The sequence below is a fragment of the Mauremys reevesii genome, linkage group 4, assembly GCF_016161935.1.
Source record: "Mauremys reevesii isolate NIE-2019 linkage group 4, ASM1616193v1, whole genome shotgun sequence".
Lineage (NCBI taxonomy): Eukaryota > Metazoa > Chordata > Testudines > Geoemydidae > Mauremys > Mauremys reevesii.
The window spans coordinates 147200307-147271389 of NC_052626.1; the positions used below are offsets into that span (position 1 = coordinate 147200307).

Below are 71083 nucleotides of genomic sequence, written 5' to 3' on the forward strand. Positions count from 1 at the left end.
TTTATACTTAATAAAATCACATTTGTTTATTTATAAACTCAGTGTAAGTAATTGTTATGGGGTTGGGGAGGGAGGGAAGAGTTTTGTATATCTTTCTTGCAGTGATATAGAGGGTGAACATTTATCATTTTACCCTGTATAACTTTTATGCAGAGTAAAACAGATTGTTTGGGGTTTAGATCCCATTGGGAGCTGGGTGTCTGCATGCTGGAGACAGGGATAATGCTGAGGTGGTTTCAGTCTGGATCTGCAGTTTGGGGTGTGAGGCCCTGACCCTTTGGCTGTGTTGCAGCTGGCTAGCACATCTGGCTCAATGAGGCAAGGTTCTGGAGGCCCAGGCTGGCAGGGAAAACAGGATCAGAGGTAATTTCAGCATAACAGGTGACAGTCCCAATAGGGGTCTCTGTGACCAAACCTGTCACACTATGCACATGGATATGCCCCTGAATGGGTTCCTCTCAATCTCTCCTTTCAAAGTTGTTCTACTGTGGATAACTAATTCAATAACCACTGGAACAGAGACGTGAAGTTGAGCATCTCACACTCTAGGTGGGTGCCTCCAGCCATGATCTTATAAAATCATTCTCTCTTTCTGGACCTGTGATTCTTCCCATGATTTGTCCACTGATCTCAGTTGGGCCCTGCAGACCTGTTTGGAATACAAACAAATTTATAATAATAACAATACAATAATGAACAATACGACCTTGGGCTCTGCAAAATTACATTGCAATGGGCTGGGAATTGAATTCACCTGTTTCCATTCCCCATCACTAAACATGTACTGAGTTTAACAGCTTCAAGAATTGGTTAGGAGTTTATTCATTGCTCTCCTCAGGGCGTCCTTCACCTCCGTGTTCCTCAGGCTGTAGATGAGGGGGTTCAACATAGGGATCACCAGCGTGTAAAATAATGAGGCCACTTTGTCTGTGTCCATGGAATAGCTGGAGGTGGGACGTAAATACACGAAGAAGAGGGTGCCAAAAAGCAGGACCACCGTGATCAAGTGGAAAGAGCAGGTGGAGAAGGCTTTGCGCTGGCCCTCGGCAGAGCGGATCTGTAGGATGGTGGAGGTGATATAGACATAGGAGAGGAGGACAGTCACAAAGCTGCTCACTATAATGCAGCTCGTGAAAGCAAACATCACAATCTCATTGATGTGGGTGTCAGAGCAGGAGAGCGCCAGCAGTGGAGGGATGTCACAGAAGAAATGATTGATGATGTTGGAGCTGCAGAATGACAGCCGAAATGTAAAAAACGTGTTTATCATTGAATCCACCAACCCCCCAGCGTACACCCCAGCCACCAGCTGCTGACAAAGCTGCCTGGACATGGTGACCGTAGTGCAGCGGGTTACAGATGGCCACGTAACGGTCATATGCCATCACAGCCAGCAAGAGGCACTCAACATCAGTAAAAGAGTCCGAGAGATTCATTTGCACAGCGCAGGCAGTGTAAGAAATGCTTTTCCTCTCCACTAAGAAATTCAGCAGCATCTTAGGGCAAATTGTTGAGGAATAGCAGAGGTCACAGAAAAACAAATTACTGAGGAAAAGTACATGGGAGTGTGGAGTCGGGGGTCAATCATGATTAACAAGATCATCCCCCCATTCCCCACCAGGGTGATACCATAAATCAGTAGGAATACCACAAACAGGGGGACCTGCAGTTCCGGACGATCTGTCAGTCCTGAAAGAATGAACTCAGTCGCCTCCGAGTGATTTCCCTTTTCCATCTCCTCTGAACACAGATCAGGCAGCTACAGAGATGTGGGCAGGTGCATGGTGCAGAAAACCTGTCCCTTCTCTGTAATGAAGTAAGTGAAGATAAATGGAGATCAGTTTCTTAATGGACATCAGTATCCGCTCAGGGAAGGGCTTAGTCCACAGAGCCAGATGTTCACAGCTGGTCATTCCAGTTGTTCAATAAAATAGAAACTGCGTAAATACAATGACACACAGGTTAATCATGCCCCACATATGAACACTCCTGTTCACTAATCCAAGCAGCAAACAGTGACTTGTGACTCTGCTGTAAGAGAATCATGGTGAAAAAATTTTCACTGTGAGGAGATTATTTGTAAGCTCAAAAAGGAGTGAGAGTAGAGGAGTGTCAATCTTTCTATCTTCTTTGGGCAAAGGGAGCTCTGTGGCTTGGCATGTCGGTTTTGGGTAAAGTTGCTTACTCTGCTAAGCTTTTTGGTATTTACTTTAGCCTTTATGAAAAGCCAGAAACACAATGGAAAGCACTGGCTTCAGTCACTATGTAATTGCCTATATTTTCCAAGCAAGGAGGTTGCTCCTTTAGCTGAAGGGGTAGGGGTTGGGGCTGAGGCTTTTAGTGCTGGAGGTCTTCAATTCAATATCTGTTGATCCCCATGGTGTCCGTTTGTGTGTGTGACTATAATTCAGGACAATAGCACGTACCTGCTGAGAAGAGAGAGAGAGATGTGTTGGTGTTTCCCCATTGACAGAAACTGCCAGTTTGAAGCATTCGGGAAGTTTTATAGTGAGATGTGTGATCTATGGGACATGATCCCTGAAGCAAGTGGGAATACCTGAGCTCAGAGAGCCATTACACCTAATTAATACATTCAGTGAACCAAAGCCACCTTGGTGTAATTGGTGCCCTGGGGATTAATTTGGCCCACTCTTTTCTACCGTGTTATTAAATGATGCAATTTCTAAGAGAGTTACAGAGTATGAGGCTAGAGGTATATTTCATCCTGATGTTTTCAGTACAAGCTGGCTACTGTGTAGAGCTGATCCACAGAGCGGGTTTGTTTGTGGAGACCGAAATCTTTTTGTTAAGAACTTCATATTTCAAGTCAGAAATGGCACATGTGTGCATCAGATACCACACACTACGAATCTCTTCCATTTTACAGGCTCCCAGGCTGTACTACATCCCTAATCATGCATGTTGGTCTCTCCTCTTCCTGAACTGCCCTGGATCATCACCAGAGTCCCACAGCCACAGTTTAGGGAGGAGGGGAGTTTGGAATTTTGATGGAAAGCTGATAATTTCCAGGGGAAAGATAATTTCATGGAAAAAAACTTCTCAAGAAAAATTTTCAACTAGCCTTAGCAACAAATTTGGAATCAAAGGAACAGAAAGTTAGGGTATGTCTACACTACAAGAGTAGTTCAATTTAACTTAGGTCGAATTTGTGGATTCGACCTTATGAATTTGAATTTGTGTATCCACACTAAGGACACTAATTCGACTTTGTGAGTCCACACTAACGGGGCAAGCGTCGATATTGGAAGCGGTGCATTCTGGGCAGCTATCCCACAGTTCCCGCAGTCCCCGCTGCCCATTGGAATGCTGGGTAGAGCCCCCAATGCCTGCTGGGGGAAAAATGTGTCGAGGGTGGTTTTGGGTAACTGTCGTCATTCAACCGTCACTCCTGCCCTCTCTCCCTGAAAGCGCCGGCGGGAAATCTGTTACCGCACTTTTCTGGTCAGTGACAGCGCGGACGCCACAGCACTGCGAGCATGGAGCCCGCTGCAATCATCGCTGCACTTATGGCCGTTGTCAACTCCTCGCACCTTATCGTCCACCTCTTCCACAGTGAGCTGCTGAGAAATCGGGCGAGGAGGCTCCGGCAGCGTGGTGAGGACATGAAGTGTCAGAGTGGCACAGACCTCTCACAAAGCACGGGATCCCACGCCGCGGAGATCATGGTGGCAATGGGTCACGTTCATGCTCTGGAACGGTGATTCTGGGCCCAGGAAACAAGCACGGACTGGTGGGACCGCATAGTGCTGCAGGTCTGGGATGAATCACAGTGGCTGCGAAACTTCAGGATGCGTAAGGGCACTTTCCTTGAACTGTGTGACTTGCTAGCCCCTGCCCTGAAGCGCCAGGACACCCGGATGCGAGCAGCCCTGACTGTGCAGAAGCGAGTGGCCATAGCCCTCTGGAAACTTGCCACGCCAGACAGCTACCGGTCAGTAGCGAACCACTTTGGCGTGGGCAAATCTACCGTGGGGGTTGCTGTGATGCAAGTAGCCCACGCAATCGTTGACCTACTGCTCTCAAAGGTAGTGACCCTGGGAAACGTCCAGGTCATCATAGATGGCTTCGCCGCGATGGGATTCCCAAACTGCGGTGGGGCTATAGATGGCACTCACATCCCTATCCTGGGACCGGCCCACCAGGCCAGCCAGTATATTAACCGAAAGGGCTACTTTTCAATGGTGCTGCAAGCACTGGTGGACCATAGGGGACGTTTTACCAACATCTACGTCGGGTGGCCGGGCAAGGTTCATGACGCGCGTGTTTTCAGGAACTCTGGTCTGTTTAGACGCCTGCAGGAAGGTAGTTTCTTCCCGGACCACAAAATAACTGTTGGGGATGTGGAGATGCCTACAGTGATCCTCGGGGACCCAGCCTACCCGCTAATGCCCTGGCTCATGAAGCCCTATACAGGCGCCCTGGACAGTGACAAGGAGCTCTTCAACTACCGGCTGAGCAAGTGCAGAATGGTGGTGGAGTGTGCTTTCGGACATCTCAAGGGAGATGGAGGAGCTTACTCACTCGCTCGGATCTCAGCGAAACCAATATCCCCATTGTTATTGCAGCTTGCTGTGTGCTCCACAATCTCTGTGAGAGCAAGGGGGAGACCTTTATGGCGGGATGGGAGGTTGAGGCAAATCGCCTGGCTGCTGATTACGCTCAGCCAGACACCGTGCCATTAGAAGAGCCCAGCGAGCGCTGTGCATCCGGGAGGCTTTGAAAGCTAGGTTCCTCAGAGAGCAGGGTAACCTATGACTGTCCAGTCTCTTTACAGAGAAGCTGAACCTGCCCCTGTTTCAGTTACTATTGACTTTTTTCAGCGGTTACATACCCCGTTCAACAGGTTTCCCCTTCCAACAGACGTTTAAAAATAAAGTTATTGGAACATTTTTAATTAACAAAGTTTTCTTTACTAACAAATTCTCGTTCAAGGGTTCCAACAGGGACGCAGACTGTGGTGGGTATGGTGTGCAGTGATGTACAGACCGCTTCTACACTCGAGGACTGACATGCTCCTGCTCCTACAGCGGTCCTTGGGGGGGAGGACGGTTACCGGAGGGTGTGCAGGAAGGGGTGGGTTTGCAGGAAGGGGTGAGGATTGTGTGGAAAGGGTGAGTAGGTGTGGGGGGATGATGGCTCTGGCTGGGGCTCAGGGCATCGGAGAGGTTCATGGCTAGGGTGGAAGGGCATGGTAAGGGCAGCCTGCCTTGCCATTTGTGGATGCCAGGCGCTCGGACCCTGGGGCAACATACACCTCACAGACTGACCTGGGGCAGCAGACACCTCGCAGAGTGACCTGGGTGCCTAGTGACTGCACTCTGTGTGTGACCTGCTGTTGATCCTGCCCCCATGTCTGTACCCTGTTAATGGTGGCTGTCCTATGCAATTAAGAAACCCCTCCCCTCCCCTTCACACAAACTCTTCTGCAAAGAAACATGACGGAAACAGTAATGAACAGCAAACTGTTTTTAATACTCAACTACACAGTTGGGGTATGAAACTGGGATTTGGGATCGGGTGAGCCAGGAAGGCAAGCAATTCTCATACTTTAGGGAATGAGAGCTGTTTGTTACATGAGCGCTCTGCTGGGGTGGAGTGACAGTTTTCACGGCCCCTAGCGCCCCTCCTTCTTGTGATTTTGGGTGAGGAGGGGACAGGACTTTGTGGCGGGGGAGGGCGGTTGCAGATACAGTTCAGGGGGGCTCTCTGCTCCTGCCTGCGGTCCTGCAGAACATCCACAAGGCGCCGGAGCGTGTCCGTTTGCTCCCTCATTAGGCCAAGCAGCGTTTGAGTCGCCCGCTGGTCTTCCTGCCGCCACCTGTCCTCCCGTTCGCTGTGTGAGCGCTGCTGCTGAGAGAGGGTCTCCCTCCACTGGCTCTGCTGGGCCGCCTCGGCTCTGGAGCAGGCCATCAGTTCAGCGAACATCTCTTTTTCTTTCGCCGCCTAATCTGCGCCAGCCTCTGTGAGGGGGATGCCGGGGCAGTTCGGGAAAGAGCCGCAGCTGTGTGATTGGAAAAAGGAAGTGATTTCCTTCCAAAGATACATGTTTGCGAACACTGAACACAGTCTACTCAGTTTCTGTGAACAAGACCATACAGGGCACCTAATCTCATGTGCTCTCAGGACAAGTTCGAATTTTCGGCATTGGCTTTCATTGCCTGGGGTCTTGCACTGGAGATCGGACAAGCGGGGCAGGACAGCAGAATCCGTGTAGCAGCCAGGCCTGGTAAGCCGTAAACTTTAGGCTGCTTAACAGTTAATGGATAGCAGTGCCCTCCTGCTGCAGGCAATCTGGAAAGCATAAAGTCTGACCCTGTTCCAGCCCCTCGCGGCTGTCCCCGGGAAAGATCCCTGTATGCTTTTCCTCTGCAGCCTACATCACGTGGCTGTTAAACGACGGTCATTGTTATGCAAAGGAAAAGTCAAGCATTCACAATAGTAACATTAAAGTAATTCCCCTAATTAGATGCAGCAGTCGCGAGAGATCACCCTGAGGCGGGTCTCCAGGAGAAACAGAGAGCGAATGCTGCGTGAATCCCTGCACAGACCAGGGTCCTATGCTGCCATGCTGGTCGAGGCGATGCTCCCATTATACCTCAGGATGGCCTGGCGCGGAAGAGTGTGCTTCCACGGAGCACCCAACAAGGCACCTCTCCCCAGGAACCTCCTGCGGAGGCTTTTCGAGTACCTCTCAGAGAGCTTCGTAGAACTGTCCCAAGAGGATTTCTGTTCGATCCCTATATGAATCGACCTTCTTTTTATATAGTTTTTATTCCTGTTTTGTTAAAAAATAAATGTTTACATGTTTATAGCACTTACCGACTGATCCTTCCCCTGATTCGGAGTCCGGGTTAACGGCCGGGGAGGGTTGGTAGGGGATCTCTGTGAGGCTGATGAAGAGATCCTGGCTGTCGGGGAAAGTAGTATTGTAAGAGCTGTCGCCTGCCTCGTCCTCCACAAACCCTTCCTCATCTTCCCCATTGGTGAACATCGCCGAGAAACTGCCCCTCGACACTATCCCATCCTCAGAGTCCACAGTCACTGGTGGGGCAGTGGTGGAAGACCCACCGAGAATGGCATGCAGTGCCTCGTAGAAGCGGCATGTCTGGGGCTGGGCTCCGGAGCGTCCGTTTGCCGCTTTGATTTTTTGGTAGCCTTGTCTCAGGTCCTTGATTTTCACGTGGCACTGCTTTGCATCCCAGCTATATCCTCTGAGTGCCATGGCTTTGCATGGCACTCAGAGGATACCTTCTCGTAGGTCTTTGCATTCCGTTTTTTGGAGCGCAGGTCCGAAAGCACAGACTCATCGCCCCACACAGTGATCAGATCCAAGACTTCCCGGTCAGTCCATGCTGGGGCCCTCTTTCTACTCTGAGATTGCATGGACTCCTCTGCTGGAGAGCTCTGCATCGCTGCCAGTGCTGCTGAGCTCGCCACGACGTCCACACAGGAAATGAGATTCAAACTGGCCAGACAGGAAAAGGAATTCAAATTTTCCCGGTGCTTTTCCTGTATGGCTGATCAGAACATCTGAGCTCGGACTGCTGTCCAGAGCGTCAACAGAGTGGTGCAGTGTGAGATAGCTCCCGGAGCTAGTAAGTTCGATTTGCATCCACACCTAGCCTAATTCGACATAGCCATGTCGAATTTAGCGCTACTCCCCTCGTCGGGGTGGAGTACCGAATTCGAACTAAAGAGCCCTCTAGGTTGAATTAAATGGCGTCCTGGTGTGGACCGATGCACGGTTAATTCGAATTAACGCTGCTAAATTCGAATTAAAGTCCTAGTGTGGACCAGGCCTAAGTGGAAGCCCCTATCCACCAGCCTATAGTATAATTCTTTCTTTCTGAACATGTGATTCTTCCTCTGTTTTGACCACTGATCTGAGTTGGGGCCTGCAGACTTTGTTGGAATACAAACAAATTAATAATAATAACAATAGAATAATGAACAACACTCCTACGGACTCTGCGAAATTACATTGTAATGGGCTGGGAATTGAATTCACCTGTTTCCACTCCATATCACTAAACCAGTACAGAGTTAAACAGATTCAGGAATTGGTTAGGAGTTTATTCATTGCTCTCCTCAGGGCGTCCTTCACCTCCATGTTCCTCAGGCTGTAGATGAGGGGGTTCAACATGGGGATCACCAGTGTGTAAAACAGCGAGGCCACTTTGTCTGTGTCCATGGAATAGCTGGAGGGGGGACGTAAATACATGAAAAATTGGATGCCATATAACAGGACCACAGCAGTCAAGTGGAAAGAGCAGGTGGAGAAGGCTTTGCGGCGGCCCTCGGCAGAACGGATCTGCAGGATGGTGGAGATGATATAGACATAGGAGAGGAGGACAGTCACAAAGCTACTCACTGTAATGCAGCTTGTGAAAGCCAACAACACAATCTCATTGATGCGGGTGTCAGAGCAGGAGAGCACCAACAGTGGGGGGATGTCACAGAAGAAATGATTGATGATGTTGGACCTGCAGAATGACAGCCGAAATATAAAACACGTTTCTATCACTGAATCCACCAACCCCAAAGCATACACCCCAACCACCAACTCTTTACAAAGCTGCCTGGACATGGTGACCGTATAGAGCAGCGGGTTACAGATGGCCACATAACGGTCATATGCCATCACAGCCAGCAAGAGGCTCTCAGCATCTGCAAAAATGATACAGAGATTCATTTGCACAGCGCAGGCAGAGTAAGAAATGCTTTTCCTCTCTGCTAAGAAATTCAGCAGCATCTTAGGGGAAATTACTGAGGAAAAGCAGAGGTCACAGAAAGACAAATTACTGAGGAAAAAGTACATGGGGGTCTGGAGCCGGGGATCAATCGTGATTAACAAGATCATCCCCCCATTCCCCAACAGGGTGATACCGTATATCAGTAGGAACACCACAAACAGGGGAACCTGCAGCTCTGGACGATCTGTCAGTCCTGAGAGAATGAACTCGGTTGCCTCCGAGTGATTTCCCTTTTCCATCTCCTCTGAACAGAGATCAGGCAGCTACAGAGGTCTGGACAGGTGGATGGTTCGGAAAACCTGTCCCTTCCCTGTAATGAAGTAAATGAAGATAAATGGAGTTCAGTTTCTAAATGGACATCAGTACCCGCTCAGGAAGGGCTTAGTCCACAGAGACAGATGTTCACAGCTGGTCATTCCTGTTGTTTGATAAAATACACGCTGCATAAATACAGTGACAAACAGGTTAATCATGCCCCACACACGAAAACTCCTGTTCACTAATCCAAGCAGAAAACAGTGACTTGTGACTCTGCTGTAAGAGAATCAGGGTGAAGATTATTTCAGTGTGAGGAGATTATTTGTAAAGGAGTGTCAATCTTTCTGCTATCTTTGGGGAAGGGGAGCTCTGTGGCTTGGCATGTCGGTTTGGGATAAAGTTGCTTAATGTGCTAATTAAGTTTTTTGGCATTAACTTTAGCCCGTATGAAAACCCAGAGATACACTGGAAAGCACTGGCTTCAGTGACTATGTAATTGCCTATTTTTTCCAACCAAGGAGATCGCTCCTTTAGCTGAAGGGGTAGGAGCTGGGACTGAGGCTTTCAGTGCTGGAGGTCTTGAAGTCAATACCTGCTGATCCCCATTGTGTCCATGTGTGTGTGTGACTGTAATTCAGGAAAATCGCACGTACCTGCTGAGAAGAGAGAGAGAGATGTATTGGCGTTTCCCCATCAATAGAAACTGCCAGTTTGGAGCATTCGGGATGTTTTATACTGAGATGTGTGATCTGTGAGACATGATTCCTGAAGCAACTGGGAATACCTGAGCTCAGAGAGACACCACACCTAATTAATGTGTTCAGTGAACCAAGGCCACCTTGGTGTAATTGGTGCCCTGGGGATTAATTTGACCTACTCTTTTTTACTGTGTTATGAAATGATGCAATTTCTACCAGGTTAGGGGTATGAGGTTGGGGTATATTTCATCGTGTTGTTTTTAGTGCAAGTTGGGTACTGTGTACAGCTGATCCACAGAGGGTTATTTTTTTTTTTTGTGGAGACTGAAACCTTTTTGCTAAAAACATAATATTTCAACTCAGAAATACCACGGGGGTGCCTCAGATACCACACACCACCAATCTCTTCCATGAGCCAGGCTCCCCGGCTGGATTACATCCCCCATGATGCATGTTGGTCTCTCCTCTTGCTGAACTGCCCTGGAACTTCTCCAGAGTCCCACAGCCATGATTTAGGGAGGAAGAGAGTTTGGTATTTTTTATTGGAAATCTTATAATTTCCAGGAAAAAGAGAATTTCATGGAAAAAGAATAGTTGAATGGATAATCCAATTTCCCATCAAAAAATCTTCTCATGAAAAATTTTCAACCAGCCTTAGCAATAAATTTGGAATCAAAGGAACAGAACGTTAGATAGTGGAGAAACATACTAATTGTTTGCAACTGTAGCTGATATCTTGTCACTCATTCCTGGTTTCAGAATCACCTCATTGTCCCGGCCCCAATAGATGGAATGTAAAACCTGTAAGATATGTAAGAGTACTCCCGATTATCTAGCTATTTATAGCATGCCAATCACCATGGTATCCTATGTCCTTCCCTTGCTAGATTACTCCCCAAAATCGGAAAGATAGATTCACTCATTTTTGCCTGATGGAGACCACATGGTGACCAGAGGATCTCAGGAGGAGACCACAGTATGCTACGGACTTCTGCAGTTGTTAAACTATCCCTCTTGCAGGCATATTATGCGCACATGGAACTTACCTTTAAGATGGTCAGTAAATCTATGAGTCAACTAGCAATACTCATACTCTCACTGCAAATATTAATATATTTTTATAATGTATGTGAAGTTATAAGATGACACTGTATGGTGTTATTAATGCATGTTCCAAACCAAGGCTGGCAAACTGGTCTGTTTTAAACAAAGAAATGTGTGCTCTGCTTAATTTTGTATCTAAACAGTAACCATAGTCATTAAGCACGAAGGGAAACAAACGTACCCTAAAATGGTGAGGAAAAGCAGCAGGTAACATCTTTCTACATAGAGTTTTTGTCTTCCAGTAACCAGATGGAAATGTTTCTCAAAGGGGGGATAGGACTCTAAAAAGAGGGTATAGACATCCCAAGGCACCACGCTCTCTCTCTCTCTTCCCCCCCTTGATTCACTGCATCTGAAGAGATAAAGGAAGCAGACATTGGACTCGTGAAGGGGTCCTTACTTAGGAAATTTGGTCAATAAGACTGTTGAAAGCACATGGTGAGGAAACTTTTGCTTTGAATTTCACATCATTTGCTAACTTAGGCACAAGTTGAATTCTAGCTTTAATTTTCTTGTAACTATCTCTGACTTCTATGCCTCCTTATTTGTACTCACTTAAAATTATCTTTGTAGTCAATAAACTTTGTTTTATTGTTGTATCTAATCCAGTGTGTTTCAGTAAAAGTGTCTGAGAAACTAAGTTGCATACATATTAGTGCTATTAATGAAATAATGGACAATGTAACTTGTATTGTCCAGGAGAGGACTGGGCAGCACAGGATGTAAAATTCAGGAGGGAAATCGAAGTCTGCGGAGTGTGTTAGGGTCACCCTGCAGTATAACCAAGGGTGGTGAGAGCCTGAGTGTAACCCAACTATTCCTGGCCAGGCTGCAGTTACACACAGATGCTCAGGATGTGATTTGTTTGTGAGTGGCCCAGTTGGAAGCCACTTCAGTAAGGCATTGCAAGGTTGCAGGTGACAAAGCTGTTGCTTAGTCTGGGTTGGACCCTGGTATGTTACAGCTCCCTCCCGATTCTTTTGTTAATTTTATTTATTTCCCATAACTTATAGTCCTTGAAACCAAGTTTAGGAGTACGTAGACGGGCCGACTCACCCCTGCGGCGCCTCCTGCTGGTCGTCTTCAGGAATTAGCTCAATTTCCAGCCCGGAGCACCCTCTGCAGGCCAGTGATCCGCCTGTCTTCTGGCCCCGAGTCCCTCTCTGGACCCTGGTGCCTCTGTTAACTGGGTCTCCCCCTCCCAGGGGAACCCCACCCAACTATCTCCACTTTGCCTCAGTATTAGCTACTGCCCAGTCTCCATCTAGCCCCCGTTCACTGGGGCAGACTGCAGTATCAGCCACTCATCACAGGCAAAAGAGTTTGGACCTGCTGTCTTTGCCTACCCCTGGGCTGCCCTCTGCAACCCCCAGTACCTCTTGGCCTAATGCTAGGCCGCAGGCTGGGGCTTACCAGGCAGGAGCTCCTCAGCCTTTCCGCAGCCCTGCTCCACTCAGGTACCTTTTCTAGCTCCCTGTAGCCAGGCCTTTCTCCCTCTACAGCCAGAGAGAGACCGTTTGGGCTCCTGGCTCACTGCCTCTTATAGGGGCCTGCTGGGCCTGATTGGGACCTGGCCACAGCTGGGCCTGCTTTCACTCAGTCAGCCCAGGCTTCTTGCCCCATCCATAGCCCTCTCCTAGGCTATTTTAAGCCCTGAAGGGCAGGAGCAGGGGACCACCCCGCTACAAAGTAAAATTGTAAAACAATGGGGGATGGGGGAAGGATAGGACAAGAACCGATGGACTTCAATTGCAGCAAGGGGGGGTTAGCTTGGACAATAGGAAACACATCCCAAGAGTCAGGGTGGTTAAGCACTGGAATAACTTGCCCAGGAAGGTTGTGGAATCTCCACTGTTGGAGCTTTTCAAGAGCAGGTTACAAACACCTGTCAGGGATCGTCTAGGTAATACTTAGTCCTGCCATGAGTGCAGGGGACTGTACTAGACGACCTCTCAAGGTCCCCTCCAGTCCTATGATTCTATGGTCTCAGAAGGATCCCTGCACTGAGGGGAGGGGAGACACCAGACTGAGCAGTGGGAAGGGCAAGGGACACGCACCTGCCTACACTTGACATCCAGCTCCACTGTACCCCCCACCACATGCACAGACATGACTTGGTGGTACCTCTTTGGTTTTCCTCCCTTCACTTACAATGAGTTGAGGACGGAAGCAGTACCTGCTCAGAACCCTAAAATCAGACCAGGAGTTGAATCTTGCCCTGTTTACTAATCACAACCACATTACCCTTAATACCTCTGGAGCTGCTTCCTGGGATGACTTTGAGATTTGTTCCCTGGAGCATCTTTTCTCCCAGGACAACAGGTGTGCACAGCACATGCAATTAATGGTGTGACCGTGTCTTTCCTTGTGGAAATGGAATACAGAGGGCCAGAGCACCAACTGGTCTGGATCGCAGTCTCACCCTTGAGGTCTTTTGAATATGATACAAAACTGAGGTGAATGTATTACAATTCATGTGTTGGTCACCGCTCCAAAAGTCTCTGTAAGTAATTTCCCAGCATTGGGACATGAAAGTGTCTAGAAATGGGTGAATTTCTTCGGGACGAATAATTTATTGTGAAAAACAATGCAGTTGGGGTTGACCTGAAACTCTTCACAATGTGTTACAAAGTCTTCTAATAGCCTTTTCCCAAAACAATGTGTGTGGGGGGAGAGGATGTAGGTGCGGGTCGCAAAGTAGCCACTGGTAGGAGGTGGTGATGCTCCCTCTCTTTGTAATTTTTTGCTCAATGGTTAGGGTGTTCACCTGTGAGGTGGGTGATCCTGATTCAATTCCCCCTTCTGTCCAGTGCTGGGCAAAGATGTGCACTTGAGTTTCCTGTATTTACAGAAAGCATCCCAGCCACTGAGTGATGTGCTATTCGAATCTGGGTTGCTCTTGATCTCTCCTTTCAAAGTTTTTCTACAGTGGATAATAAATTAAATAACCATTGGAACAAAGACATGAAGTTGAGCATCTCAGTGCCCCGAACTACCAGTCTATAGAGTCATTCTCTCTTTCTGGCCCTGTGATTCTTCCTGTGTTTTATCCATAATGCAACAACTTCAGTGGAGAGAATGAGGCCATATCTACACAACTGGCTAAATCGAGACTACTGCGATAGATGAAATGGTGTTGATTGAGCAGGTTTGGGGAGTATCAGGAGGGTGTGCAAAATCCCCTTTGGTTCAGCCATAGAAATAATAAACTTCATACTTGCAACTGCATAACAAAACCAAATTCACTACAATACAGAGGGAGATAGATGTGATGCCTCCCTTTTGTTTCCCAATACAAATAGCTCTATGCTTTCAAAGCACATCACAGATATTCACACATGTGAAACAGGCACCTCCTGGAATTTTGCTTGGGTAATACCCTAATAAAGCCCCGATCTTTGTTGGGGCCTGCAGGCTTTGTTGGAATACAAACAAGTTAATAATAAGAACAATACAATAATGAACAATACTATCACGGGCTTTACGATATTACCTTGCAATGGGCTGGGAATTGAATTCACCTGTTTCCACTTCCCATCACTAAACCAGTACAGAGTTAAACAGATTCAGGAATTGGTTAGGAGTTTATTCATTACTCTCCTCAGGGCGTCCTTCACCTCCGTGTTCCTCAGGCTATAGATAAATAGGTTCAACATGGGGATCACCAGCGTGTAAAACACTGAGGCCACTTTGTCTGTGTCCATGGAATAGCTTAAGGTGGGACGTAAATACATGAAGAGAAGAGTGCAAAAAAACAGGACTACCGCGGTCAAGTGGAAAGTGCAGGTGGAGAAGGCTTTGCGCCGGCCCTCGGCAGAACGGATCTGCAGGATGGTGGAGGCGATATAGACATAGGAGAGGAGGATAGTTACAAGGCTGCTCACTCCAGTGCAGCACATGAATGCAAACATCAGAATCTCATTGATGCGGGTGTCAGAACAGGAGAGTGCCAGCAGAGGGGGGATGTCACAGAAGAAATGATTGATGATGTTGGAGCTGCAGAATGACAGCCGAAATGAAAAACCTGTTTGTATCATTGAATCCACCAACCCCACAGTGTACACCCCGACCACCAGCTGTTTACAAAGCTGCCTGGACATCGTGACCGTGTAGAGCAGTGGGTTACGGATGGCCACATAACGGTCATATGCCATCACAGCCAGCAAGAAGCACTCAACATCTGCAAAAATGACAGAGAGATACAGTTGCACAGCACAAGCAGTGTAAGAAATGCTTTTCCTCTCGGCTAAGAAATTCAGCAGCATCTTAGGGGAAATTATCGTGGAATAGCAGAGGTCACAGAAAGACAAACTACTGAGGAAAAAATACATGGGGGTGTGGAGTCGAGGGTCAATCGTGATTAACAAGATCATCACCCCATTGCCCATCAGGGTGATACCATAAATCAGTAGGAACACCCAAAAGAGGGGAACCTGCAGCTCTGGACGATCTGTCAGTCCTGAGAGAATGAACTCGGTTGCCTCTGAGTGATTTCCCTTTTCCATCTCCTCTGAACAGAGATCAGGCAGCTACAGAGATGTGGGCAGGTGGATGGTGCGGGAAACCTGTCCCTTCTCTGTAATGAAGTAAGTGAAGATAAATGGAGATCAGTTTCTTAATGGACATCAGTACCTGCTCGGGGAAGGGCTTAATCCACAGAGCCAGATGTTCACAGCTGGTCATTCCAGGTGTTTGATAAGATGCACACACTGTGCAAATACAATGACACGGAGGTTAATCATGCCCCACACACAAACAGTCGTATTCACTAATCCGAACAGAAAACAGTGACTTGTGAATCTGCTGTGAGAGAATCAATCTGAAGATATTATTCCTTAGCTAAAGAAGGGGTGAGAGTAAAGGAGTGTCAATCATTCTGCTCTCTTTGGGCAAGGTGAGCTCTGTGGTTTGGCATGTTGCTTTGTAGTAAAGATGCTTACTCTGCTAATTAAGCTTTCTGGCATTTACTTTAGTCTGTAGGAAAACCCAGAGAGAAAATGGAAAGCACTGGCTTCAGTGACTATGTAATTGCCAATTTTTTCCAAGCAAGGAGGTTGTTCCTTTAGCTGAAGGGGTAGGAGTTGAGGCTGAGGCTTTCAGTGCTGGAGGTCTTGAATTTAATACCTGCTGATCACCATGATGTATGTATGTGTGTGTGTGTGACTGTAATTCAGGATAATAGCACGTACCTGCTGAGAAGAGAGAGATGTGTTTGCGTTTCCCCAGCGACAGAAACTGCCAGTTTGGAGCGTTTGGGAAGTTTTATACTAAGATGTGTGATCTGTGGGACATGATTCCTGGAGCAACTGGGAATACCTGAGCTCAGAGAACCATAACACCTAATTAATGCATTCAGTGAACCAAAGACACCTTCGGTTTAATTCATGCCCTGGGGATTAATTTGGCCCACTCTTTCCTACTGTGTTGTTAAATGATGCAATTTCAACCAGAGTTACAGAGTATGAGGTTAGGGATATATTTCATCTTCCTGTTTTCAGTGCAAGCCGTGTACTGTGTAGAGCTGATCCACAAAGGGGTGTTGTTTGTGGAGACTGAAACCTTTTTGCTTGGAAATACCACAGGGCTGCATCAGATACCACACAGCACCAATCTCTTCTGTGGGCCAGGCTCCCAGGCTGGACCACATCCCCCATGATGCATGATGGTCTCTCCTCTTGCTGAACTGCCCTGGAACATCACCAGAGTCCCACAGCCATGGGTTAGAGAGGAGGGGAGTTTGGTATTTTGATGGGAAGCTTATAAAGTCTATTCTTTGGTATAATCCTTGAGGGAGGGGTTACAAAGAATGTACGCAAAGTCTTCGTTCCTTGAACACCAGTAGAAACAGCCAACAGCCAGAAATCTCTGTATTCAGAAACTCCCAAGTCTGTCACTCCAGGTCATTGCCCAGGAAACACTATGCCCCTACTTCTTCTAGGACTCCTGCATATAACTCCTCCTCCTGGCTTCTCTGCCTCCTGTGACCTGGAGGTGCCTGGGGCAGTCCTCAGTGAAAATGCCAAAGTCAGGATGTGAGAGATTTTTGTTACCAATCTGCCTGGGGCCACAGTTGATCAGGCTGGGCCACAGGATTTTTTGGGGGGAGGAGATGACGAGGCACACCCAGGGTCTAAATTTTAAATCTTTATTGATAAAATAATAAAACAACAGCAGAGAGTGCTGGGAACACTTTCACGTTACTCAGGGGAAGAAAGAAAACGTCAATGCCCCAAGCCCTAACCCACTTTCATACTTATACATGCAGAACCCAGACTGGCCAAGTCTGGGTGTAAAGTGAGAAGGGTGGGGGGAAAGGTGAACCGTGGTGCTGTCCTGGGCCCAGGCCATCCAAAAATCCACTGGGCTCTCTGAATTGCTTCAGCTTTCAGAAGGGTTTTAAGTTCTGGCTCCTCAGGGTGGGGTGGGGTGCTCTGTTCGGGAACTTCTGCTTCTGGTGCCCTTTCTGTCAGATTATACTGGTCTTCCATGGTTTTTTTTAAGCTTTCCCCAAACAACCAGTTTCAGGGCTGTAAAACAGTTCTTTGTTTGTTCCTGGCTGACCTTTGCCATTTTTTCCCCCCGGCCCCTGCATTTTGTTTAACAATTTTTTTTACCGCTGGTTGGGGTGGGGATTAAACTTCCCCCCTTCTGTCTTGGCAGATAGCAGCTGGTCTCGGGCTAAAGATAGCTTTTTATTTATAAACTAAGCTTCCTAGCTGCAGTGTTAAATTAACCCATTCTTTGCTCCCCTCCCGCCCCACTTGGCCTTTTGTACCTGCAAAAACACTTTCACTCCCCACTCACACACCTTTAATACTCCCCAAACAGGTTTGCAATGCTAACAACAGCATTAGCAATACACAATGCTAATCTGCCTTCCCAATGGACTCCCTAAGAAAGGGGGCCTTGGGGTGTAACAAGGGCAGGCTGCAAAAAGGAAGATATTCCCCAAACTGGTGGTTAAAACTGAAAATCTCTGCAGATGCTGTTACAAAATATCTCCAAGCATGCCAACTTCCTCCTGATTCTTTTGGTAATTTTATTTATTTCCCGTAATTTATAGTCCGTGAAACAGAGTTTAGGAATAAAATTGCAAAGCAATGGGTGAGAGGGGGAAGGTTAAGACAAGAACCGATGGACTTCAATTTCAGCAAGGGCAGTTTAGGCTGGACATTAGGAAAAAACATCCCAACAGTGAGAGTGCCTAAGCACTGGAATAACTTGCCCAGGAAGGTTGTGGAATCTCCACCACTGGAGATTTTTAAGAGCAGACTAGACAAACACCTGTTGGGGATGGTCTAGATAATATTTGGTCCTGCCATGAGTGCAGGGGACTGGAATAGACGATCTCTCGAGGTCCCTCCTAGTCCTATGATCTCACAAAGAGCCTTTCACTGGGGTAACACCAGCCTGAGGACTGGGCAGAGCTAGGGACACACACCTCCCTATACTTGACATTCAGCTCCACTGTATCCCCCCGTCACACACACAGTGCCCAAAGCACACCAAACACACACACACACACACACACACACAATACACAGTGCCCACTACACACACACACAATACACAGTGCGCACTGCACACTAAACACACACACATGCACTAAATACACAGTGCCCACTACACTCACACACAGTGCCCACTGCACACCAAACACACACACACACACAGAGTCCCCACTACACACACACAGCTGGACACTGAGCTTGGTCAGAATGCAGAATCATCTCTCCTGGGAAGCTGGGACAGCTGGAATATTTCCAACTAGCCTGAACAAAAAGAACCGAAGGGGATTCTGCTGCCTTGGCATGCAGATAGGACTAGATTTCCCAACTGGGCTTTTCTATCGGTAGCTTCTCTTACGTCTGCTTTATGCTTAAAAATTAGATCAACCGAGCTCTGTGGCACAGGACTGAGAAACTTTTCATACCATGTTTGAGGCAGTTACCTTGTACTGATCCTCAGTGTAATTCTTCCATTGACCTAGCTACTGCCTCTCGAAGATGTGGATTAATTACCTCAATGGAAAAACCCATTCCGGCAATGTGAAAAGCATCTACACTATGGCACTGCTGCATGCCATAGCTGAGTCAATGTAATGGCTTCAGCTTAGACATTCCCTGAATCAATGGGAGAGTTTTCTCCCTTCCTATTAAAGCTATTTTTCTCTCCTTTTCCAGTCACTCTTCTCCCTCCCTTGGTAAAGCTCTTTCCTTCTTTTGAAAGGTAAATAGGTTCAGAAAATTTCAAATTTCTCCTCTCAGGAGATAATTCCTTCCTTCCCCTCCCATGAACAGCTCACTGTCATTTCAATTAAAGGCTGAAGTGCTCTGAAACTGACTTGTTTGCCCATGACTTAGTGGTACCTCTTTGTTTTTCCTCCCTTCACTTACAGTGAGTTGAGAAGGACGGAAGCAGTACCTGCTCAGAACCCTAAAATCAGACTTAGAGTCGAATCTTTCCCTGTTTGCTAACCACACCACTTTAACCTTAATACCTCTGGAGCTGCTTCCTTGGGTGGCAGAGGTTACATTTAGCTTTGATGAGTTTGAGATTTACTCTGCAGAGGATCTTTACTCCCAGGACAATGGGTGAGCACAGCACATGCAATTAATGTTGTAGCTATGTCTCTCCTTGTGGAAATGGAACACAGAGGGACAGAGAATCAGCTGGCCTGGATAGCTGTCTCTCACGTGAGGTAATTTTAATATGATACAAAACTGAGGTGAATGTGTTCCACTTTATTTGTTGGTCACCACTCCAAATGTCTCGTTAAGTAATTTCCCAGAGTTGGGACAAAAAGGTGTCTAGAAATTGGTGAATTTCTTCTGGACTATTAATTTATTGTCAAAAACAATACCGTTTGGATTGACCCGAAACTATTCATAAATGTGTTACAAATACTCCTAATAGCTTTGTTCCAAAACAATGCGTGAAGGATGGGGGAGGATTCAGGTGCCGGTCCTTCCCTTTGTAATTTTTAGCCCAATAGTTGGGGTGTTCACCTGTGAGGTGGGAGCTCACGGTTCAATTCCACCTTCTCTCCAGTCCTGGGCAAAGCCACGTGTGACACAGCACTCATATGCTTTATGAAAATATGCTTCTGAATATGACATAACTGGAATATGCTTTATGCTAAGTGCCCCATGTAACATATTATTATAAAGATCATAATCTACCAAGTGTGTTCATCCCATTTGTTTACATGGATTATTTCTATGTCTGGAGTTAGGAGAATAAGATATAAACGTGTATCACTGATGTAGACATATTAAGTGAAGGCCATTAAGGGTGCATCAGAATCACTGAACTGTGAATGGCTCTGTTTACCTGCAAGCCTTCCTTTGTTCCTGTGCGCCAACCCAGGAAGAATGTGACTGGTTGGATCACAGAAACCCCCAGGTCTGAATCATATCTCACAAACTGCAGGCTTAACTGAAAGAAGCTTAAAAAATGTTCTTGTCTCTAACACTCAGATGCCCAACTCCCAATGGGATCCAAACCCCAAATAAACCCGTTTTACTCTGTATAAAGCTTATACAGGGTAAACTCTTGAATTTGTCGCCCTCTATAACACTTATAGATAGATTTACACAGCTGTTCGCCCCCCGCTCCTCCAGGTATTAATACATACTCTGGGTTAAATAATAAGTAAAAAGTTATTTTTATTAAATACAGAAAGTAGGATTTAAGTGGTTCCAAGTAGTAACAGACAGAACAAAGTGAATTATCAAGCAAAATAAAATAGAACACGCAAGTCTATGCCTCATACAGTAAGAAAACTGAATATAGATAAAACCTCACCCTCAGAGGTGACCCAGGAAGCTTCCTTTTACAGACTAGTCTCCTTCTAGTCTGAGTCCAGCAATCACTCACACCCCCTGTGGTTACTGTCCTTTATTCCAGTTTCTTTCAGGTATCCTTTGGGATGGACACCCCTCCCTGTCCCTGCGTAGAATCCCAGCTACAAAATGGAGTTTTGTTGTCACATGTCCATGCCTGACTGAGTTCCTTACCAGCCAAGCCACATTCCTGGGAAAGCTCAGATGTGGATTGGAATCTCCAATTTATTGTTGGCTTAAGTGGTTCTTGATTGGGCACTTACAGAGAATAGTCTTTTCTAACAAAGCTGTCCAACTGCTTCACTGAGGGTATTTAAAATTAAACAAGTACATAGCCAATATTCATAACTTTGAATACAAAAATGATACATTCATACAAATAGGAGGAATGTATTCAATAGATCATAACATTTGTTGACATATGTTACATGGCATATCTAGCATAAAACATTTTACAATTATGTCATATTTATATTCATAAGCATATTTCCATAAATACTTATCGGGTGCGTCAGACTGGCGTCTTACAGTGACATGTGACCATGTCACCAGATAGTGAAATCCATCTTGAAACTGGTACTTTTCTAGAGAGGTTGGAATTCCAAACAAAGGGATGTTCTATATGAAGTGAGGAAGGCAAAAAATGAGTGTCTTCAGCTCTACCTACCCCACAGAGATACCTGCTCCCTACCCCACAGAGATACCTGCAAGCACCTGGAAACAAAAGGACTGTAGCCACAGGGGTGGGTGAGAACAGGCTGGACCCAGGTCAGAAAAGGCATCGGACCTGATAAGGATTTTACCTGAAGTAACAATGGGAGTGAGAAGTTAACATTTGTAACTGATTTCTGAGTGTATTAAGCTTAGCCTTCTGTGTTTTGTTTTATTTAGCTTTGTGACTTACTTTGTTCTGTGTGTTAACGACTTAAAACCACTTAAATCCTACTTTTTATACTTAATAAAATCACATTTGTTTATTTATAAACTCAGTGTAAGTAATTGTTATGGGGTTGGGGAGGGAGGGAAGAGTTTTGTATATCTTTCTTGCAGTGATATAGAGGGTGAACATTTATCATTTTACCCTGTATAACTTTTATGCAGAGTAAAACAGATTGTTTGGGGTTTAGATCCCATTGGGAGCTGGGTGTCTGCATGCTGGAGACAGTTATAATGCTGAGGTGGTTTCAGTCTGGATCTGCAGTTTGGGGTGTGAGGCCCTGACCCTTTGGCTGTGTTGCAGCTGGCTAGCACATCTGGCTCAATGAGGCAAGGTTCTGGAGGCCCAGGCTGGCAGGGAAAACAGGATCAGAGGTAATTTCAGCATAACAGGTGACAGTCCCAATAGGGGTCTCTGTGACCAAACCTGTCACACTATGCACATGGATATGCCCCTGAATGATGAGCTATTCCAGTATGGGTTCCTCTCACTCTCTCCTTTCAAAGTTATTCTACTGTGTATAACTAATTCAATAACCACTGGAACAGAGACGTGAAGTTGAGCATCTCACACTCTAGGTGGGTGCCTCCAGCCATGATCTTATAAAATCATTCTCTCTTTCTGGACCTGTGATTCTTCCCATGATTTGTCCACTGATCTCAGTTGGGCCCTGCAGACCTTTTTGGAATACAAACAAATTTATAATAATAACAATACAATAATGAACAATACGACCTTGGGCTCTGCAAAATTATATTGCAACTGTCTGGGAATTGAATTCACCTGTTTCCACTCCCCATCACTAAACCAGTACAGAGTTAAACAGATTCAGGAATTGGTTAGGAGTTTATTCATTGCTCTCCTCAGGGCGTCCTTCACCTCCGTGTTCCTCAGGCTGTAGATGAGGGGGTTCAACATGGGGATCACCAGCGTGTAAAATAATGAGGCCACTTTGTCTGTGTCCATGGAATAGCTGGAGGTGGGACGTAAATACACGAAGAGGAGGGTGCCAAAAAGCAGGACCACCGTGATCAAGTGGAAAGAGCAGGTGGAGAAGGTTTTGCGCCGGCCCTCGGCAGAGCGGATCTGCAGGATGGTGGAGGTGATATAGACATAGGAGAGGAGGACAGTTACAAGGCTGCTCACTATAATGCAGCTCGTGAAAGCAAACATCACAATCTCGTTGATGCGGGTGTCAGAGCAGGAGAGCACCAACAGTGGAGGGATGTCACAGAAGAAATGATTGATGATGTTGGAGCTGCAGAATGACAGCCGAAATGTAAAAAACGTGTTTATCATTGAATCCACCAACCCCCCAGCGTACACCCCAGCCACCAGCTGCTTACAAAGCTGCCTGGACATGGTGACCGTATAGAGCAGCGGGTTACAGATGGCCACGTAACGGTCATATGCCATCACAGCCAGCAAGAGGCACTCAACATCAGTAAAAGAGTCCGAGAGATTCATTTGCACAGTGCAGGCAGTGTAAGAAATGCTTTTCCTCTCCACTAAGAAATTCAGCAGCATCTTAGGGCAAATTGTTGAGGAATAGCAGAGGTCACAGAAAAACAAATTACTGAGGAAAAAGTACATGGGAGTGTGGAGTCGGGGGTCAATCATGATTAACAAGATCATCCCCCCATTCCCCACCAGGGTGATACCATAAATCAGTAGGAATACCACAAACAGGGGGACCTGCAGTTCCAGACGATCTGTCAGTCCTGAAAGAATGAACTCAGTCGCCTCCGAGTGATTTCCCTTTTCCATCTCCTCTGAACACAGTTCAGGCAGCTACAGAGATGTGGGCAGGTGCATGGTGCAGAAAACCTGTCCCTTCTCTGTAATGAAGTAAGTGAAGATAAATGGAGATCAGTTTCTTAATGGACATCAGTATCCGCTCAGGGAAGGGCTTAGTCCACAGAGCCAGATGTTCACAGCTGGTCATTCCAGTTGTTCAATAAAATAGAAACTGCGTAAATACAATGACACACAGGTTAATCATGCCCCACATATGAACACTCCTGTTCACTAATCCAAGCAGCAAACAGTGACTTGTGACTCTGCTGTAAGAGAATCATGGTGAAAAAATTTTCACTGTGAGGAGATTATTTGTAAGCTCAAAAAGGAGTGAGAGTAGAGGAGTGTCAATCTTTCTATCTTCTTTGGGCAAAGGGAGCTCTGTGGCTTGGCATGTCGGTTTGGGGTAAAGTTGCTTACTCTGCTAAGCTTTTTGGTATTTACTTTAGCCTTTATGAAAAGCCAGAGACACAATGGAAAGCACTGGCTTCAGTGACTATGTAATTGCCTATATTTTCCAAGCAAGGAGGTTGCTCCTTTAGCTGAAGGGGTAGGGGTTGGGGCTGAGGCTTTTAGTGCTGGAGGTCTTCAATTCAATATCTGTTGATCCCCATGGTGTCCGTTTGTGTGTGTGACTGTAATTCAGGACAATAGCACGTACCTGCTGAGAAGAGAGAGAGAGATGTGTTGGTGTTTCCTCATCGACAGAAACTGCCAGTTTGAAGCATTCGGGAAGTTTTATAGTGAGATGTGTGATCTATGGGACATGATCCCTGAAGCAAGTGGGAATACCTGAGCTCAGAGAGCCATTACACCTAATTAATACATTCAGTGAACCAAAGTCACCTTGGTGTAATTGGTGCCCTGGGGATTAATTTTGCCCACTCTTTTCTACCGTGTTATTAAATGATGCAATTTCTAACAGAGTTACAGAGTATGAGGCTAGAGGTATATTTCATCCTGATGTTTTCAGTACAAGCTGGCTACTGTGTAGAGCTGATCCACAGAGCGGGTTTGTTTGTGGAGACCAAAATCTTTTTGTTAAGAACTTCATATTTCAAGTCAGAAATGGCACATGTGTGCATCAGATAGCACATACTACGAATCTCTTCCATTTTACAGGCTCCCAGGCTGTACTACATCCCTAATCGTGCATGATGGTCTCTCCTCTTCCTGAACTGCCCTGGATCATCACCAGAGTCCCACAGCCACAGTTTAGGGAGGAGGGGAGTTTGGAATTTTGATGGAAAGCTGATAATTTCCAGGGGAAAGATAATTTCATGGAAAAAAACTTCTCAAGAAAAATTTTCAACTAGCCATAGCAACAAATTTGGAATCAAAGGAACAGAAAGTTAGGGTATGTCTACACTACAAGAGTAGTTCAATTTAACTTAGGTCGAATTTGTGGATTCGACCTTATGAATTTGAATTTGTGTATCCACACTAAGGACACTAATTCGACTTTGTGAGTCCACACTAACGGGGCAAGCGTCGATATTGGAAGCGGTGCATTCTGGGCAGCTATCCCACAGTTCCCGCAGTCCCCGCTGCCCATTGGAATGCTGGGTAGAGCCCCCAATGCCTGCTGGGGGGAAAATGTGTCGAGGGTGGTTTTGGGTAACTGTCGTCATTCAACCGTCACTCCTGCCCTCTCTCCCTGAAAGCGCCGGCGGGAAATCTGTTACCGCACTTTTCTGGTCAGTGACAGCGCGGACGCCACAGCACTGCGAGCATGGAGCCCGCTGCAATCATCGCTGCACTTATGGCCATTGTCAACTCCTCGCACCTTATTGTCCACCTCTTCCACAGTGAGCTGCTGAGAAATCGGGCGAGGAGGCTCCGGCAGCGCGGTGAGGACATGAAGTGTCAGAGTGGCACAGACCTCTCACAAAGCACGGGATCCCACGCCGTGGAGATCATGGTGGCAATGGGTCACGTTCATGCTCTGGAACGGCGATTCTGGGCCCAGGAAACAAGCACGGACTGGTGGGACCGCATAGTGCTGCAGGTCTGGGATGAATCACAGTGGCTGCGAAACTTCAGGATGCGTAAGGGCACTTTCCTTGAACTGTGTGACTTGCTAGCCCCTGCCCTGAAGCGCCAGGACACCCGGATGCGAGCAGCCCTGACTGTGCAGAAGCGAGTGGCCATAGCCCTCTGGAAACTTGCCACGCCAAACAGCTACCGGTCAGTAGCAAACCACTTTGGCGTGGGCAAATCTACCGTGGGGGTTGCTGTGATGCACGTAGCCCATGCAATCGTTGACCTGCTGCTCTCAAAGGTAGTGACCCTGGGAAACATCCAGGTCGTCATAGATGGCTTCGCCGCGATGGGATTCCCAAACTGCGGTGGGGCTATAGATGGCACTCACATCCCTATCCTGGGACTGGCCCACCAGGCCAGCCAGTATATTAACTGAAAGGGCTACTTTTCAATGGTGCTGCAAGCACTGGTGGACCATAGGGGACGTTTTACCAACATCTACGTCGGGTGGCCGGGCAAGGTTCATGACGCGCGTGTTTTCAGGAACTCTGGTCTGTTTAGACGCCTGCAGGAAGGTAGTTTCTTCCCGGACCACAAAATAATTGTTGGGGATGTGGAGATGCCTACAGTGATCCTCGGGGACCCAGCCTACCCGCTAATGCCCTGGCTCATGAAGCCCTATACAGGCGCCCTGGACAGTGACAAGGAGCTCTTCAACTACCGGCTGAGCAAGTGCAGAATGGTGGTGGAGTGTGCTTTCGGACGTCTCAAGGGGAGATGGAGGAGCTTACTCACTCGCTCGGATCTCAGCGAAACCAATATCCCCATTGTTATTGCAGCTTGCTGTGTGCTCCACAATCTCTGTGAGAGCAAGGGGGAGACCTTTATGGTGGGATGGGAGGTTGAGGCAAATCGCCTGGCTGCTGATTACGCTCAGCCAGACACCCGTGCCATTAGAAGAGCCCAGCGGGAAGCGCTGTGCATCCGGGAGGCTTTGAAAGCTAGGTTCCTCAGAGAGCAGGGTAACCTATGACTGTCCAGTCTCTTTACAGAGAAGCTGAACCTGCCTCTGTTTCAGTTACTATTGACTTTTTTCAGCGGTTACATACCCCGTTCAACAGGTTTCCCCCCTTCCAACAGACGTTTAAAAATAAAGTTATTGGAACATTTTTAATTAACAAAGTTTTCTTTACTAACAAATTCTTGTTCAAGGGTTCCAACAGGGACGCAGACTGTGGTGGGTATGGTGTGCAGTGATGTACAGACCGCTTCTACACTCGAGGACTGACATGCTCCTGCTCCTACAGCGGTCCTTGGGGGGGAGGACGGTTACCGGAGGGTGTGCAGGAAGGGGTGGGTTTGCAGGAAGGGGTGAGGGGTGTGTGGGAAGGGTGAGTAGGTGTGGGGGGATGATGGCTCTGGCTGGGGCTCAGGGCATCGGAGAGGTTCATGGCTAGGGTGGAAGGGCATGGTAAGGGCAGCCTGCCTTGCCATTTGTGGATGCCAGGCGCTCGGACCCTGGGGTAACATACACCTCACAGACTGACCTGGGGCAGCAGACACCTCGCAGAGTGACCCGGGTGCCTAGTGACTGCACTCTGTGTGTGACCTGCTGTTGATCCTGCCCCCATGTCTGTACCCTGTTAATGGTGGCTGTCCTATGCAATTAAGAAACCCCTCCCCCCCTTCACACAAAGTCTTCTGCAAAGAAACATGACGGAAACAGTAATGAACAGCAAACTGTTTTTAATACTCAACTACACAGTTGGGGGATGAAACTGGGATTTGGGATCGGGTGAGCCAGGAAGGCAAGCAATTCTCATACTTTAGGGAATGAGAGCTGTTTGGTACATGAGCGCTCTGCTGGGGTGGAGTGACAGTTTTCACGGCCCCTAGCGCCCCTCCTTCTTGTGATTTTGGGTGAGGAGGGGACAGGACTTTGTGGCGGGGGAGGGCGGTTGCAGATACAGTTCAGGGGGGCTCTCTGCTCCTGCCTGCGGTCCTGCAGAACATCCACAAGGCGCCGGAGCGTGTCCGTTTGCTCCCTCATTAGTCCAAGCAGCGTTTGAGTCGCCTGCTGGTCTTCCTGCCGCCACCTGTCCTCCCGTTCGCTGTGTGAGCGCTGCTGCTGAGAGAGGGTCTCCCTCCACTGGCTCTGCTGGGCAGGCCATCAGTTCAGCGAACATCTCGTCCCGAGTCTTTTTCTTTCGCCGCCTAATCTGCGCCAGCCTCTGTGAGGGGGATGCCGGGGCAGTTCGGGAAAGAGCCGCAGCTGTGTGATTGGAAAAAGGAAGTGATTTCCTTCCAAAGATACATGTTTGCGAACACTGAACACAGTCTACTCAGTTTCTGTGAACAAGACCATACAGGGCACCTAATCTCATGTGCTCTCAGGACAAGTTCGAATTTTCGGCATTGGCTTTCATTGCCTGGGGTCTTGCACTGGAGATCGGACAAGCGGGGCAGGACAGCAGAATCCGTGTAGCAGCCAGGCCTGGTAAGCCGTAAACTTTAGGCTGCTTAACAGTTAATGGATAGCAGTGCCCTCCTGCTGCAGGCAATCTGGAAAGCATAAAGTCTGACCCTGTTCCAGCCCCTCGCGGCTGTCCCCGGGAAAGATCCCTGTATGCTTTTCCTCTGCAGCCTACATCACGTGGCTGTTAAACGACGGTCATTGTTATGCAAAGGAAAAGTCAAGCATTCACAATAGTAACATTAAAGTAATTCCCCTAATTAGATGCAGCAGTCGCCGAGCGAGATCACCCTGAGGCGGGTCTCCAGGAGAAACAGAGAGCGAATGCTGCGTGAATCCCTGCACAGACCAGGGTCCTATGCTGCCATGCTGGTCGAGGCGATGCTCCCATTATACCTCAGGATGGCCTGGCGCGGAAGAGTGTGCTTCCACGGAGCACCCAACAAGGCACCTCTCCCCAGGAACCTCCTGCGGAGGCTTTTCGAGTACCTCTCAGAGAGCTTCGTAGAACTGTCCCAAGAGGATTTCTGTTCGATCCCTATATGAATCGACCTTCTTTTTATATAGTTTTTATTCCTGTTTTGTTAAAAAATAAATGTTTACATGTTTATAGCACTTACCGACTGATCCTTCCCCTGATTCGGAGTCCGGGTTAACGGCCGGGGAGGGTTGGTAGGGGATCTCTGTGAGGCTGATGAAGAGATCCTGGCTGTCGGGGAAAGTAGTATTGTAAGAGCTGTCGCCTGCCTCGTCCTCCACAAACCCTTCCTCATCTTCCCCATTGGTGAACATCGCCGAGAAACTGCCCCTCGACACTATCCCATCCTCAGAGTCCACAGTCACTGGTGGGGCAGTGGTGGAAGACCCACCGAGAATGGCATGCAGTGCCTCGTAGAAGCGGCATGTCTGGGGCTGGGCTCCGGAGCGTCCGTTTGCCGCTTTGATTTTTTGGTAGCCTTGTCTCAGGTCCTTGATTTTCACGTGGCACTGCGTTGCATCCCGGCTATATCCTCTGAGTGCCATGGCTTTGCATGGCACTCAGAGGATACCTTCTCGTAGGTCTTTGCATTCCGTTTTTTGGAGCGCAGGTCCGAAAGCACAGACTCATCGCCCCACACAGTGATCAGATCCAAGACTTCCCGGTCAGTCCATGCTGGGGCCCTCTTTCTACTCTGAGATTGCATGGACTCCTCTGCTGGAGAGCTCTGCATCGCTGCCAGTGCTGCTGAGCTCGCCACGACGTCCACACAGGAAATGAGATTCAAACTGGCCAGACAGGAAAAGGAATTCAAATTTTCCCGGTGCTTTTCCTGTATGGCTGATCAGAACATCTGAGCTCGGACTGCTGTCCAGAGCGTCAACAGAGTGGTGCAGTGTGAGATAGCTCCCGGAGCTAGTAAGTTCGATTTGCATCCACACCTAGCCTAATTCGACATAGCCATGTCGAATTTAGCGCTACTCCCCTCGTCGGGGTGGAGTACCGAATTCGAACTAAAGAGCCCTCTAGGTTGAATTAAATGGCGTCCTGGTGTGGACCGATGCACGGTTAATTCGAATTAACGCTGCTAAATTCGAATTAAAGTCCTAGTGTGGACCAGGCCTAAGTGGAAGCCCCTATCCACCAGCCTATAGTATAATTCTTTCTTTCTGAACATGTGATTCTTCCTCTGTTTTGACCACTGATCTGAGTTGGGGCCTGCAGACTTTGTTGGAATACAAACAAATTAATAATAATAACAATAGAATAATGAACAACACTCCTACGGACTCTGCGAAATTACATTGTAATGGGCTGGGAATAGAATTCACCTGTTTCCACTCCATATCACTAAACCAGTACAGAGTTAAACAGATTCAGGAATTGGTTAGGAGTTTATTCATTGCTCTCCTCAGGGCGTCCTTCACCTCCATGTTCCTCAGGCTGTAGATGAGGGGGTTCAACATGGGGATCACCAGCGTGTAAAACAGCGAGGCCACTTTGTCTGTGTCCATGGAATAGCTGGAGGGGGGACGTAAATACATGAAAAATTGGATGCCATATAACAGGACCACAGCAGTCAAGTGGAAAGAGCGGGTGGAGAAGGCTTTGCGCCGGCCCTCAGCAGAGCGGATCTTCAGGATGGTGGAGATGATATAGACATAGGAGAGGAGGACAGTCACAAAGATGCTCACTGTAATGCAGCAAGTGAAAGTAAAGATCACAATCTCATTGATGCGGGTGTCAGAACAGGAGAGCGCCAACAGTGGGGAAATGTCACAGGCAAAATGATTGATGATGTTGGAGCTGCAGAATGACAGCTGAAATATAAAACACATGCATATCATTGAATCCACAAACCCCACAGCATACACCCCAGCCACAATCCGTTTACAACGCTGCCTGGACATGGTGACCGTATAGAGCAGCGGGTTACAGATGGCCACTTAACGGTCATAGGCCATCACAGCCAGCAAGAGGCACTCAACACCTGTAAAAACAGAGAGAGCCATTTGCACAGCGCAGGCAGTGTAAGAAATGCTTTTCCTCTTGGCTAAGAAATTCAGCAGCATCTTAGGGGAAATTATCGAGGAAAGGCAGAGGTCACAGAAAGACAAATTACTGAGGAAAAAGTACATGGGGGTGTGGAGTCGGGGGTCAATCCTGATTAACAAGATCATCCCCCCATTCCCCACCAGGGTGATACTATAAATCAGTAGGAACACCCCAAACAGGGGGACCTGCAGCTCCGGACGATCTGTCAGTCCTGTGAGAATGAACTCAGTCACCTCCGAGTGATTTCCCTTTTCCATCTCCTCTGAACAGAGATCAGGCAGCTACAGAGATGTGGGCAGGTGGATGGTGCAGAAAACCTGTCCCTTCTCTGTAATGAAGTAAGTGAAGATAAATGGAGATCAGTTTCTTAATGGACATCAGTACCCGCTCAGGGAGGGTTTAGTCCACAGAGCCAGATGTTCACAGCTGGTCTTTCCAGGTGTTTGATAAGATGCACACACTGTGCAAATACAATGACATGCAGGTTTATCATGCCCCGCACACAAACACTCCTGTTCACTAATCCAAACAGTAAACAGTGACTTGTTACTCTGAGACAATCAGTTTGAAGAGATTATTCCTTAGCTAAAGAAATGGTGAGAGTAGAGGAGTGTCAAACTTTCCACCCTCTTTGGGCAAGGTGAGCTCTGTGACTTGGCATGTTGTGTTGGGGTAAAATTGCTTACTGTGCTAATGAAGCTTTTTGGCATTTACTTTAGCCTGTATGAAAACCCAGAGATACAATGGAAAGCACTGGCTTCAGTGACTATGTAATTGCTTATTTTTTCCAGCCAAGGAGGTTGCTCCTTTAGGTGAAGGGGTAGGAGTTGGGACTGAGGCTTTTAGTGCTGGAGGTCTTGAATTCAATACCTGCTGATCCCCATGGTGTCTATATGTGTGTGTCACTGTAATTCAGGACAATAGCACGTACCTGCTGAGAAGAGAGAGAGATGATGGCATTTCCCCATCAATAGAAACTGCCAGTTTGGAGCATGCGGGAAATTTTATACTGAGATGTGTGATCTATGGGACATGATTCCAGAATCAACCGGGAATACCTGAGCTCAGATAGACACAGCACCTAATTAATGGGCTCAGTGAACCAAAGCCACTTTGGTGTAATTGGTGCCCTGGGGATTAATTTGACCAACGCTTTCTTACTGTGTTATGAAATGATGCAATTTCTACCAGAGTTACAGAGTATGAGTTTGGGGTACATTTCATCCCGCTGTTGTCAGTGCAAGCCAGATACTGCATAGAGCAGATCCACAAAGGGTTTTGTTTGTTTGTTTGTTTTTTGTGGATACCAAAATCTTTTTGCTAAAACTTAATATTTCATCTGGAAATACCACGGGGGTGCCTCAGATACCACACACCACCAAGAGGAGCTCAGGAGGAGACCACAGCATGCTATGGACTTCTACAGTTCACCAAACTATCCCTCTTGCATGCATATTATCAATAAACTATTGTTTTATCTAATCCAGTGTGTTTAAATAGAAGTGTCTGAGAAACTACGTTGCATGCATATTAATGCCTCTAAAGAAATAATGGACAATGTAACTTGTATTGTCCAGGAGAGGACTGGGCAGCACAGGATGTACATTTTGGGAGGGAAATTGAAGACTGGGGTGTGTGTTGGCATCCCCCTGCAGTAGAACCGAGGGTGATGAGAGCCTGAGTGTAACCCAACTATTCCTAGCCAGGCTGCAGTTATACACACATGCTCAGGGTATGATTTGCCTGCTAGATGGTTGTTTGTGAGTGGCCCAGGGGGAAGCCACTTCAGCAAGGCATTGAAAGGTTGCAGGCAGGTGTGGCATGGCTCCTGATTAGTCTGGGTTGGACTCTGGTATGTCACAGCCACCAACCTAGAAACTATCCCAGTAACACCAAAGGTGTGGTGCTGACTGACGGTAGTGTTTGATTGACATGAAAGGGTGAGGATTGTCCCATGCACTGATCCATGGCTGCAGATGCACAAGGACATTGTGATAATCACCTCCCCCCAAGGAGATCCATGGGAGGCCCAGTGATGACACTTCTCTTTCTTGCTATGGAAGCAGAAATTATCCCCCAGGGATGTTCAGGCTTGGCTGGTATTATCAGTGCTCCAGGGCATGTTGGTGCCCCCTTCTCCTAAGTGGTGCCAACCTGTGAGGCATTGCAGGGTTGATTGTATTAGGAGGGAAAATTGAAGATCCAAGTCAGCTCTATTCTTTGGTATAATCCTTGGTGGATGGGTGTTAAAGAATGTACACAAAGTCCCGCTTCCCTGAACATCAGTAGAAACAACCAGCAGCCAGCAATCTCTGTATTCAGAAACTCCCAAGTCTGTTACTCCAGGTCTGTGCCCAGGAAACACTATGCCCCTACTTCCTCTAGGAGTCATGCTCACAACTCCTCCTTCTGGCTTCTCTGCCTCCTGTGACCCGGAGGTGCCTCGGGCAGTTCTCACTGAACATGCCAATGTTATGGCAGGCTGAAAAAAGGAGGATATTCCCCAAACTGGTGGTTAACACTGACGAGCTCTGGAGATGCTGCTACAAAGTTTCGCCGAGCATGCCAGATCCCTCTTGATTCTTTTCTTAATTTTATTTATTTCCCATAATTTATAGTTCGTGAAACAGAGTGTGACGTTGCACCCCATAATGCTTTATAGAAATGTGGTCATGGCTTTAAATATGACATAACTGGAATATGATTTATGCTAGATAGGCCATGTAACATATCTCTGCAAAGGTTATTATCTACTGCAGGGGTTGGCAACCTTTCAGAAGTGCTGTGCTGAGTCGTCATTTATTCACACTGATTTAAGTTTCCGCGTGCCAGTCATACATTTTAACATTTTTAGAAGGTCTTTTTCTTTAAGTCTATAATATAGAACTAAACTATTGTTGTATGTAAAGTAAATAAGGTTTTTAAAATGTTTAAGAAGCTTCATTTAAAATTAAATTAAAATGCATAAGAGCCCCCGGACCAGTGGCCAGGAACCGGGCAGTGTGAGTGCCACTGAAATTCAACTCAGGTGCCGCCTTTGGCACACGTGCCATAGGTTGCCAACCCCTGATCTACTAGATACATTCAACCTATTTGTATGCATGTATTATCTTTTTACTGCAAGTTATGAATATTGGCTGTGTACTTGTTTGAATTTAAGTAGCCTTAGGGCATGGCTACATTTGCAAATTTGCAGCGCTGCAGCAGGGTCTGAAAACACACCCTCTCCAGTGCTGCAAATTGCGGTGCTGCAAAGCGCTAGTGTGGTCAAAGCCCCAGCGCTGGGAGCGCGGCTCCCAGCGCTGTACGTTATTCCCCACAGGGAGGTGGAGTACGAACAGCGCTGGGAGAGCTCTCTCCCAGCGCTTGAGCTTTGACTACATTTAGCGCTTTAAAGCGCTGCCACGGCAGCGCTGCCGCGGCAGCGCTCTGAAGTACAAGTGTAGCCATAGCCTCAGTGAAGCAGTTGGTCAGCTTCTTGAGAAAAAACTATTCTCAGTAACCGCCCAATCAAGAAACACTTAAGTTAACAATGAACTTTGAGAGACGCCAAACCACATCTGAGCTTTCCTGGGAATGTGGCGTTGGCCTGTAAGGAACTGATTCATGCATGGACATGTGACATGCCCATGTGACTCCAAACCTCCATCTTGGACCTGGATTCTGCAGAGGAGAGGGGAAGGGGTTTCCACCCACAAGAGAGAGACTATATGAGCCACTGGGAAAACCCCTCCATTGTGTCTTCAGCTGACACAAAGGATAGCCTCTCCACCCCAAGGAGATGCCTGAAAGAAACTGGAACAAAAGACAGTAATTACAGGTGTGTGAGTGATTGATGGATCCAGATTAGGAAGAAGTCTAGTCTGTGAAAGAGTCTTATTGGAACATCTCTGAGGGTGAGATTTACCTGCATTTAGTTTTTACTGTTTTAGGCTTAGACTTGCATGTTCTATTTTATTTTGTTTGGTAATTTACTTTGTTCTGTCTGTTATTACTTGGAACTGCTTAAATCCTACTTTCTGTATTTAATAAAATCACTTTTTACTTATTAATTAACGCAGAGTATGTTTTAATACCTGGGAGGAGAGCAAACAGCTGTGCATCTCTCTCTCTCTCAGTGTTACCAAGGGCGAACAATTTATGAGTTTACCCTGTATAAGCTTTATACAGGGCAAAACAGATTTAATTGGGGTTTGGACCCCATTGGGAGCTGGGTGTCTGAGTGCTGGAGACAGGAGCACTTCTTAAGCTGTTTTCAGTTAAGCCTGCAGCTTCTGCGGGACATGGTTCAGACTTGGATCTGTGTTTGCAGCAGGCAAGCGTGTCTGGCTCAAACAAGGCAAAGTACTGAAGTCCCAAGCTGGCAGGGAAAACAGGCTCAGGGCATCGGGTGGCAGCCCCAAGGGGGTTTCTGTGACCCAACCCATCACAGTGGTGAAGTCGAGCAGGATCTGTGCACAGCTGATTGCTCTGAGACACTAGTAGTGATTTTAAGTGAGGTTTGGGTGTGGTGGGTGGAGAACAGACAAAGTGGTTACTGGTTTGTTATTTTCTGATTGCTTACTTCAGAGAAGGGAAAGAGGGACAGAAAAATAAGCAAGAATGAAGTTCAGAGGAAGCTGGAACTGCACAAGTTGCAGACTGCCCAGAAAGGCTGAACACTGGAAGCTGGGAAAGTCTCTGTTAGCTAAGAAGCCCCTGAGCTGAGTGCATTTCAGTTAGAGTGGACTGCAGAGGGGTGTGGCCCAGCACAAGGAAGCAGGAAAATGACTACCTGTGAGGCAGCTACTAAACTAGAGCTGGCCAGACTGGAAGCAGAAGAGAAAGCAAAGGATCGGGAGTTTCAACTGAAGCTCAAAGAAGCAAGGCAACTGCGGACAGAAGGGCTATGGAAGCAGAGGCCGCCAGGGAGGAAGATTTTCACAAAAGGGCTATGAAAGCAGAGGCAGCCATGGATAAATTGGCCCTGGAGTTAAGAGACAGAGAAATACAGGCCCAGATTGAGGTCCTGAAGCATGAACTGGTTGTTATGGAGTGGAAGAGACAAAACTCTCCAGCAGCTGGCCCCACTCCCCAAAAATACACAAATTGGAATGACTATGTCCGCAGTATGATGAGTGACATTGCCCAATATTTCATCACCTTTGAGAAACTGTGCACCTTCCATGCAATTCCTGACAATCCAAGAATGACCACATTGGTAGCAAAATTGTCTGGAAGAGCTCTGGACATAGTAAATAAGATACCTATTAATGATGCTTGAAACTATGGTAAATTTAAAGAACTGGTTTTGAAACAGTTTCAGATTACACCAGAAACCTACAGGGTTCAATTCAGGAGTCTTAAGAGGGGATCTGGATTGAGTAATGTGGCTTATATAAATGAAATGAGAGATGTGTTAGATAAGTGGGTGAGGGGAAAAGGCATTACAAGGTTGGAAGAAATGTGTGATTTGGTGACTCAGGAACGATTCCTGAATATGTGCCATGATGATGTAAAACAGTATTTGTGGGACAAAAAGGTGGATGCAGTGGGTGGATTGGCTGAGTTTGAAAACTCCTTTGAGCCATCAGAAGCTGCTGCAGTTAAACATAAACTGCTGGCAGAGGGGTACAGGGCTGGCGGAAAGCAGAATCACCGTTTTACCCCGGGAAAAAGGAGACTGGGAGTTCACCTCCCTATTCCCCTGCTACTCAACCCAAATCTCCTGTACAAGCAGAGGAGTCCAAGAGGTCCTATCATTGTAAGTCCACTGGGCGCAGAGGAATAAATGTCCCTTGCTGAGTGGGAACAGGCAGTGGGTAACTCATGAAGGACTTGTAAAGGTTGCTTCTACACAAGCAAGCAGTGAGCATATGCGTGCTGTTAAAGTGAATGGGAAAGTACTTCTAAGAACGAGGGACACGGGTGCAGAGATTTCTGTGGTCAGGAGGGACCTGACCCATGAGCAGGATTTGTTGCCAGGGAAAATGGCAGAATTAGAACTGGTGGGAGGTTACAAAGTCCTTGCACCTTTAGCTAAGGTACACATGGAAAGTGGTGATTTGCAAGCGGAGCAGACTTTTCCAACAGTGGCACACAATTTTGCACCGTTTCTACTGGGGAATGATTTCTTTGATGTGGCAGAATCTGTCCCAGGGTTGACTTCCAGGAAGATTCAGGTCATCAGGGACAGGGCCTGCCCTGGGGTGCACAGAAACATGTACCCCAAAGGTGGAAGTTGGGGTTCTGGTACCGCTGTGGTGGGAACAGATGCCAGGGACTCTGTAGCTGGAAGCAAGCCCAACCTGAGGGAAAGAGGGGGATTTTGCTTGCCTGTGAAGGGTCTGTCATAGCTGGTAACTGTGAACCCACAACTGGAGCAAGGTCACCTTCCCTTTTGGGGGACGCAGGAGTGTCTGACTCAGAGGGGAGCCCAGAGAGGCTGCTGTGTGGAAGGGAAAACTAAGGCACACCGGGTGGGGAAATTTTTCACACTCTGTACAAGGCAGTTAGCTTGTACTGACCCTCAGTGTAATTCTTCCATTGACCTAGCTACTGCCTGTCAGAGACATGAATTAACTACATCAAAGGAAAAACCCTTCCATCAATGTGGAAAGCATCTCCACTATGGGGCTGCTGCACACCATAGCTTCTTTTGATAGGTAAATATGTTCAGGAAAGTTGAAATTTCCCCTCTCGGGATAATTTCTTCTTTCCCCTCCCATGAAAGGCTCACTGTCATTTCAATTAAAGGCCAAAATGCTCTGAAACTGACTTGTTTGCCCATGACTTGGTGGTACCTCTTTGTTTTTCCACACTTCACTTACAATGCACTGAGAAGGAGGGAAGCAGTACCTGCTCAGAACCCAAAAATCTGACTTAGAGTCGAATCTTGCCCTGTTTGCTAACCACACCAACGTTACCCTTAATACCTCTGGAGCTGCTTGCTTGAGTCGCAGAGGTTAAATTTGGCTTTGATGACTTTGAGATTTGCTCTCTGCAGCATCTTTGCCCCCAGCACAACAGGTGTGCACAGCACATGCAATTAATGTTGTTGCCCTGTCTTTCCTTGTGGAAATGGAACACAAAGGGCCAGAGCATCATCTAGTCTGGATCGCTGGCTCTCCCGTGAGGTCCTTTTAATATGATACAAAACTGAGGTGAATCTATTCCACTTTATTTGTTGGTCACCTCTCCAAATGTCTCTTTAAGTAATTTCCCAGTGTTGGGACACAAAGGTGTCTAGAAATGGGTGAATTTCTTCTGGACAAATAATTTATTGTCAAAACCAATACCATTTGGATTGACCGGAAACTATTCACAAATGCATTATAAATACTCCTAATAGGTTTGTCCCAAAACAATGTGAATGTGCGGGGGGAGGATTTAGGTGCCGGTCACAACACGGCCACTGTAGGAGGCGGTCGTGGTCCTTCCCATTGTAATTTTTAACCCAATAGTTGGGGTGTTCACCTGTGAGGTGGGAGATCCGGGTTCAGTTCCCCCTTCTCTCCAGTGCAGGGCAAAGCCACGTGTGACACTGCACTCCATATGCTTTATGAAAATATGTTTCTGACTACGACATAACTGGAATATGCTTTATGCTAAGTGCCCCATGTAGCATATCATTAGAAAGGTTGTAATCTAGTAAGAGTGTTCATCCTATTTGTTTACATGGATTATTTCCATGTCTGCAGTTAGGAGAATAAGATATAAACGTGTATCAGTGATGTAGACATATTAAGTGAAGGCCATTAAGGGTGCTTCAGAATCAATGAACTGTGAATGGCTCTGTTTACCTGCAAGCCTTCCTGTGTTCCTGTGGGCCAAGCCAGGAAGAATGTGACTGGTTGGATCACAGAAACCTCCTTGGTGCTGCCAACTGATGTGCCAAAACTGCTTCTGCCCCTGCTTTACCTGCCAATTTGGGACTCCAGAACCCTGCCTGGTTGTGCCAGACACACTTGCCCGCTACAAACACAGACCCAGGTCTGAACCACGTCTCACAAACTGCAGGCTTAACTGAAAGCAGCTGAAGAAGTTTTCCTGTCTCTAACACTCAGATGCCCAACTCCCAATGGGATCCAATCAGCAAATAAATCCATTTTACCCTGTATAAAGCTTATTCAGGGTAAACTATTGAATTGGTAACCCTCTATAACACTTATAGATAGATTTACACAGCTGTTCGCCCCCCGCCCCTCCAGGTATTAATACTCTGGGTTAAATAATAAATAAAAAGTGATTTCATTAAATAAAGAAAGTAGGATTTAAGTGGTTCCAAGGAGTAACAGAGAGAACAAAGTTAATTACCAAGCAAAATAAATCGGACAAGGAAATCTATGCCTAATGCAATAAGAAAACTGAATACAGATAAAACCTCCTCCTCAGAGGAGTTCAAATAAGCTTCCTTTTACAGATTAGTCTCCTTCTAGTCTGGGTCCAGCAATCACTCACACCCCCTGTGGTTACTGTCATTTGTTCCAGTTTCTTTAAGGTATCCTTAGGGGTGGAGCCAGCTGAAGACAAAATAGAGGGCTCTCCCAGGGGTTTAAATCGACTTTCTCTTGTAGGTGGACACCCCTCCCTCCCCCTGCATAGAATCCCAGCTCCAAGATTGAGTTCTGGAGTCACATGGGCAAGGCACATGTTCATACATCACTGAGTTCCTCAGCAGCCAAGCCATATTCCTGGGAAAGCTGAGATATGTATTGACATCTCGAAGTTTATTGTTGGCTTAAGTGGTTCTTGATTGGGCACCTAGTGAGAATAGTTTTTTCCCAGGAAGCTGACCAACTGCTTCACTGAGGGTATTTAAAATTAAGCAAGTACCTAGCCAATATTCATAACTCTGAATACAAACATTATACAGGCATACAAATAGGAGGAATGTATTTAGCAGATCATAACTTTTGCAGTGATATGTTACATGCCATATGTAGCATAAAACAAATTCCAGTCATGTCATATCTACATTCATAAGTATATTTCCATAAAGAATTATGGGGTGCAATGTCACACTCGGGTCTTACAGTGACATGTGACCCTGTCACCTAATACTGAAATCCATCTTGAAACTGGTACTTTTCTAGAGGGGGTTGGAATTGCAAACAAAGTGATGTTCTATATGAAGTGAGGAAGGCAAATTATGAGTGTCTACAGCTGGCTTAAGAGACGACCTCCCCACCCCACAAAGATACCTGCAAGCGCCTGGAAACAAAAGGACTGTAGCCACAGGGGTCGGGGAAAACAGTCTGGACCTAGGTCAGAAAAAGCATCTGCCCTGAGAAGGATTTTACCTGAAATAACAACTGGAGTGAGAAGTTAACATTTGTAACTGATTTCCAAGTGTATAAAGCTTAGCCTTGCGTGTTTTGCTTTATTTTGCTTTGTGACTTACTTTGTTCTGTCTGTTACTATTTAAAACCAGTCAAATCCTACTTTTTATACTTAATAACATCATTTTTGTTTATTTATGAACAGTGTAAGTAATTGTTACTGGAGGGCAAACAGCTGTGCATCTCTCTCTCTTCAAGTGATATAGAGGGTGAACATTTATCAATTTACCCTGTATAAGCTTTATAGAGAGTAAAATGGATTTATTTGGGGTTTAGATCCCATTGGGTGTTGGGTGTCTGCGTGATGGAGACGTGTATCCTGCTGAGCTGGTCTCCAGTTTTGGGGATGCGGCCCAGACCCTGGGTCTGTGTTGCAGCAGGCTAGCATGTCTGACTCAACAAGACAGGATTCAGAGGAGTAAGCTGGTAGGGAAAATAGGAGCAGAGAAAATGGGGGTCTCTGAGACCGAACCCGTCACACTATGCACTTGGGTTTCCTGCATTTCCAGAAAGCATCCCAGCCCCTGAGGGATGTGCTATTCCAGTCTGAGTTGCTCTCAGTCTCTCCTTTCAAACTTAGATAGATAGATACATAATCATTGGAAAAGAGACATGAAGTTGAGTATCTCACCCTCTAAGTGGAAGCCCCTATCCACCAGCCTATAGAATAATTCTTTCTTTCTGAACATGTGATTCTTCCTCTGTTTTGACCACTGATCTGAGTTGGGGCCTGCAGACTTTGTTGGAATACAAACAAATGAATAATAATAACAATAAAATAATGAACAACACTCCTACGGACTCTGCGAAATTACATTGCAATTGGATGGGAATTGAATTCACCTGTTTCCACTCCACATCACTAAACCAGTAAAGAGTTAAAGAGATTCAGGAATTGGTTAGGAGTTTGTTCATTGCTCTCCTCAGGGCGTCCTTCACCTCTGTGTTCCTCAGGCTGTAGATGAGGGGGTTCAACATGGGGATCACCACCGTGTAAAACACTGAGACCACTTTGTCTGTGTCCATGGAATAGCTGGAGGGGGGACGTAAATACACGAACAAGAGGGTGCCATAAAACAGGACCACAGCAGTCAAGTGGAAAGAGCAGGTGGAGAAGGCTTTGCGCCGGCCCTCGGCAGAGCGGATCTGCAGGATGGTGGAGATGATATAGACATAGGAGAGGAGAACAGTCACAAAGCTGCTCACTGTAATGCAGAATGTGAAAGCAAACAACACAATCTCATTGATGCGGGTGTCAGAGCAGGAGAGCGCCAGCAGTGGGGGGATATCACAGCCATAATGATTGATGATGTTGGAGCTGCAGAATGACAGCCGAAATGTAAAACACGTTTCTATCACTGAATCCACCAACCCCACAGCGAACACCCCAACCACCAACTCTTTACAAAGCTGCCTGGACATGGTGACCGTATAGAGCAGCGGGTTACAGATGGCCACATAACGGTCATACGCCATCACAGCCAGCAAGAGGCTCTCAGCATCTGAAAAAATGATACAGAGATACAGTTGCACAGCGCAGGCAGAGTAAGAAATGTTTTTCCTCTCGGCTAAGAAATTCAGGAGCATTTTAGGGGAAATTATCGAGGAAAAGCAGAGGTCACAGAAAGACAAATTACTGAGGAAAAAATACATGGGGGTCTGGAGCCGGGGATCAATCGTGATTAACAAGATCATCCCCCCATTACCCACCAGGGTGATACCATAAATCAGTAGGAACACCACAAACAGGGGAACCTGCAGTTCTGGATGATCTGTCAGTCCTGAGAGAATGAACTCAGTCACCTCCGAGCGATTTCCCTTTTCCATCTCCTCTGAACACAGATCAGGCAGCTACAGAGATATGGACAGGTGGATGGTTCGGAAAACCTTTCCCTTCTCTGTAATGAAGTAAATGAAGATAAATGGAGATCAGTTTCTAAATGGACATCAGTATCTGCTCAGGGAAGGGCTTAGTCCACAGAGCCAGATGTTCACAGTTTGTCATTCCAGTTGTTTGATAACGTACACACTGCATAAATACAGTGACACACAGGTTAATCATGCCCCCCACACGAACACTCCTGTTCACTAATCCAAGCAGCAAACAGTGACTTGTGACTCTGTTGTAAGAGGGATTATTTCAGTGTGATTATTTGTAAAGGAGTGTCAATCTTTCTACTATCTTTGGGCAAGGGGAGCTCTGTGGCTTGGCATGTCGGTTTGGGATAAAGTTGCTTAATGTGCTAATTAAGTTTTTTGGCATTTACTTTAGCCCATATGAAAACCCAGAGATACACTGGAAAGCACTGGCTTCAGTGGCTATGTAATTGCCTTTTTTTTTTCCAACCAAGAAGGTCGCTCCTTTAGGTGAAGGGGTAGGAGCTGGGACTGAGGCTTTCAGTGCTGGAGGTCTTGAAGTCAATACCTGCTAATCCCCATGGTGTCCATGTGTGTGTGTGACTGTAATTCAGTTAAATCGCACGTACCTGCTGAGAAGAGAGAGAGAGATGTGTTGGCGTTTCCCCATCAATAGAAACTGCCAGTTTGGAGCATTCAGGATGTTTTATACTGAGATGTGTGATCTGTGAGACATGATTCCTGAAGCAACCGGGAATACCTGAGCTCAGAGAGACACCACACCTAATTAATGTCTTCAGTGAACCAAGGCCACCTTGGTTTAATTGGTGCCCTGGGGATTAATTTGACCTACTCTTTCTTACTGTGTTATGAAATGATGCAATTTCTACCAGGTTAGGGGTATGAGGTTAGAGGTATATTTCATCGTGTTGTTTTTAGTGCAAGTTGGGTACTGTGTACAGCTGATCCACAGAGGGTTATTTTTTTTTTGTGGAGACTGAAACCTTTTTGCTAAAAACATAATATTTCGACTCGGAAATACCACGGGGTGCCTCAGATACCACACACCACCAATCTCTTCCATGAGCCAGGCTCCCCGGCTGGATTACATCCCCCATGATGCATGTTGGTCTCTCCTCTTGCTGAACTGCCCTGGAACTTCTCCAGAATCCCACAGCCATGATTTAGGGAGGAAGAGAGTTTGGTATTTTTTATTGGAAATCTTATAATTTCCAGGAAAAAGAGAATTTCATGGAAAAAAAATAGTGGAATGGAAAATCCAATTTCACACCAAAAATCTTCTCAAGAAAAATTTTCAACCAGCCTTAGCAATAAATTTGGAATCAAAGAAACAGAAAGCTAGATATTGGAGAAACGTACTAATTGTTTGCAGCTGTAACTGATGTCTTCTCAGTCATTCCTGGTTTCAGAATCACCTCATTGTCCCGGCCCCAGTAGATGGAGTAAAACCTGTAAGATATGTAAGAGTACTCCAGATAATCTAGCTATTTATAGCATGCCAATCACCATGGTATCCTATGTCCTTCCCTTGCTAGATTACTCCCCAAAATCGGAAAGATAGATTCACTTATTTTTGACTGATGGAGACCACATGGTAACCAGAGGATCTCAGGAGGAGAGCACAGTATGCTACGGACTTCTGCCGTTAACAAACTATCCCTCTTGCAGGCATATTATCCGCACATGGAGCTCATCTTTAAGATGGTCAGTAAATCTATGAGTCAACTAGAAATACTGATACTCTCACCGCAAATATTAATACATTTTTTATAATGTATGTGAAGTTATAAGATGACACTGTATTGTGTTATTAATGCATGTTCCAAACCGAAGCTGGCAAACTGGTCTGTTTTAAACAAAGAAATGTGTGCTCTGCTTAATTTTGTATCTAAACAGTAACCATAGTCTTTAAGCAGAAATGGAAACAAACGTACCCTAAAAAGGTGAGGAAAAGCAGCAGGGAACATCCTTCTACATAGAGTTTTTGTCTTCCAGTAACCAGATGGAAATGTTTCTCAAAGGGGGGATAGGACTCTAAAAAGAGGGTATAGACATCCCAAGGCACCACTCTCATTCTCTCTCTCTCTCTCTTCCCCCCCCTTGATTCACTGCATCTGAAGAGATAAAGGAAGCAGCCATTGGACTCGTGGAGGGGTCCTTACTTAAGAATTTTGGTCAATAAGACTGTTGAAAGCACATGGTGAGGAAACTTTTGCTTTGAATTTCACATCATTTGCTAACTAATGCACAAGTTGAATTCTAGCTTTATTTTTCTTGTAACTATGTCTGACTTCTATGCCTCCTTATTTGTACTCACTTAAAATTATCTTTGTAGTCAATAAACTTTGTTTTATTGTTGTATCTAATCCAGTGTGTTTAAGTAAAAGTGTCTGAGAAACTAAGTTGCATACATATTAGTGCTATTAATGAAATAATGGACAATGTAACTTGTATTGTCCAGGAGAGGACTGGGCAGCACAGGATGTAAAATTCGGGAGGGAAATCGAAGACTGTGGAGCGTGTTAGGGTCTCTCTGCAGTATAACCAAGGGTGGTGAGAGCCTGAGTGTAACCCAACTATTCCTGGCCAGGCTGCAGTTACACACACATGCTCAGGATGTGATTTGTTTGTGAGTGGCCCAGTTGGAAGCCACTTCAGCAAGGCATTGCAAGGTTGCAGGTGACAAACCTGTTGCTTAGTCTGGGTTGGACCCTGGTATGTTACAGCTTCCTCCCGATTCTTTTGTTAATTTTATTTATTTCCCATAACTTATAGTCCTTGAAACCAAGTTTAGGAGTATGTAGACGGGCCGACTCACCCCTGCGGCGCCTCTTGCTGGTCATCTTCGGGAATTAGCTCAATTTCCAGCCCGGAGCACCCTCTGCAGGCCAGTGATCCGCCTGTCCTCTGGCCCCGAGTCGCTCCCTGGACCCTGGTGCCTCTGTTAACTGGGTCTCCCGCTCCCAGGGGAACCCCACCCACCTATCCCCACTTTGCCTCAGTATTGGCTACTGCCCATTCTCCATCTAGCCCCTGTTCACTGGGGCAGACTGCAGTATCAGCCACTCATCACAGGCAAAGGAGTTTGGACCTGCTGTCTTTGCCTACCCCTGGGCTGCCCTCTGCAACCCCCAGTACCTCTTGGCCTAATGCTAGGCGGCAGCCTGGGGCTTTCGAGGCAGGAGATCCCCAGCTCCTCTGCCTTTCCCCAGCCCTGCTCTACTTGAGGTACCTTGTCTAGCTCCCTGCAGCCAGGCCCTTCTCCCTCTACAGCCAGAGAGAGACCGTTTGGGCTCCTGGCTCATTGCCTCTTACCAGGGGCCAGCTGGGCCTGATTGGGACCTGGCCACAGCTGGGCCTGCTTTCTCTCAATCAGCCCAGGCTTCTTGCCCCAGCCACAGCCCTCTCCTGGGCTGTTTTAAGCCCTGAAGGGCAGGAGCAGGGGACCACCCCGCTACAGAGTAAAATTGCAAAACAATGGGGGGCGGGGGAAGGATAGGACAAGAACCAATGGACTTCAATTGTAGCAAGGGCAGTTTAGGTTGGACAATAGGAAAAACATCCCAAGAGTCAGGGTGGTTAAGCACTGGAATAACTTGCCCAGGAAGGTTGTGGAATCTCCACTGTTGGAGATTTTTAACAGCAGGTTAGACAAACACCTGTCAGGGATCGTCTAGGTAATACTTAGTCCTGCCATGAGTGCAGGGGACTGGACTAGACGACCTCTTAAGGTCCCCTCCAGTCCTATGATTCTATGGTCTCAGAAGGAGTCGTGCACTGAGAGGAGGGGGGATGCCAGCCTGAGCAGTGGGAAGGGGAAGGGACACGCACCTGCCTACACTTGACATCCAGCTCTATTGTACCCCCCACCACATGCACGGACACGACTTGGTGGTACCTCTTTGTTTTTCCTCCCTTCACTTACAATGAGTTGCGGATGGAAGCAGTACCTGCTCAGAACCCTAAAATCAGACTAAGAGTTGAATCTTGCCCTGTTTGCTAACCACAACCAAATTACCCTTAATACCTCTGGAGCTGCTTCCTGGAATGACTTTGAGATTTGTTCCCTGGAGCATCTTTTCTCCCAGGACAACAGGTGTGCACAGCACATGCAATTAATGTTGTGACCATGTCTTTCCTTGTGGAAATGGAACACAGAGGGCCAGAGCACCAACTGGTCTGGATCGCTGTCTCGCCCTTGAGGTCTTTTGAATATGATACAAAACTGAGGTGAATCTATTCCATTTCATGTGTTGGTCACCTCTCCAAAAGTCTGTTTAATTTCCCAGCATTGGGACATGAAAGTGTCTAGAAATGGGTGAATTTCTTCAGGACGAATAATTTATTGTGAAAAACAATGCAGTTGGGGTTGACCTGAAACTCTTCACAATGTGTTACAAAGTCTTCTAATAGCCTTTTCCCAAAACAATGTGTGTGGGGGAAGAGGATGTAGGTGCGGGTCGCAAGGTAGCCACTGGTAGGAGGTGGTAATGCTCCCTCTCTTTGTAATTTTTTGCTCAATGGTTAGGGTGTTCACCTATGAGTTGGGAGATCCTGGTTCAATTTCCCCTTCTGTCCAGTGCTGGGCAAAGATGTGCACTTGGGTTTCCTGTATTTACAGAAAGCATCCCAGCCACTGAGTGATGTGCTATTCCAATCTGGGTTGCTCTTGATCTCTCCTTTCAAAGTTTTTCTACGTTGGATAATAAATTAAATAACCATTGGAACAGAGACATGAAATTGAGCATCTTAGTGCTCCAAACTAACAGTCTATAGAGTCATTCTCTCTTTCTGGCCCTGTGATTCTTCCTGTGTTTTATCCACGATGCAACAGCTTCAATGGGAGAGAATGAGGCCATATCTACACTACTGGCTAAATCGGGACTACAACGATAGAAGAAATGGTGTTGATCGAGTAGGTCTGGGGAAGACATGATAAATCAATGGGAGAGTTCTCACCTGTTGAAGTCTGTACTCCAGCTCCTTCAGACACTGTGTTCCATCATGGACCTTTCTCAGGGCTGAGCTACACTAACACTGTCGGCTGATGTATGTTACACAACTTCAGTTACGTAACTCTCCTGGTGACATAGCACGGTGTGGACACCGCTGTAAGTCAGACTAACTTAGTCAACTTGAAGTAGCGTAACTGAGGCAATTTACACCAGTAGAGTAGACCAGTCCTGAGAATGATGCAGGACAGCATAGAACCGAGTCGCCAGGGCACTGACCGGCAATGTGGGAGACTCACTTTCAAATGGCTTCTCCCCATCAGACAGACGGGGGAATCTCCCACATCCCATGGTCTAATCACTGGGATAAAGTCTACAAGGGATGCAGAGCCATTACCGCCTCTTCCATCCATTTTGTCAGTCTGGCCCTACATTATCTTTGTTTTTACATTGAAAAGTATCCAGAAAGGAAAGGAAATGTTACATTTCTGGTCATGCTGAATATTTCCTTTGATCCCAAAGGATATTTTTGTCAATGTTTTATATTTGCCAAACATTTAGGGAATTCTCAGATTTGTTTCAGGTTGAATTGAATTTTTCAATTTTTTGTAACCACCCATGAACTAAAAAATCAGCTATTGGCCCAGCTCTATCCATTTCTCATGCACAGTAACCAGAGCTGTACAATTCCCAGAATCCCTATTCTTCAGAGTCCATAATACTTTGCAACTGAACTAAGAGTAAGAACTCACAGCTAACCTGCTGATGTGGTACATACATCCAGTATCTGATATGACTTTTTCTTACTCTTTAATTTATATGGTAGAGAAAACTCACCCTTTCCATATTGTTTTGTATTCAGTTCAGTGCAGATTCTCACAGAGGATGCACACACACCATGCTCTCTTTTGGAAATGTTACCCTTGTTCTTATTTGTTTTGTTGGTCGCTTAACTTAAAATAAAGGCCATTGTGATGGAAATCACTTTTCTCCACCACATGCACGGATACAAAGTAGGTGACAATCTCAACAGCAACTCCACAGAGGACATGAAGGGCTGTGGAGTATCAGGAGGGTGTGCAAAACCCCCTTTGGTTCAGCCATAGAAATAATAAACTTCATACTTGCAACTGCATAACAAAACCAAACTCACTACAAAGCAGAGGGAGATAGATGTGATGCCCCCCTTTTGTTTCCCAATACAAATAGCTCTATGCTTTCAAAGCACATCACAGATATTCACACATGTGAAACAGGCACCTCCTGGAATTTTGCTGGGGTAATACCCTAATAAAGCCCCGATCTTAGTTAGGGCCTGCAGGCTATGTTGCAATACAAAGAAGTTAATAATAAGAACAATACAATAATGAACAATACTATCACGGGCTTTGCGATATTACCTTGCAATGGGCTGGGAATTGAATTCACCTGTTTCCACTTCCCATCACTAAACCAGTACAGAGTTAAACAGATTCAGGAATTGGCTAGGAATTTATTCATTGCTCTCCTCAGGGCATCCTTCACCTCCGTGTTCCTCAGGCTGTAGATGAGGGGGTTCAACATGGGGATCACCAGTTTTTAAAACACTGAGGCTACTCTGTCTGTATCCATGGAATAGCTTAAAGTGGGACGTAAATACATGAAGAGGAGAGTGGAAAAAAACAGGACCACCGCGGTCAAGTGGAAAGTGCAGGTGGAGAAGGCTTTGCGCCGGCCCTCAGCGGAGCGGATCTGCAGGATGGTGCAGGCAATATAGACATAGGAGAAAAGGACAGTTACAAGGCTGCTCACTCCAGTGCAGCACATGAAAGCAAACATCAGAATCTCATTGATGCGGGTGTCAGAACAGGAGAGAGCCAGCAGTGGGGGAATGTCACAAAAGAAATGATTGATGATGTTGGAGCTGCAGAATGACAGCCGAAATGAAAAACATGTTTGTATCATTGAATCCACCAACCCCACAGCGTACACCCCAGCAACCAGCTGCTTACAAAGCTGCTTGGACATGGTCACAGTGTAGAGCAGTGGGTAACAGATGGCCACATAATGGTCATATGCCATCACAGCCAGCAAGAAGCACTCAACATCTGCAAAAACAACAGAGAGATACAGTTGCACAGCACAGGCAGTGTAAGAAATGCTTTTCCTCTCGGCTAAGAAATTCAGCAGCATCTTAGGGGAAATTATCGTGGAATAGGAGAGGTCACAGAAAGACAAACTACTGAGGAAAAAATACATGGGGGTGTGGAGTCGAGGGTCAATCGTGATTAACAAGATCATCACCCCATTCCCCATCAGGGTGATACCATAAATCAGAAGGAACACCAAAAAGAGGGGAACCTGCAGCTCTGGACGATCTGTCCGTCCTGAGAGAATGAACTCGGTTGCCTCCGAGTGATTTCCCTTTTCCATCTCCCCTGAACAGAGATCAGGCAGCTGCAGAGATGTGGGCAGGTGGATGGTGCGGGAAACGTGTCCCTTCTCTGTAATGAAGTAAGTGAAGATAATGGAGATCAGTTTCTTAATGGACATCAGTACTCACTCAGGGAAGGGCTTAATCCACAGAGCCAGATGTTCACAGCTGGTCATTCCAGGTGTTTGATAACATGCACACACTGTGCAAATACAATGACACGGAGGTTAATCATGCCCCACACACAAACAGTCGTATTCACTAATCCGAACAGAAAACAGTGATTTGTGAATCTGCTGTGAGAGAATCAATCTGAAGATATTATTCCTTAGCTAAAGAAGGGGTGAGAGTAAAGGAGTGTCAATCTTTCTGCTCTCTTTGGGCAAGGTGAGCTCTGTGGTTTGGCATGTTGCTTTGTGGTAAAGAGGCTTACTCTGCTAATTAAGCTGTCTGGCATTTACTTTAGTCTGTATGAAAACCCAGAGAGAAAATGGAAAGCACTGGCTTCAGTGACTATGTAATTGCCAATTTTTTCCAAGCAAGGAGGTCGTTCCTTTAGCTGAAGGGGTAGGAGTTGAGGCTGAGGCTTTCAGTGCTGGAGGTCTTGAATTTAATACCTGCTGATCACCATGATGTATGTATGTGTGTGTGTGACTGTAATTCAGGATAATAGCACGTACCTGCTGAGAAGAGAGAGATGTGTTTGCGTTTCCCCAGTGACAGAAACTGCCAGTTTGGAGCATTTGGGAAGTTTTATACTAAGATGTGTGATCTGTGGGACATGATTCCTGGAGCAACTGGGAATACCTGAGCTCAGAGAGCCATAACACCTAATTAATGCATTCAGTGAACCAAAGACACCTTCGGTTTAATTCATGCCCTGGGGATTAATTTGGCCCACTCTTTCCTACTGTGTTGTTAAATGATGCAATTTCTACCAGAGTTACAGAGTATGAGGTTAGGGGTTTATTTCATCTTCCTGTTTTCAGTGCAAGCTGTGTACTGTGTAGAGCTGATCCACAAACGGGTGTTGTTTGTGGAGACTGAAACCTTTTTGCTTCGAAATACCACAGGGGTGCATCAGATACCACACAGCACCAATCTCTTCTGTGGGCCAGGCTCCCAGGCTGGACCACATCCCCCATGATGCATGATGGTCTCTCCTCTTGCTGAACTGCCCTGGAACATCACCAGAGTAAAACAGCCATGGGTTAGAGAGGAGGGGAGTTTGGTATTTTGATGGGAAGCTTATAAAGTCTATTCTTTGGTATAATCCTTGAGGGAGGGGTTACAAAGAATGTACGCAAAGTCTTCGTTCCTTGAACACCAGTAGAAACAGCCAACAGCCAGAAATCTCTGTATTCAAAAACTCCCAAGTCTGTCACTCCAGGTCAGTGCCCAGGAAACACTATGCCCCTACTTCTTCTAGGAGTCATGCATATAACTCCTCCTCCTGGCTTCTCTGCCTCCTGTGACCTGGAGGTGCCTGGGGCAGTCCTCAGTGAAAATGCCAAAGTCAGGATGTGACAGATTTTTGTTACCAATCTGCCTGGGGCCACAGTTGATCAGGCTGGGCCACAGGATTTTTTGGAGGGGAGGAGATGACGAGGCACACCAAGGGTCTAAATTTTAAATCTTTATTGATAAAATAATAAAACAACAGCAGAGAGTGCTGGGAACGCTTTCACGTTACTCAGGGGAAGAAAGAAAACGTCAATGCCCCAAGCCCTAACCCACTTTCATACTTACACATGCACAAACCAGACTGGCCAAGTCTGGGTGTAAAGTGAGAAGGGTGGGGGGAAAGGTGAACCGTAGTGCTGTCCTGGGCCCAGGCCATTCAAAAATCCACTGGACTCTCCAAATTGCTTCAGCTTTCAGAAGGGTTTTAAGTTCTGGCTCCTCAGGGTTGGGGTGGGGTGCTCTGTTCGGGAACTTCTGCTCCTGGTGCCCTTTCTGTCAGATTATACTGGTCTTCCATGGTTTATTTTAAGCTTTCCCCAAACAACCAGTTTCAGGGCTGTAAAACAGTTCTTTGTTTGTTCCTGGCTGACCTTTGCCATTTTTTCCCCCCGGCCCCTGCATTTTGTTTAACAATTTTTTTTACCGCTGGTTGGGGTGGGGATTAAACTTCCCCCTTTCTGTCTTGGCAGATAGCAGCTGGTCTCGGGCTAAAGATAGCTTTTTATTTATAAACTAAGCTTCCTAGCTGCAGTGTTAAATTAACCCATTCTTTGCTCCCCTCCCGCCCCACTTGGCCTTTTGTACCTGCAAAAAAACTTTCACTCCCCACTCACACACCTTTAACACTCCCCAAACAGGTTTGCAATGCTAGCAACAGCATTAGCAATACACAATGCTAATCTGCCTTCCCAAGGGACTCCCTAAGAAAGGGGGCCTTGGGGTGTAACAAGGGCAGGCTGCAAAAAGGAAGATATTCCCCAAACTGGTGGTTAAAACTGAAGATCTCTGCAGATGCTGTTACAAAATATCTCCAAGCATGCCAGCTTCCTCCTGATTCTTTTGGTAATTTTATTTATTTCCCGTAATTTATAGTCCGTGAAACAGAGTTTAGCAATAAAATTGCAAAGCAATGGGTGAGAGGGGGAAGGTTAAGACAAGAACCGATGGACTTCAATTTCAGCAAGGGCAGTTTAGGCTGGACATTAGGAAAAAACATCCCAACAGTGAGAGTGGCTAAGCACTGGAATAACTTGCCCAGGAAGGTTGTGGAATCTCCACCACTGGAGATTTTTAAGAGCAGACTAGACAAACACCTGTCGGGGATGATCTAGTTAATATTTGGTCCTGCCATGAGTGCAGGGGACTGGAATAGATGACCTCTTGAGGTCCCTCCTAGTCCTATGATCTCACAAAGAGCCTTTCACTGGGGGAACACCAGCCTGAGGACTGGGCAGAGCAAGGGACACACACCTCCCTATACTTCACATTCAGCTCCACTGTATCCCCCATCACACACATAGTGCCCACGGCACACCAAACACACACACACACACACACACAATACACAGTGCCCACTACACACACACACAATACACAGTGCCCACTGCACACCAAACACACACACACACAGAGTCCCCACTACACACACACAGCTGGACACTGAGCTTGGTCAGAATGCAGAATCATCTCTCCTGGGAAGCTGGGACAGCTGGAATATTTCCAAGTAGCCTGAACAAAAAGAACCGAAGGGGATTCTGCTGCCTTGGCAGGCAGATAGGACTAGATTACCCAACTGGGCTTTTCTATCGGTAGCTTCTCTTACGTCTGCTTTATGCTTAAAAATTAGATCAACCGAGCTCTGTGGCACAGGACTGAGAAACTTTTCATACCATGTTTGAGGCAGTTAGCTTGTACTGACCCTCAGTGTAATTCTTCCATTGACCTAGCTAATGCCTCTCGAAGATGTGGATTAATTTCCTCAATGGAAAAACCCATTCCGGCAATGTGAAAAGCATCTACACTATGGCACTGCTGCATGCCATAGCTGAGTCAATGTAATGGCTTCAGCTTAGACATTCCCTGAATCAATGGGAGAGTTTTCTCCCTTCCTATTAAAGCTATTTTTCTCTCCTTTTCCAGTCACTCTTCTCCCTCCCTTGGTAAAGCTCTTTCCTTCTTTTGAAAGGTAAATAGGTTCAGAAAATTTGAAATTTCTCCTCTCAGGATAATTCCTTCCTTCCCCTCCCATGAACAGCTCATTGTCATTTCAATTAAAGGCTGAAGTGCTCTGAAACTGACTTGTTTGCCCATGACTTAGTGGCACCTCTTTGTTTTCCCTCCCTTCACTTACAGTGAGTTGAGAAGGACGGAAGCAGTACCTGCTCAGAACCCTAAAATCAGACTTAGAGTCGAATCTTTCCCTGTTTGCTAACCACACCAACGTTACCCTTAATACCTCTGGAGCTGCTTCCTTGGGTGGCAGAGGTTACATTTAGCTTTGATGAGTTTGAGATTTACTCTGCAGAGGATCTTTGCTCCCAGGACAATGGGTGAGCACAGCACATGCAATTAATGTTGTAGCTGTGTCTCTCCTTGTGGAAATGGAACACAGAGGGACAGAGAATCAGCTGGCCTGGATAGCTGTCTCTCACGTGAGGTGATTTTAATATGATACAAAACTGAGGTGAATGTGTTCCACTTTATTTGTTGGTCACCTCTCCAAATGTCTCGTTAAGTAATTTCCCAGAGTTGGGACAAAAAGGTGTCTAGAAATTGGTGAATTTCTTCGGGACTAATAATTTATTGTCAAAAATAATATCGTTTGGATTGACCTGAAACTATTCTTAAATGTGTTACAAATACTCCTAATAGCTTTGTCCCAAAACAATGCGTGGAGTGGGGGGAGGATTCAGGTGCCGGTCCTTCCCTTTGTAATTTTTAGCCCAATAGTTGGGGTGCTCACCTGTGAGGTGGGAGATCCAGGTTCAATTCCCCCTTCTCTCCAGCGCTGGGCAAAGCCACGTGTGACACTGCACTCAAATGCTTTATGAAAATATGCTTCAGAATATGACATAACTGGAATATGCTTTATGCTAAGTGCCCCATGTAACATATTATTATAAAGATCATAATCTACCAAGTGTGTTCATCCCATTTGTTTACATGGATTATTTCTATGTCTGGAGTTAGGAGAATAAGATATAAACTTGTATCACTGATGTAGACATATTAAGTGAAGGCCATTAAGGGTGCTTCAGAATCACTGATCTGGGAATGGCTCTGTTTACCTGCAAGCCTTCCAGTGTGTGCGTGGGCCAACCCAGGAAGAATGGACACTGGGGTCTTACAGTGACATGTGACCATGTCACCAGACACTGAAATCCATCTTGAAGCTGGTACTTTTCCAGAGGGGGGTGCAATTCCAAACAAAGGTTTCCCACCTTGGGGAAGTTCTATATCAAGTGGGGGACGGCAAACAATGAGTTTTTTCCGCTGGCTTAAGAGACAGCCTCCCCTCCTCACAAAGGATGGGTGAGCACAGGCTGGACCCAGGTCAGAAAAGGCCTCTGACCTGAGAAAGATTTTACCTGAAGTAACAACTTGGGTGAGAAGTTAACATCTGTAACTGATTTCTGAGTGTATTAAGCTTAGCCTTCTGTGTTTTGTTTTGTTTCACTTTGTAACTTACTCTGTTCTGTCTGTTATTACTAAAAACCATTTAAATCCTACTTTTCCTACTTAATAAAATCACTTTTGTTTATTTATAAACTCAGTGTAAGTAATTGTTACCCGGGGGGCAAACAGCTGTGCATAGCTCTGTTGCAGGGTTATAGAGGGCAAGCATTTATCATGTTACACTGTATAAGCTTTATACAGAGTAAAACAGATTTATTTGGCGTTTGGATCCCATTGGGAGCTGGCTGTCTGTGTGCTGGAGACAGGTAACCTGCTGAGCTCATTTCAGTCTAGATCTGCAGCTTTCAGGCCATGGCCCAGGCCCTGGGTCAGTGTTGCAGCAGGGTACCATGTCTGGCTCAACAAGGCAGGGTTCTGGAGGCCCAGGCCGGCAGGGAAAACGGACTCAGACGTAATTTCAGCAGAAAAGATAACAGTCCCAATGAGGCTCACGGTGACTGAATCCGGCACACTATGCAGTTGGATTTCCTGCATTTCCTGTGATGCTTCCTGTTTTTGTTCAGTGATCTCAGTTGGGCCCTGCAGATCTTGTTGGAATACAAGCAATTTAATAATAATAACAATAGAATAATGAACAATACTACCACGGGCTCTCTGAAATTACATTGCAATTGGATGGGAATTGAATTCACCTATTTCCATTCCACATCACTAAACCAGTACAGAGTTAAACAGATTCAGGAATTGGTTAGGAGTTTATTCATTGCTCTCCTCAGGGCGTCCTTCACCTCCTTGTTCCTCAGGCTGTAGATGAGGGGGTTCAACATGGGGATCACCAGCGTGTAAAACACTGAGGCCACTTTACCTGTGTCCATGCAATAGCTGAAGGTAGGACATAAATACACGAACAAGAGGGTGCCATAAAACAGGACCACCACAGTCAAGTGGAAAGAGCAGGTGGAGAAGGCTTTGCGCCGGCCCTCGGCAGAGCGGATATGCAGGATGGTGGAGATGATATAGACATAGGAGAGGAGGACAGTGACAAAGATGATCACTGTAATGCAGCAAGTGAAAGTAAACATCAGAATCTCATTGATGCGGGTCTCAGAACAGGAGAGCGCCAACAATGGGGGGATGTCACAGAAGAAATGATTGATGATGTTGGAGCTGCAGAATGACAGCTGAAATGTAAAACACATGCATATCATTGAATCCACAAACCCCACAGCGTACACCCCAGCCACAATCCATTGACAACGCTGCCTGGTCATGGTGACTGTATAGAGCAGCGGGTTACAGATGGCAACATAACGGTCATATGCCATCACAGCCAGCAAGAAGCACTCAACATGTGTAAAAACAGAGAGAACCATTTGCACAGCGCAGGCAGTGTAAGAAATGCTTTTCCTCTCGGCTAAGAAATTCAGCAGCATCTTAGGGGAAATTATCGAGGATAAGCAGAGGTCACAGAAAGACAAATTACTGAGGAAAAAGTACATGGGGGTGTGGAGTCGGGGATCAATCATGATTGACAAGATCATCCCCCCGTTCCCCACCAGGGTGATACCATAAATCATTAGGAACACCACAAACAGGGGAATCTGCAGCTCCGGACGATCTGTCAGTCCTGAGAGAATGAACTCAGTCACCTCCGAGTGATTTCCCTTTTCCATCTCCTCTGAACAGAGATCAGGCAGCTACAGAGATGTGGGCAGGTGGATGGTGCGGGAAACCTGTCCCTTCTCTGTAATGAAGTAAGTGAAGATAAATGGAGATCAGTTTTTTAATGGACATCAGTACCCGCTCAGGGAAGGGCTTAGTCCACAGAGCCAGATGTTCACAGCTGGTCATTCCAGGTGTTTGATAAGATGCACACACTGTGCAAATACAATGACTCGGAGGTTAATCATGCCCCACACACAGTCGTGTTCACTAATCCAAACAGAAAACAGTGACTTGTGACTCTGCTGTGAGACAGTTTGAAGAGATTATTCCTTAGCAAAAGAAGGGGTGAGAGTAGAGGACTGTCAATCTTTACATCCTCTTTGGGCAAGGGGAGCTCTGTGGCTTGGCATGTCGGGTTGGGGTAAAGTTGCTTACTGTGCTAATTAAGCTTTTGGGCCTTTACTTTAGCCTGTATGAAAATCCAGAGATACAATGGAAAGCACTGGCTTTGGTGACTATGTAATTGCCTATTTTTTCCAACCAAGGAGGTCACTCCTTTAGGTGAAGGGGTAGGGGTTGGGACTGAGGCTGTTAGTGCTAGAGGTCTTGAATTCAATACCTGCTGATCCGCATGGTGTCCGCGTGTGTGTGACCTGTGATGATCTGCCAAAATATTAACAACCGGTTCCCTTCTCCTCACCCCACGAGGGGGTCATGCCCCCCCAGGGACTGCTGCCCCATCCAACCCCCCCATGTTCCTTGACAGCCCCCCCCCGGGACCCCTGACCTATCCACCCCCTTCCCTGTCCCCTGACTGCCCCCTGCCACCCCATCCAAACCCTTCTCTCATTCCTGATGGCACCCTGGGACCCCTACCCCATCCAACCACCCCTCCTCTCTGTCCCCTGACTGTTCCTGGAATCCCTACCCCTAACTGCCCCCCACCCCCCCAAACAACCCCAGCGCCTTCCAGACAGCCCCCTCGGGACCCTTGCCCCCGTTCAATCCCCCTGTTCCCTGCCCTCTGACTGCCCCGACACTAATCCACCGCCCCAACTCCCCTGCCCTCTATCCAACATGCCCTCCCTGCTCCCTTACCGTGCTGCCTGGAGGTGGGGGCCCAGCTGGGCTGGGATTGGGGCTGGGACTGGAGCCACCTGGCTGAGGTCGGGGCCGGACCCGAGGACTGGGCAGGAGCCGCGCCGCCCGGCCGAGGTTGGGGCCAGACCCGGGGGCCGGGCAGGAGCCGTGCCGCACGGCCCAGCGAGGTTGCGGCTGGACCCGGGGGGCAGGAGCCGCTGCTCAGCCCCGGGTCCGGCCGTGACCTCGCCGGGCGCAGTGCTCGAGCCCTCCTCCTCTGGCCCATGCCCCCCAGCCCCAGCTCAAGCTCACCTGGTGAAAGCCACTGCTTCCTTCTCAGCCCTCCCAGGCTTCCCACGCAAACAGCTGATTCGCAGGAAGGTGGGAAGGGGGAGGAGAAGCCGGAGAAGCTTCAGAAGAGGAGGCAGAGGCGGAGTGAGGTGAGCTGGGGCCGGGGGAAGGCTAGGGAGCTGCTAGAGCTTTTGTTAAATTTAAAGCCCCTTTGGAACTAGTTGTCCCTCGAGGGACAACCAGTTCTAAACGGGCTTCTAAATTTAACAACCGGTTCTCGCAAACCAGTGGGAACCGGCTGCAGCTCACCACTGTGTGTGACTGTAATTCAGGACAATAGCACATACCTGCTGAGAAGAGAGAGAGAGAGAGGTGGTGGCATTTCCCCATCAATAGAATCTGCCAGTTTGGAGAATGTGGGAAATTTTATACTGAGATGTGTGATCTATGGGACATGATTCCAGAAGCAACCGGGAATACCTGAGCTCAGAGAGACAAAGCACCTAATTAATGGGTTCAGTGAACCAAAGCCACCTTGGTGTAATTGGTGCCCTGGGGATTAATTTGACCAACGCTTTCTTACTGTGTTATTAAATGATGCAATTTCTACCAGAGTTACAGAGTATGAAGTTGGGGTACATTTCATCCGCTGTTGTCAGTGCAAGCCAGGTACTGCATAGAGCTGATCCACAAAGGGTTTTTTTGTTTGTTTGTTTGTTTTTTGTGGAGACCAAAATCTTTTTGCTAAAAACTTAAGATTTCAACTGGAAATACCACGGGGGTGCCTCAGATACCACACACCACCAAGAGGAGCTCAGGAGGAGACCACAGCATGCTATGGACTTCTACAGTTCACAAAACTATCCCTCTTGCATGCATATTATCAATAAACTTTGTTTTATTGTTTTATCTAATCCAGTGTGCTTAAATAGAAGTGTCTGAGAAACTACGTTGCATGCATATTAATGCCTCTAAAGAAATAATGGACAATGTAACGTATTGTCCAGGAGAGGACTGGGCAGCACAGGACGTACATTTTGGGAGGGAAATCAAAGACTGGTGTGTGTATTAGGGTCACCCTGCAGTATAACCAACTGTGGTGAGAGTCTGAGTGTAACTCAACTATTCCTGGCCAGGCTGCAGTTACACACACATTCTCAGGGTGTGATTTGCCTGCTAGACAGTTGTTTGTGAGTGGCCCAGGTGGAAGCCACTTCAGGAAGACTTTGCAACGTTGCAGGCAGGTGTGACACAGGTGCTGATTAGTCTGGGTTGGACCCTGGTATGTCACAGCCACCAACCTAGAAACTATCCCAGTAACACCAAAGGTGTGGTGCTGACTGACAGTAGTGTTCGATTGACATGAAAGGGTGAGGTCACCACAGGGATGGGCCCATGCACTGATCCATGGCTGCAGATGAACAAGGACATCGATGTCATCACCTCCCCATCTCCATGGGAGGCCCAGTGATGACACTTCTCTTTCTCACTATGTTAGCAGAAATTATCCCCCATGGGTGTGCAGGCTTGGCTGGTATTATCAGTGCTCCGGGGCATGTCGGTGCCCTCTTCTCCTAAGTGGTGCCAACCTGTGAGGCATTGCAGGGTTGATTGTATTAGGAGGAAAAATTGAAGATCCAAGTCAGCTCTATTCTTTGGTATAATCCTTGGTGGATGGGTGTTAAAGAATGTACACAAAGTCCCGCTTCCCTGAACATCAGTAGAAACAACCAGCAGCCAGCAATCTCTGTATTCAGAAACTCCCAAGTCTGACACTCCAGGTCTGTGCCCAGGAAACACTATGCCCCTACTTCCTCTAGGAGTCATGCTCACAACTCCTCCTTCTGGCTTCTCTGCCTCCTGTGACCCGGAGGTGCCTCGGGCAGTCCTCACTGAAAATGCCAATGTCGTGGCAGGCTGAAAGAATGAGGATATTCCCCAAACTGATGGTTAACACTGAAGATCTCTGGAGATGCTGCTACAAAGTATCGCCGAGCATGCTAGCTCCCTCTTGATTCTTCTCTTAATTTTATTTATTTCCTATAACTTATAGTCCATGAAACAGAGTGTGACATTGCACCCCATAATGCTTTATAGAAATATGCTCATGGCTTTAAATATGACATAACTGGAATATGATTTATGTTAGGTAGGCCATGTAACATATCTTTGCAAAGGTTATTATCGACTGCAGGGGTCGGCAACCTTTCAGAAGTGCTCTGCCGAGTCGTCATTTATTCACTCTGATTTAAGGTTCTGCGTGCCAGTAATACATTTTAACATTTTCAGAAGTTCTTTTTCTATCAGTCTGTACTATATATGTACAGGATATAAGGTTAAAAGTTTAAGAAGCTTCATTTAAAATTAAATTAAAATGCATAAGAGCCCCTGGACTGGTGGCCAGGAACCGGGCAGTATGAGTGCCACTGAAAATCAGCTCAGGTGCCGCCTTTGGCACACATGCCATAGGTTGCCAACCCCTGATCTACTAGATACGTTCATCCTATTTGTATGCATGTATAATTTTTTTACTCCAAGTTATGAATATTGGCTGTCTACTTGTTTGAATTTAAGTAGCTTAAGTGAAACAGATGGTCAGCTTCTTGAGAAAAAACTTTTCTCAGTAACCGCCCAATCAAGAAACACTTAAGCTAACAATGAACTTAGAGAGACGCCAAACCACATCTGAGCTTTCCTGGGAATGTGGCGTTGGCCTGTAAGGAACTGATTCATGCATGGACATGTGGCATGCCCATGTGACTCCAAACCTCCATCTTGGAGCTGGATTCTGCAGAGGAGATGGGAAGGGGTTTCCACCCACAAGAGAGAGACTATATAAGGCCCTGGGGAAACCCCTCCATTTTGTCTTCAGCTGTCACAAAAGATAGCCCCTCCACCCCAAGGAGATGCCTGAAAGAAACTGGAACAAAGGAAAGTAATTACAGGTGTGTGAGTGATTGATGGATCCAGATTAGGATTAAGTCTAGTCTGGGAAATAGTTTTACTGGAACATGTCTGAGGGTGATATTTACCTGCATTTAGTTTTTACTGTATTAGGCTTAGACTTGCGTGTTCCATTTTATTTTGTTTGGTAATTCACTTTGTTCTGTCTCTTATTACTTGGCACTGCTTAAATCCTACTTTCTGTATTTAATAAAATCACTTTTTACTTATTAATTAACCCAGAGTATGTTTTAATACCTGGGAGGAGAGCAAACAGCTGTGCATCTCTCTCTATCAGTGTTACAGAGGGCGAACAATTTATGAGTTTACCCTGTATAAGCTTTATACAGGGCAAAACAGATTTAACTGGGGTTTGGACCCCATTGGGAGCTGGGTGTCTGAGTGCTGGAGACAGGAGCCCTTCTTAAGCTGTTTTCAGTTAAGCCTGCAGCTTGTGCGGGACGTGGGTGAGACTTGGATCTGTGTTTGCAGCAGGCAAGCGTGTCTGTCTCAAAAAAGGCAGGGTACTGAAGTCCCAAGCTGGCAGGGAAAACAGGCTCAGAGGTAGTCTCAGGGCATCGGGTGGCAGCCCCAAGGGGGTTTCTGTGACCCAACCCATCACAGTGGTGAAGTCGAGCAGGATCTGTGCACAGCTGATTGCTCTGAGACACTAGTAGTGATGTTAAGTGAGGTTTGGGTGTGGTGGGTGGAGAACAGACAAAGTGGTTACTGGTTTGTTATTTTCTGATTGCTTACTTCAGAGAAGGGAAAAAGGGACAGAAAAATAAGCAAGAATGAAGTTCAGAGGAAGCTGGAACTGCACAAGTTGCAGACTGCGCAGAAAGGCTGAACACTGGAAGCTGGGAAAGTCTCTGTTAGCTAAGAAGCCCCTGAGCTGAGTGCATTTCAGTTAGAGTGGACTGCAGAGGGGTGTGGCCCAGCACAAGGAAGCAGGAAAATGACTATCAGTGAGGCAGCTGCTAAACTAGAGCTGGCCAGACTGGAAGCAGAAGAGAAAGCAAAGGATCGGGAGTTTCAACTGAGCTCAAAGAAGCAAGGCAACTGCGGACAGAAGGGCTATGGAAGCAGAGGCCGCCAGGGAGGAAGATTTTCACAAAAGGGCTATGAAAGCAGAGGCAGCCATGGATAAATTGGCCCTGGAGTTAAGAGACAGAGAAATACAGGCCCAGATTGAGGTCCTGAAGCATGAACTGGTTGTTATGGAGTGGAAGAGACAAAACTCTCCAGCAGCTGGCCCCACTCCCCAAAAATGCACAAATTGGAATGACTAGGTCCACAGTAGGATGAGTGACATTGCCCAATATTTCATCACCTTTGAGAAACTGTGCACCTTCCATGCAATTCCTGACAATCCAAGAATGACCACACTGGTAGCAAAATTGTCTGGAAGAGCTCTGGACATAGTAAATAAGATACCTATTAATGATGCTTGAAACTATGGTAAATTTAAAGAACTGGTTTTGAAACAGTTTCAGATTACACCAGAAACCTACAGGGTTCAATTCAGGAGTCTTAAGAGGGGATCTGGATTGAGTAATGTGGCTTATATAAATGAAATGAGAGATGTGTTAGATAAGTGGGTGAGGGGAAAAGGCATTACAAGGTTGGAAGAAATGTGTGATTTGGTGACTCAGAAACGATTCCTGAATATGTGCCATGATGATGTAAAACAGTATTTGTGGGACAAAAAGGTGGATGCAGTGGATGGATTGGCTGAGTTTGAAAACTCCTTTGAGCCATCACAAGCTGCTGCAGTTAAACATAAACTGCTGGCAGAGGGGTACAGGGCTGGGGGAAAGCAGAATCACCGTTTTACCCCTGGGAAAAAGGAGGCTGGGAGTTCACCTCCCCATTCCCCTGCTACTCAACCCAAATCTCCTGTACAAGCAGAGGAGTCCAAGAGGTCCTATCATTGTAAGTCCACTGGACGCAGAGGAATAAATGTCCCTTGCTGAGTGGGAACAGGCAGTGGGTAACTCATGAAGGACTTGTAAAGGTTGCTTCTACACAAGCAAGCAGTGAGCATATGCGTGCTGTTAAAGTGAATGGGAAAGTACTTCTAAGAACGAGGACACGGGTGCAGAGATTTCTGTGGTCAGGAGGGACCTGATCCATGAGCAGGATTTGTTGCCAGGGAAAATGGCAGAATTAGAACTGGTGGGAGGTTAGAAAGTCCTTGCACCTTTAGCTAAGGTACACATAGAAAGTGGTGATTTGCAAGCGGAGCAGAGTTTTCCAACAGTGGCACACAATTTTGCACCGTTTCTACTGGGGAAAGATTTCTTTGATGTGGCAGAATCTGTCCCAGGGTTGACTTCCAGGAAGATGCAGGTCATCAGGGGACAGGGCCAGCCCTGGGGTGCACAGAAACATGTACCCCAAAGGTGGAAGTTGGGGTCCTGGTACCGCTGTGGTGAGAACATATCCCAGGGACTCTGTAGCTGGAAGCAAGCCCAACCTGAGGGAAAGAGGGGGATTTTGCTGGCCTGTGAAGGGTCTGTCATAGCTAGTAACTATGAACCCACAACTGGAGCAGGGTCACCTTCCCTTTTGGGGGGCAGGAGTGTCTGACTCAGAGGAGCCCAGAGAGGCTGCTGTGTGGAAGGGAAAACTAAGGCACACCGGGTGGGGAAATTTTTCACACTCTGTACAAGGCAGTTAGCTTGTACTGACCCTCTGTGTAATTCTTCCATTGACCTAGCTACTGCCTGTCAGAGACATGGATTAACTACATCGAACGAAAAACCCTTCCATCAATGTGGAAAGCATCTCCACTATGGGGCTGCTGCACACCATAGCTTCTTTTGATAGGTAAATATGTTCAGGAAAGTTGAAATTTCTCCTCTCGGGATAATTTCTTCTTTCCCCTCCCATGAAAGGCTCACTGTCATTTCATTTATAGGCCAAAATGCTCTGAAACTGACTTGTTTGCCCATGACTTGGTGGTACCTCTTTGTTTTCCACCCTTCACTTACAATGCACTGAGAAGGAGGGAAGCAGTACCTGCTCAGAACCCAAAAATCTGACTTAGAGTCGAATCTTGCCCTGTTTGCTAACCACACCAACGTTACCCTTAATATCTCTGGAGCTGCTTGCTTGAGTCGCAGAGGTTAAATTTGGCTTTGATGACTTTGAGATTTGCTCTCTGCAGCATCTTTGCCCCCAGCACAACAGGTGTGCACAGCACATGCAATTAATGTTGTTGCCCTGTCTTTCCTTGTGAAAATGGAACACAGAGGGCCAGAGCATCATCTAGTCTGGATCACTGGCTCTCCCGTGAGGTCCTTTTAATATGATACAAAACTGAGGTGAATCTATTCCACTTTATTTGTTGGTCACCTCTCCAAATGTCTCTTTAAGTAATTTCCCAGAGTTGGGACACAAAGGTGTTTAGAAATGGGTGAATTTCGTCTGGACAAATAATTTATTGTCAAAACCAATACCGTTTGGATTGACCGGAAACTATTCACAAATGCATTATAAATACTCCTAATTGGTTTGTCCCAAAACAATGTGAGTGTGCCGGGGGAGGATTTAGGTGCCGGTCACAACACAGCCACTGTAGGAGGCAGTCGTGGTCCTTCCCGTTGTAATTTTTAACCCAATAGTTGGGGTGTTAACCTGTGAGGTGGGAGATCCGGGTTCAGTTCCCCCTTCTCTCTAGTCCTGGGGAAAGCCACGTGTGACACTGCACTCCATATGCTTTATGAAAATATGCTTCTGACTACGACATAACTGGAATATGCTTTATGCTAAGTGCCCCATGTAACATATCATCAGAAAGGTTGTAATCTAGTAAGTGAGTTTATCCTATTTGTTTACATGGATTATTTCCATGTCTGCAGTTAGGAGAATAAGATATAAACGTGTATCACTGATGTAGACATATTACGTGAAGGCCATTAAGGGTGCTTCAGAATCAATTAACTGTGAATGGCTCTGTTTACCTGCAAGCCTTCCTGTGTTCCTGTGGGCCAACCCAGGAAGAATGTGACTAGATGGATCACAGAAACCCCCTTGGGGCTGCCAACTGATGTGCCAAGACTGCTTCTGCCCCTGATTTCCCTGCCAATTTGGGACTCCAGAACCCTGCCTGGTTGTGCCAGACACACTTGCCTGCTACAAACACAGACCCAGGTCTCAACCACATCCCACAAACTGCAGGCTTAACTGAAAGGATCTGAAGAAGTTTTCCTGTCTCTAACACTCAGATGCCCAACTCCTAATGGGATCCAATCAGCAAATAAATCCATTTTACCCTGTATAAAGCTTATTCAGGGTAAACTATTGAATTGGTCACCCTCTATAACACTTATAGATAGATTTACACAGCTGTTTGCCCCCCGCCCCTCCAGGTGTTAATACATACTCTGGGTTAAATAATAAGTAAAAAGTGATTTTATTAAATACAGAAAGTAGGATTTAAGTGGTTCCAAGGAGTAACAGAGAGAACAAAGTGAATTACCAAGCAAAATAAAATAGGACACGGAAATCTATGCCTAATACAGTAAGAAAACTGAATACAGATAAAACCTCCTCCTCAGAGGAGTTCCAATAAGCTTCCTTTTACAGATTAGTCTCCTTCTAGTCTGGGTCCAGCAATCACTCACACCCCCTGTGGTTACTGTCATTTGTTCCAGTTTCTTTAAGGTATCCTTAGGGGTGGAGCCAGCTGAAGACAAAATGGAGGAGTCTCCCAGGGGTTTAAATTGACTTTCTCTTGTAGGTGGACACCCCTCCCTCCCCCTGCATAGAATCCCAGCTCCAAGATGGAGTTCTGGAGTCACATGGGCAAGGCATATGTCCATACATGACTGAGTTCCTCAGCAGCCAAGCCACATTCCTGGGAAAGCTGAGATATGGATTGACGTCTCCAAGTTTATTGTTGGCTTAAGTGGTTCTTGACTGGGCACCTAGTGAGAATAGTTTTTTCCCAGGAAGCTGACCAACTGCTTCACTGAGGGTATTTAAAATTAAGCAAGTACCTCGCCAATATTCATAACTCTGAATACAAAAATTATACATGCATACAAATAGGAGGAATGTATTTAGCAGATCATAACCTTTGCAGCGATATGTTACATGCCATATGTAGCATAAAACATATTCCAGTCATGTCATATCTACATTCATAAGTATATTTCCATAAAGAATTATGGGGTGCAATGTCACACTCGGGTCTTACAGTGACATGTGACCCTGTCACCTGATACTGAAATCCATCTTGAAGCTGGTACTTTTCTAGAGGGGGTTGGAATTCCAAACAAAGGGATGTTCTATATGAAGTAGGGAAGGCAAATTATGAGTGTCTTCAGCTGGCTTAAGAGACGACCTCCCACCCCAAAAGATACGTGCAAGCACCTGGAAACAAAAGGACTGTAGCCACAGGGTCAGGGAAAACAGGCTGGACCTAGGTCAGAAAAGGCATCTGCCCTGAGAAGGATTTTACCTGAAATAACAACTGGAGTGAGAAGTTAACATTTGTAACTGATTTCCAAGTGTATAAAGCTTAGCCTTGCGTGTTTTGCTTATTTTGCTTTGTGACTTACTTTGTTCTGTCTGTTACTATTTAAAACCAGTCAAATCCTACTTCTTATACTTAATAAAATCATTTTTGTTTATTTATAAACAGTGTAAGTAATTTTACCTGTGAGGAGGGCAAACAGCTGAGAGTAAAATGGATTTATTTGGGGTTTAGATCCCATTGGGAGTTGGGTGTCTGCGTGATGGAGACGTGCATCCTGCTGAGCTGGTCTCAGTCTAGATCTCCAGTGTTGGGGATGCGGCCCAGACCCTGGGTCTGTGTTGCAGCAGGGTAGCGTGTCTGACTCAACAAGACAGGATTCAGAGGACTAAGATGGCAGGGAAAATAGGAGCAGAGGAAATTTAAGAACATCAGGTGACAGTCCCAGTGGGGGTCTCTGAGACCGAACCCGTCACACTATGCACTTGGGTTTCCTGCATTTCCAGAAAGCATCCCAGCCCCTGAGGGATGTGCTATTCCAGTCTGAGTTGATCTCAGTTTCTCCTTTCAAACTTAGATAGATAGATAGATAGATAGATAGATAATCATTGGAACAGAGACATGAAGTTGAGTATCTCACCCTGTAAGTGAAAGCCCCTATCCCCCAGCCTATAGAATAATTCTCCTTTTCTGCCCATGTGATTCTTCCTCTGTTTTGACCACTGATCTGAGTTGGGGCCTGCAGACCTTGTTGCACTACAAACAAATGAAAAATAATAACAATAGAATAATGAACAATACTCCTATGGGCTCTACGAAATTACATTGCAATTGGTTGGGAATTGAATTCACCTGTTTCTACTCCACATCAGTAAACCAGTAAAGAGTTAGAGAGTTTCAAGAATCTGTTAGGAGTTTATTCATTGCTCTCCTCAGGGCGTCCTTCACCTCTGTGTTCCTCAGGCTGTAGATGAAGGGGTTCAGCATGGGGATCACCACCGTGTAAAACAGCGAGACCACTTTGTCTGTGTCCATGGAATAGCTGGAGGTGGGACGTAAATACACGAAGAGGAGGGTGCCAAAAAGCAGGACCACAGCAGTCAAGTGGAAAGAGCAGGTGGAGAAGGCTTTGTGCCGGCCCTCGGCAGAGCGGATCTGCAGGATGGTGGAGATGATATAGACATAGGAGAGGAGGACAGGCACAAAGCAGATCACCTGAATGCAGCATGTGAAAGCAAACATCACAATCTCATTGATGCGGGTGTCAGAACAGGAGAGCGCCAGCAGTGGGGGGATATCACAGAAGAAATGCCTGATGATGTTGGAGCTGCAGAATGACAGCCGAAATGTAAGGCACGTGTGTATCAGTGAATCCACCATGCCCACAGCGTATGCCCCAACCACCAACTCTTTACAAAGCTGCCAGGACATGGTGACCGTATAGAGCAGCGGGTTACAGATGGCCACATAACGGTCATACGCCATCACAGCCAGCAAGAGGCACACAACGTCTGCAAAAATGATAAGGAGATACAGTTGCACAGCGCAGGCAGTGTAAGAAATGCTTTTCCTCTCGCCTAAGAAATTCAGCAGCATCTTAGGGCAAATTAATGAGGAAAAGCAGAGGTCACAGAAAGACAAATTACTGAGGAAAAAGTACATGGGGGTGTGGAGACGGGGATCAATCGTGATTAACAAGATCATCCCCCCATTCCCCACCAGGGTGATACCATAAATCAGTAGGAACACCCCAAAGAGGGGAACCTGCAGCTCCTGACGATCTGTCAGTCCTGAGAGAATGAACTCAGTCACCTCCGAGTGATTTCCCTTTTCCATCTCCTCTGAACACAGATCAGGCAGCTACAGAGATCTGGACAGGTGGATGGTTCGGAAAACCTTTCCCTTCTCTGTAATGAAGTAAATGCAGATAAATGGAGATCAGTTTCTAAATGGACATCAGTATCTGCTCAGGGAAGGGCTTAGTCCACAGAGCCAGATGTTCACAGCTGGTCATTCAAGTTGTTCGATAACGTACACACTGCATAAATACAGTGACACACAGGTTAATCATGCCCCAAATACGAACACTCCTGTTCACTAATCCAAGCAGCAAACAGTGATTTTTGACTCTGCTGTAAAAGAATCAGGGGGAGATTAATTCAGTGTGAGGAGATTATTTGTAAGCTCAAAAAAGAGAGACCGTAAAGAAGTGTCAATGTTTCTACTATCTTTGGGCAAGGGGAGCTCTGTGGCTTGGCATGTTGGTTTGGGCTAAAGTTGCTTAATGTGCTAATTAATTTTTTTGGCATTTACTTTAGCCCGTATGAAAACCCAGAGATACACTGGAAAGCACTGGCTTCAGTGACTATGTAATTGCCTATATTTTCCAACCATGGAAGTCGCTCCTTTAGCTGAAGGGATAGTACCTGGGACTGAGGCTTTCAGTGCTGGAGGTCTTGAATTCAGTACCTGCTGATCCCCATGGTGTCCATGTGTGTGTGTGTGACTGTAATTCAGGACAATCGCGCGTACCTGCTGAGAAGAGAGAGAGAGATGTGTTGGCGTTTCCCCATCGATAGAAACTGCCAGTTTGGAGCATTCGGCATGTTTTATACTGAGATGTGTGATCTGTGAAACATGATTCCTGAAGCAACTGGGAATACCTGAGCTCAGAGAGACACCACACCTAATTAATGTGTTCAGTGAACCAAAGCCACCTTGGTGTAATTGGTGCCCTGGGGATTAATTTGACCTACTCTTTCTTACTGTGTTATGAAATGATGCAATTTCTACCAGAGTTACAGAGTATGAGGTTAGGGGTATATTTCATCGTGTTGTTTTTAGTGCAAGTTGGGTACTGTGTACAGCTGATCCACAGAGGGTTATTTTTTTGTGGCGTCGAAACCTTTTGCTAAAAACGTAATATTTCGACTCGGAAATACCACGGGGTGCCTCAGATACCACACACCACCAATCTCTTCCATGAGCCAGGCTCCTCGGCTGGATTACATCCCCCATGATGCATTTTGGTCTCTCCTTTTGCTGAACCGCCCTGGAACTTCTCCAGAGTCCCACAGCCATGATTTAGGGAGGAAGAGAGTTTGGTATTTTTTTATTGGAAATCTTATAATTTCCAGGAAAAAGAGAATTTCATGGGGAAAAAATAGTTGAATGGAAAATCCAATTTCCCACCAAAAATCTTCTCAAGAAAAATTTTCAACCAGCCTTAGCAATAAATTTGGAATCATAGGAACAGAAAGCTAGATACTGGAGAAACGTACTAATTGTTTGCAGCTGTAACTGATGTCTTCTCAGTCATTCCTGGTTTCAGAATCACCTCATTGTCCCGGCACCAGTAGATGGAATGTAAAACCTGTAAGATATGTAAGAGTACTCCAGATAATCTAGCTATTTATAGCATGCCAATCACCATGGTATCCTATGTCCTTCCCTTGCTAGATTACTCCCCCAAATCGGAAAGATAGATGCACTTATTTTTGCCTGATGGAGACCACACGGTGACCAGAGGATCTCAGGAGGAGACCACAGCATGCTACGGACTTCTGCAGTTAAGAAACTATCCCTCTTGCAGGCATATTATCCACACATAGAGCTCATCTTTAGGATGGTCAGTAAATCTATGAGTCAACTAGAAATACTCATACTCTCAACGCAATTATTAATATATTTTTATAATGTATGTGAAGTTATAAGATGGCACTGTATCGTGTTATTAACACATGTTTCAAACCAAGGCTGGCAAACTAGTCTGTTTTAAACAAAGAAATGTGTGCTCTGCTTAATTTTGTATCTAAACAATAACCATAGTCATTAAGCAGGAAGGAAACATACGTACCCTAAAAGGTGAGGAAAAGCAGCAGGGAACATCCTTCTACACAGAGTTTTTGTCTTCCAGTAACCAGATGGAAATGTTTCTCAAGGGGGGATAGGACTCTAAAAAGAGGGTATAGACATCCCAAGGCACCTCGCTCTCTCTCTCTCTCTTCCCCTCCTTGATTCACTGCATCTGAAGGGATAAAGGAAGCAGACATTGGACTGGTGGAAGGGTCATTACTTATGAAATTTGGTCAATAAGACTGTTGAAAGCACATGGTGAGAAACTTTTGCTTTGAAATTCACATCATTTGCTAACTAAGGAACAAGTTGAATTCTAGCTTTATTTTCTTGTAACTATCTCTGACTTCTATGCCTCCTTATTTGTACTCACTTAAAATTATCTTTGTAGTCAATAAACTTTGTTTTATTATTGTATCTAATCCAGTGTGTTTAAATAAAAGTGTCTGAGAAACTAAGTTGCATACATATTAGTGCTATTAAAGAAATAATGGACAATGTAACTTGTATGGTCCAGGGTAGGACTGGGCAGCACAGGATGTATAATTTTGAGAGGAAATCGAAGACTGTGGAGCGTGTTAGGGTCACCCTGCAGTATAACCAACAGTGGTGAGAGCCTGAGTGTAACCCAACTGTCATAAACAGATAGTTAAGGGTTAAGGTCTCTTTTACCTGTAAAGGGTTAACATGCAGTACCTGATGACCACCTGACCAGAGGACCAATCAGAGACAAGATAATTTCAAATCTCTGTGGAGGAAGCCTTTGTCTGTGTTCTTTGTTAGAGTTCTCTTTTTGGATCTAAGAGAGGCCAGTCATGTCTCCAAGTTCTCCTGGAATAGTTTCTACTATTCAATAGTGAGTATTAATTAGAAAGGCGGATTAGTCTTATAATTTGATTTATACATTTGCAATTGTGTGTTGCTGAAGGAATTTCTTTAATTCTGTACTATTATTGCTTTTACTGAAAAAGAAAGGAGGATTCTCTCCAGAGATTGGTAAGTTTAGACCTGTATATTGTTCCGTCTTGGTTACAGAGATAGTGACTTTCTTTTTTAATTCTTTAATAAATTATTTTCTATTAAGGACTTGGTTGGTCTTTCCTTGGGTGGATTCTCAGGGAAAGGAGAGGAGGGAGGTCTCCCTCTGGAGTTGGGTCCCGGGAGCTCTCCTCGGAAAAGGGAGGGGAGAAAGCAGGGGGGAATGGTTTATTTCTCCTAGGTGTAAGAATTCCAGGGATTTGGGGTTCTTGGGATCCCCAAGGATTTTGGGGAAGGACTGTGTCCCAATCCACGTACCTGATTGAGTGGTGGCAGCTTTACCAGATCTAAACTAGGATTTTAGTTTAGAAGAAGGATTCATACAGGTCCCCATATTGGAACCCAACATCTCTAAGTGGGGGTGAGACCTATGACACCAACTATTCCTGGCCAGGCTGCAGTTACACACACATGCTCAGGATGTGATTTGTTGGTGAGTGGCCCAGTTGGAAGCCACTTCAGCAAGGCATTGCAAGGTTGCAGGTGACAAAGCTGTTGCTTAGTCTGGGTTGGACCCTGGTATGTTACAGCTCCCTCCCGATTCTTTTGTTAATTTTATTTATTTCCCATAACTTATAGTCCTTGAAACCAAGTTTAGGAGTATGTAGACAGGCCGACTCACCCCTGCGGTGCCTCTTGGTGGTCATCTTCGGGAATTAGC

The 71083-nt window shown here is 46.2% G+C and overlaps 7 protein-coding genes and 1 pseudogene across 7 annotated transcripts; all 8 read right to left on the reverse strand.

The window, feature by feature from the left end:
* Positions 1–799: 799 nt before the first annotated feature.
* On the reverse strand, positions 800–2493 carry LOC120403417 (olfactory receptor 1019-like). The gene is given in 4 exon segments (XM_039534486.1): positions 800–1340; positions 1342–1555; positions 1558–1740; positions 2478–2493. Coding segments are annotated over 4 exon segments (954 nt in total).
* A 5581-nt stretch (positions 2494–8074) lies between these two features.
* On the reverse strand, positions 8075–10990 carry LOC120403464 (olfactory receptor-like protein OLF1). Its single transcript, XM_039534534.1, has 2 exons — positions 10982–10990; positions 8075–9013 (listed from the first exon to the last, which is right to left on the reverse strand). Exons 1-2 carry the CDS (start codon positions 10988–10990, stop codon positions 8075–8077), a joined length of 948 nt encoding a protein of 315 aa, XP_039390468.1.
* A 3410-nt stretch (positions 10991–14400) lies between these two features.
* LOC120403439 (olfactory receptor 5W2-like) lies at positions 14401–15339 on the reverse strand. Its single transcript, XM_039534508.1, has one exon. The coding sequence runs from the start codon at positions 15337–15339 to the stop codon at positions 14401–14403; it is 939 nt and encodes a 312-aa protein (XP_039390442.1).
* A 7105-nt stretch (positions 15340–22444) lies between these two features.
* Positions 22445–30659, reverse strand: LOC120403407 (annotated as a pseudogene).
* A 9951-nt stretch (positions 30660–40610) lies between these two features.
* LOC120403419 (olfactory receptor-like protein OLF1) lies at positions 40611–41549 on the reverse strand. The gene has a single exon (XM_039534487.1). The coding sequence runs from the start codon at positions 41547–41549 to the stop codon at positions 40611–40613; it is 939 nt and encodes a 312-aa protein (XP_039390421.1).
* A 6581-nt stretch (positions 41550–48130) lies between these two features.
* LOC120403469 (olfactory receptor 1019-like) lies at positions 48131–48964 on the reverse strand. Its single transcript, XM_039534540.1, has one exon. It carries the CDS (start codon positions 48962–48964, stop codon positions 48131–48133), a length of 834 nt encoding a protein of 277 aa, XP_039390474.1.
* A 5838-nt stretch (positions 48965–54802) lies between these two features.
* LOC120403453 (olfactory receptor-like protein OLF1) lies at positions 54803–55738 on the reverse strand. The gene has a single exon (XM_039534522.1). It carries the CDS (start codon positions 55736–55738, stop codon positions 54803–54805), a length of 936 nt encoding a protein of 311 aa, XP_039390456.1.
* A 10688-nt stretch (positions 55739–66426) lies between these two features.
* LOC120403423 (olfactory receptor-like protein OLF1) lies at positions 66427–67365 on the reverse strand. Its single transcript, XM_039534492.1, has one exon. The coding sequence runs from the start codon at positions 67363–67365 to the stop codon at positions 66427–66429; it is 939 nt and encodes a 312-aa protein (XP_039390426.1).
* Between the last annotated feature and the right edge of the window lie 3718 nt (positions 67366–71083).

What these genes read in the sequence shown, in the direction of transcription:
- LOC120403419 (XM_039534487.1), bottom strand. Translation starts at nt 41,549, where the DNA reads ATGGAAAAGGGAAATCGCTCGGAGGTGACTGAGTTCATTCTCTCAGGA.
- LOC120403453 (XM_039534522.1), bottom strand. Translation starts at nt 55,738, where the DNA reads ATGGAAAAGGGAAATCACTCGGAGGTGACTGAGTTCATTCTCTCAGGA.
- LOC120403439 (XM_039534508.1), bottom strand. Translation starts at nt 15,339, where the DNA reads ATGGAAAAGGGAAATCACTCAGAGGCAACCGAGTTCATTCTCTCAGGA.
- LOC120403423 (XM_039534492.1), bottom strand. Translation starts at nt 67,365, where the DNA reads ATGGAAAAGGGAAATCACTCGGAGGTGACTGAGTTCATTCTCTCAGGA.
- LOC120403469 (XM_039534540.1), bottom strand. Translation starts at nt 48,964, where the DNA reads ATGGAAAAGGGAAATCACTCGGAGGCAACCGAGTTCATTCTCTCAGGA.